At 36.3% G+C, this 72089-nt stretch overlaps 1 protein-coding gene and 1 long non-coding RNA gene across 5 annotated transcripts; one reads left to right on the forward strand and one right to left on the reverse strand.

The window, feature by feature from the left end:
• Window positions 1-7977: 7977 nt before the first annotated feature.
• On the reverse strand, window positions 7978-59232 carry LOC100577980. Of its 3 annotated transcripts, XM_003250771.4 has the most exons (8): window positions 57636-59232; window positions 44863-45133; window positions 16443-16585; window positions 14998-15300; window positions 10702-10993; window positions 10451-10638; window positions 9644-10024; window positions 7978-8479 (listed from the first exon to the last, which is right to left on the reverse strand). In XM_003250771.4, the coding sequence occupies exons 1-8, from the start codon at window positions 57708-57710 to the stop codon at window positions 8303-8305; spliced, it is 1830 nt and encodes a 609-aa protein (XP_003250819.1). In that variant the 5' UTR covers window positions 57711-59232; the 3' UTR covers window positions 7978-8302. The 3 variants fall into 3 exon arrangements, with proteins under 3 accessions (XP_003250819.1, XP_006566268.1, XP_006566269.1); XM_006566205.3 differs by having other exon boundaries at window positions 10451-10993; XM_006566206.3 differs by lacking the exon at window positions 44863-45133 and having other exon boundaries at window positions 10451-10993.
• Window positions 10954-13270, forward strand: LOC102654428. Of its 2 annotated transcripts, XR_001704623.2 has the most exons (4): window positions 10954-11092; window positions 11227-11285; window positions 11390-11935; window positions 12020-13270. It is a non-coding gene; the product is annotated as an uncharacterized LOC102654428 (long non-coding RNA). The 2 variants fall into 2 exon arrangements; XR_003305460.1 differs by having other exon boundaries at window positions 11227-11935.
• Window positions 59233-72089: the final 12857 nt, after the last annotated feature.

The raw sequence follows: 72089 nt of genomic DNA on the forward strand, positions 1-72089 counted from the left end.
TTGGAATCTTTTTATGAAAGAATCTCTGAAGAAGTGATAACGTTTTAAAAGTATTCTTAATCTGGATAGTTTAATAAAAATAATCATATTTTTAATTGTGAAAATTTCTTATATTTTTTCTAAATAATTAAACGTTTGAAGGAAGGATCCAAGTTTGAATGTTCGAATCGAGAGTTTTGAAAATATCCTTGACAATTAAAATAACGAATCACATTTTTAATCATAAAAATTTCTTACATTTGAGTGGATCCAAGTTGAAAATTTTCAAAAAAGTATTCTTAATCACATTTTTTAATCGTGAAAATTTCTCATACGTCCCCTAAATAATTAAACGACTTCGAGGGGATCGAAGTCGCCGTAAGAAAATGTTCGAATCGAGGGATTCCAACTGAAGATATATCCCTTATATAAGCTTGGCCCGTGATTACGTGTCTTGTTACCGTTTCCCCGGGCAAGGATACGCGTGTATCGGATCAAAAAGACACGGTCGTGTGTCAAGAGAGGAAACGGTTTCTGTTTGGCCAATCACGAGACGGGTAAAAGCTATTGGCATCGTATCAACCACCCCACCGTCCGAATCCTCGTCCGTCCTCTGAGGAGGAGGAGGGGGAAGAGGAGGAGGAACACCCTTAAGCTGTATGGAATTCCCGCTGATCCTCGGATGAAATACCAACTAATCAGCATTCTTTGCGATTCTACTCTTATATCTGAAATTTATAATTTATCAAATTTTTCCTCTCGCTTTATTGTTTTCCTTATTTTTTGCAATTAAAAAGGAAACTTTGACGATTTAACGATTCTTCGAGAGATTATTGGAAAATGGAAGAAAAAATTTGAGTTTTAAAAGGAGAGCTTTTTTTTTTAGTAAAAAGTTATTGAAAATATCCCGAAAAAATCGAAAACAAAATATTTTGACGCAGAATCAAAATATTCCAAAATTTGTATTTTTGGAAAAGAATTTGTTGGAGATGAAACTCGATGGTGGAAAGTTTTCTTTTTCAAGAGTTTTTTTGAAAGAAATAGACTTTGGCGAAATTTCTTACAAAATTCGAAAGACATTTGAACACACTTTGGCAAAAAATTATTTAATCGAAAATATTCTAATCAAAAGCTTCTTTACGAAAAGAATAATTTTCAAAATTCGAAGAAAACAATTTTTGAACTATATTGAAAATAATTATATTGAATTATTGAGATGAAAACGTTCCAAACTCCCTCACAAGAAGAATATATTTGATATACGGTAAGAATATACTTTTTTCAAGATTCGAACATTTCCATGTAAACAACTTATACAATTGCGTTAAAAATTATATGACATTTCCTCTTACCTTTGCCTCGAGAATATTACCACTTCGACAACTACGAATCAAACTATTTTAAAAATTCTCTATCTAAAAAGAAAGAAAAAAGAAAATTACCTTAAAAATTCTTATTTGAAACCGAACGCGATCCTCACGTTAACCTTAGTCAACCGTCGTCTTCCTTCAATTTCGCTTCGATTCCGTTGTCGCTTGCTTCGCTTCGCGCACGCGAAAAGAGACATAAAGATAACGCGATGGGCGGAGAGGTAGGGTAGGGGGGTAGGTGCAAGGGTATATAGTTGGTGTTCGGTCGATCTTAATACTGTCTTAAGCCCACCGGAGCGCGACATAAATTATGTATCGTCCGGGCGTAAGATGCCTCCAAGATCCCACGAGCACCTGGTATTCCTTACGTCCCCTCCCCCCCCCCTCCTCTCCTCGCGCTTTCCCGCCCGACACCTCCCCCTCCCTCCAGTTTATACGCGGCTCCCTAAATTTTCTCCAAGTCTATAAGGGTTAAAGGAATTAACCGACCGGACTCCAGCGCCTACGCGCAGTTACGCCTCGTTACGAGTGTGCGTGCGCGCGCGTGTGTGTGTGTGTGTGCGTGCGCGCAGGCCAGGTCTTCGCCTTTCGAAGCTTAATAGCCCGTGCTAGGCGGGGGGAGGAGGGGAGGAAATATCGAGTGAAGGGGGAGGGGGGAGATCTTCGGCGAAAGCCATTACAAGGATTTCTTTTATTTACGATCGCGAAAAGAGCTCCTCCTCCTCCTTCACCGCCGAATGCTCGGCTAAGTGGTATGATCCTCTTTCTCTCTCTCTCTCCCCCTCTCTGCCTCTCGTGGCTCTATCTTTCTACGATAGATCTCGGCCAACGACCGACTAAGCGGCCACTTTTGGAGAGGCTTAAATGCCTCTGCCCAATCGTGTAATATTCGACTATAGATCAATTAAGAGGTGGAGGGGGAGGAGGGGCTCCGTTAACGGGCGATGTAACGTCTCTCGTAACTTTCCTCCTTTCTTTCTCTTCTCCTTTGTCATCTTTTCTTTCTTTCTTTTTTTCTTTCTTTTTCGATACGGAAAACATAAGGAATATCCTTGGCCGAATGAAACGACGGATGACCATAGCGAGACGATCATTGAGATCCATTCAGAATCTTTGGATTGGGTTAATGAAATTGAGTTAACGTTTTCTTACATTTTCAAAAAAAAAAAGAAAAAAGAAAAAAACTATCCCTCCTCTCAACAACAATTATCCCTTATCGCTTCCATCCTTCTTCCACGCCCAAATAATCGATCGAATTAGAGATTCTTCCCGAGATAAACATTTTCCTCCCGAAAGATCGTTCTTCCTCCCTCCCCCAAGAAGTGGTCAAGAATGTTGTATGAAGGTGGCGATAAATTAACGGGATTAATTTATCCCCTGCCCCGGCAGGATTTAACCGGCGATCCTTTCCTCCCCTCCTCTGATCCTCCTTCCTTCGGCCTCATTACTTTCAATCGCGTCCCTCTTCCTCCTTATCTCTCCCTCCCCTCCCCCTCCTCTCCCTACAGCCCCGTATAATTTTTACCATGGCCTTATGGTTGATGAGGTCGAAGGAGGAGAGGGGGAGGGGATTAAAGAATAAGAAAAGAGAAGAAGAGAGGGGGGAGAGAGCGAGAGCGAGAGAGAAAGAGAGAGAGAGCTTTCGTACGGCTTGATCCGCGGATCGGGAAAAAGGACGAGGTCGAGGGACGGTGGGAAGGAAACGGGGCAGGAGGGGGGGAGGAGAGTCAAAGAGAATAGCTGGGATCCTCCTCCCAAGGATTATAAGGCCAATCCTGCGGCTAATTTGCCAACTCTCGAATTCTCTCCCTTTAAGCGTTCTGCGACTTCGTCTTAAACGGACGAAGCGGCTCCCAGCCATTTACTAGCCTTGTTTTCTTTGCCCGTGTGAAACGCGAGATCCGCGGGGAGGGGAGGGGAGGAGAGGAGGGAGAGGGGAGAGGGGAGAAGAGAATGGCGAATTAATGTACACTATTCTTCGTCGTTTGATGAAGATGACTCTTTTTTTTTTTTTTTTTTTTGTTATCGTTATGATTCGGTATGATAAAGAAAAGGAATTAGAAATAAATTTAATCCGAAATCGAAATTTTTGTACGACTATTTTCTTTTTTAATATTCAAGCGATAAAAAATATTGTATTATTCGCGGGAATAATTTCACTTTTCGAAATGAAAAAGGAAAAAGGAAATTCGAATTTCGAACGGATTTAATTTCTTTGTTATTGTTGCAGTGATAAATTCATTAAATTCATAAAATTGTAATATAATAATTCGATGAATTTAACTTATTTAAACTATATTATACGATCTCATCGTTTCTTTTCATTCGATTTTAATAAAAATATCACAAATTCGACGATCGTTTCAATTTTCTTTTATCAATCGAGAAGGAAAGAAAAAGTAACTGAAATTTCGGTCGATAATTTCGTACCGCTGTTTACGATAATTCCCCGACTCGCGGAGTTTACGAGGCACTAAGCAGGGGCGAGGCGGGGAGAGGCGGGGAGAAGAAAAAGTGCGGGATTTGGAGTGGGGGTACGGAGTTGGAGTTATTCGTCGTTGAACTGTACGATTCTCGGCCGCGATTGTGCCTTCCTAGTAGAAAAGTAGAAGCGCGCGAGACGTGGGTACGGTGCGCGCCTATGTTCCTAAAGGAGCATTGTGCGCGCTTCGGCATTCAGAGGACGTTCTTATCTTCCTATCCGGGGAGCTGTCAGCAAAGTTCCTGAATAATAACGGAGAACAAGAACGGGGGGTGGGGGGGAGATGGAGAAAATGGGAGAGCTCTCCTATCAGCCGCGGTTAGGATATGCCTAACTATTCTGTTTCCATGCAGCTGCCGGACGTTCCGTCGTAAGATAATGTTGGCCGTGATGACTAGATCGCTGGATGCGATCAACCGGCAAAAGTGTGCCCTAATACTCGTAGTGCCCCATCCAATCGATGGATTTGTACACGATTTGTACAACGATCGAAAGTATTGTACACGTTCGAGAATGTGTGGTGAAATTCTCTCTCCTTGTTGATTTTGAATTTTTTTCTTTTTTCTATTTCTTTTCTATACGAATTTGCGAACTCGTCGAGTCTGTCTCTGTCTCTGCGGGTATGTCAGAGAGGATTCGTATCGATCGGTAATTGTGATATTACTAAATATTTATATACAGGATAATGATTATGAAATTTTGAGTATAGGGATATTCTTTGTGGTATATTTATTGGAGGATATTGGAAAGGTGAATTTGCATCGAGTCTAACGTATCTTTGTATTTTTGTGATACATTAGAGAGGATTTGTATCGATAATAATTATGGAGAATATTGGAAATGTGAATTTGCATGAAATCTAAGGTATCTTTCTACATCTGAGATTCGTATGGATGCTAATTTTGATGGATACTATTAAATTCGCTAGAGAATTATTTATGTATATTATGTGACTTTTTCGAAATTTTTCTACTAGAAACGTGAATTTCTATATTTTGTATATTTATAGTATATTAAAAAGAACTTGTTTCGATAGTAATTTTATACATCATGTGATTTCGAAATTTTTCTATGAAACATGCAAATTTGAAAGATTGTCCATGATAATGGAATAATTTTTCGTGTATTATTATCTATAAATAAAGAAGAATTTGTATCTGTAACAATTATATTGTACCCAAAAATCGTATTAAAATATTTTGAAATTTTTCTATAAGAAACGTTCCCTCCTAGAATCTAATATATCTCTGTAATTTTATATTATAGAATATTTGTACATTCTATAATAATCGTGGAGGAAATATTGAATCCAATACGACGATTCCAATTCTTTGAATCTTTCTTCAATAAAATAATTAATAATGATATTTATTATTATTATTATGAAATCATCCAAGACAACACGAATATAAAAATTCGCGAAATGGTAATATTTTTACACAAATTTACAATATCGATACTTGACGTTTTAATCCTATCTCAACGAAGAAAGATTAAGAGAAGGAGGAGGAGAGAGAGAGAGAGAGTTTGGGACGAGGAGCTGACGTTCCCTGTAACGATTTACTATCGAGGGTGTGGCCTAAATTATTCCCGCGCCGGCTGACAAATTGAGATCAGATAGAGAGATGATCCTCGGGGCTGCTGACTTTTAAGATTTTCATAAGGAATCGGCCCTCCGCCCTTACCGCCTTCTTACGTTCTCCGCCCCCCCTTTTCTCTCTCTCTCTCTCCTCCTCCCCAATCTCTTATCCGTTTGAACAGTCCGATTATTTTTCGTCCTCTCACTGATCTTCGCAAGTTTTGTTTCTCTCGAGTCAAATTATCCATTCTTCATTTATTCTATTTTCTTGTCATCGATAATTTGTTTGGATTTTTAAATTTTTAAATTCGTTCGTTACAAGAAAATTATTTTCTTGATATCGTTTTAATGATTTTCTTGGATTTTTAAATTTTCAAATTCGTTTGTACAAGAAAATTATTTTCTTGATATTGTTTCGATGATTTTCTTGGATTTTTAAATTTTAATATTCGTTCGTTGCAAGAAAATTATTTTTTTGCCATCGTTTCGATAATTTTCTTGGATTTTTAAATTTTAATATTCGTTTGTTACAAGAAAATTATTTTCTTGACATCGAATCGATGATTTTTTCTTGGATTTTTAAATTTTAAAATTCGTTCGTTACAACAAAATTATTTTCTTGCAATCATCTCGAATTTTTAAATATTTTTAATATTTATAAAATATTTATAAAATTATTTTCTTGTCATTATCTCGATGATTTTCCTCGAATATTTAAATTTTCAAATTCGTTTACAAGAAAATTATGTTTTTGCCATCGTTTCGATAATTTTCTTGGATTTTTAAATTTTAATATTCGTTTGTTACAAGAAAATTATTTTTTTGCCATCGTTTCGATAATTTTCTTGGATTTTTAAATTTTAAAATTCGTTCGTTACAATAAAATTATTTTCTTGCAATTATCTCGAATTTTTAAATATTTTTAATATTTATAAAATATTTATAAAATTATTTTCTCGTCATTATCTCGATGATTTTCCTCGAATATTTAAATTTTCAAATTCGTTCGTTACAAGAAAATTATTTTCTTACTCTCATCTCGATAATTTCCTTGGGTTTTTAAATTTTCAAATTCGTTACAACAAAATTATTTTCTTGCAATCATCTTGAATTTTTAAATTTTAAATTTTCAAGTTCGTTCCTTACAAGAAAATTATTTTCTTGACATCTCGATGATTTTCTTGGAATTTTAAATTTTAAAATTCGTTCATTACAAGAAAATTATTTTCTTGATATCGTTTCGATAATTTCCTTGGATTTTTAAATTTTCGATAGTTTTCCTCGAATTTTTAAATTTTCAAGTTCGTTCAACAAAATTATTTTCTTGCCATCGTCTCGATAATTTTTTTCTTGGATTTTTAAATTTTAAAATTCGTTCGTTACAACAAAATTATTTTCTTGCAATCATCTCGAATTTTTAAACATTTTAATATTTATAAAATATTTATAAAATTATTTTCTTGCCATCAATAATTTTTCTCGAATTTTTAAATTTTAAAATTCGTTCCTTACAAGAAAATTATTTTCTTACCATCATCTCGATAATTTCCTTGGATTTTTAAATTTTCAAGTTCGTTCGTTACAACAAAATTATTTTTTTCTCGAATATTTAAATTTTCAATTTCGTTCGTTACAACAAAAATTCTTTACTTTTATTTTTATTCGAAGAGAAATATATATATATATATATATCGATCCGGTTATGGAGAAAAGAAAAAGTTCAATTTTTCAGAGAGGGATCCCGGAATTCCCTTAACGACGTCTCTCAACAAGATTCTCGAAAGACGAATCTCGATAACGAAAGGGATAACAGCGGGCCGAGTGTACGTGTATATATAGCGGTGGCGGATAAGAAGAGGTTGTTGCGGTGATGTCGAATTTCGATGTTTTGCGAATGAACGAGGTGGATCGACCTAGCCGGATCTTTACAAGACATTTTAATTGGACAAATCCGCCTATCCTCATTAAATCCGTCCTGACTTCGGCCTCGACGTGATCTCCCGTCGACGTGCCCCTCATAGATGCCACGCTACCTCCTCCTTCGTTCTCCTATCGTCGACTTGCCGTCCAAATTTATTCTACGATATCTCAAATATTTCCATATTTCCTTTCTCCGGTGAAAATTAAATTATTACAAGCTTCGAACGATGATAAAGAACTGTCGGGGTCGATTCGAGAATAATATTCTTAACCGAGGGGGGGATGAGAGATTTTGAAAGTAGAATTGAATTTTATAATGATAATTCAATTTTTAATGCGAAAATCCTTGCTATTACGTAGAATATTACGTAAAGAAGATAATCTTTGCTGTGTAATTTTTCTAATCGAAAATTATTTCAGAGAGAATATATAATTCACTGAAAATAAATTTTGTAAACAACGTGTAAATAAATAAATATTTGGTATTAAATAACGACACATGCGTTACTTGTTTGCAAACTTTCTTTATTAGATTGTTCCTTGAAATGGTAACGGATGGAGAAAGGAAGAGGGGGGAGTGTTTACAAAAAAAAGGAACGTGTACAAGATGTGTAATAATATATCTTCAAGAAGGATAATGACCATGCTGCGAATCGTTACGTATACTTTTTATTCGACAATATTCTCATATGTACACTTATTAAGGTCCATATTATATTAATTATTACGCGAATTAATTACAACAAAATTGCGACCGTGGCGAATATGGTCGCGAGTCAACGAGATATTTAAAGAAATAACAGGTTTTGATTAACGATGGTTTTTGTTTATTTATTTATTTATTTATTCTCTTCTTTTCCTTCTTATTTCCTCATTCCATTATATCCACCTGGTATTACAAACGACGATGCCATCTCTCGACCATCTCTCGATGCTTGCTTCTATATTTTATATTGTACGAAGAGACGAGAGCTAGTCAGCGTGATACGGGTGAGGTTGGGGCGACTCGCCTTCGAACAACGCCATCTTCAAACGTTTGCACTTAGCCCGCCGATTCTTGAACCAGAATTGCACGTTTTTCGGCTCCAGTCTGGGAAACTTCTGCCGGTATGGCATCCTGTTCAACTCCTCCGTGTATTTCAAAATCAACTGCGAATCAGAATCGAGTATTGTAAAATTGTATCGATAGACGTGAGATAGAGAGATGAAATAATAAAATTGTTTGAATTTATGTTAATCATTATTATTCTTGTTCGGTTATGATCTCAACCTAACCTAATTTTGGCGTCGTGCACGAGACTTATGGTAAAAATTATTATACAAAAAAATTACATTTCGATCGTAATTAGTAAATCTATCAAAAGAATTTTACGTTTATTTCATTGCAATTATTAAAAGAATCAAATTTTTTTATCCAGAATTACGATAAATTTCTATTAAGATAGTTGAATATATGTAATTACTTATTTATATTAAAATTACTTGAAACTCTTTTGTTCGATTATATATTCAACCTAACCTAATCTTGCACGAGATTGTTACAATTTATGCGAAAAATTGTTATATAAAAAAATTACATTTCGATCGTAATTAGTAAATCTATCAAAAGAATTTTACGTTTATTTCATTGCAATTATTAAAAGAATCAAATGTTTTTATCCAGAATTACGATAAATTTCTATTAAGATAGTTGAATATATATAATCATTTATTTATATTAAAATTACCTGAATCTCTTTCAACTTAACCTAATTTTGGCATCGTGCACGACACTTATGGTAAAAATTATCATATAAATAAATTACACTTCGATCGTAATAGCAAAATCTATCAAAAGAATTTTATTTCATTGCAATTATTAAAAGAATCAAATGTTTTTATCCAGAATTACGATAAATTTTTATTAAAATACTTGAATGTAACCATTTATTTATATTAATATTATTTGAATCTCTTTCGTACGGTTATGAATTCAACCTAACCTAATTTTGACGTCTTGCACGAGACTTGTGGTAAAAAGAACTTTATTTCATTGCGATTATTAAAAGAATCAAATACCTTTATCCAGAATTGACGATAAATTTCTAAAGATACTTGAACGAACATAATTATTTATTTATATTACACAAATCGAATTGTAATCATAATTATAATCACATTTATGAATTATATTTGTACGAATGGATCGTTTCAAAAATTTAAAGATCGAAATTGCTACACCGTTGTTTTCAAGCATTCGAGGTTACTGAATCAATATTAAACACGACAAATTAACGTGTCGATAATTAAAACAACGTCGCACGTACAACTTACCGCGTGACTGGGATGAGTATTGTGAGTGAACCAAGCTTCGAGTCTGGGCACTTCCGTCACCGGATCGATGAACGTCCGGTTCCTTTTCCTCCTTTCGTCCAACATACTGGTCGAACAACCAGCTGGTCCACGAGGCGGCAGATAAGGTGACATGTACATTATCCCATGGCCGAACATAGAACTGGGCACGAGAGAAAATCCAGGCGGTAGAGGACCGGTCGGCCTCGTCTCGTCGTCCTCAGAACCAGAAGATACCCTTGCATCCTCTTGTTTTACCGAGGATGGTGTCGAAGGTGGAGGTTGTTGATCCTCTGGTCTGGTCGTGAGCGACAATGGGCCGACCGGTGGGCTTCCAGGTGGACAGGGAGATGGTGACGTCGACTAAAAAATAATTATCCACGATATAATACGATTACGTGAAAGATAATTTGATTAGTTGTTTTCAATAACGTTTGATCGTGTCGATTTTTTGAATTAATTCAATATAATTGTTAATTGAAAAATAACGTTACGATTAATATTTATAATTGATTTTATTCGATGCCAAAATTATCGATCGATTTAAATTTTTAACGTCAACATGGCAGGTCGTGTTTTATTCGAATTTATAGAAACATTCTAATTCGTTGAGATACGATTAATTGTAACAATTTATTTTTGCTTTATGATAGAATAATAAATTATAATTGTTCTAGTTTTAAATTTTAAATTGTCGCGCTATAAATAGTTACCGACTAGGATAGTTGATAACTAGATTGACGAGAAGCAACATTCGTAACGACATTTTTTAATAAATCGAACACGCACTTGATTCCTCGAATCCTCTTCCTCGTCGGTGCAATCTTCACTGACAATACTGGCGCCTCTCGGACTGAGCCCAGGAGGACTGTAACCATTAACACCTCTGTTCTCAGCCCTTTTCTGGGCGGCTCTTGCATTCTTGAACCAGTAGACTACGTTATTTACGTCCAACGGCTTCCTGCCTCGCCGAGATTCTAAGGCATTCAATTCCGAGACGTAGTGTTGAATTTGTTGACGCGACGGGTGTTGATTCTCACCGAACCATCGCTGAAGACGCGGTAGCTCCAGTTCAGGATCGAAACTCGTTCTCATCCTTGTTTTATGCGAGTACTGAAGAAGTGCAGGATGAGGAGGACCGATCGTGCCACCCGCAGATCCTATGGTACCGCCACCATCCGGCTGAGGGCTCTGCGTGTGGTGATGATTCGAGGTTGGCACCATTGGGTTCAAACCTAGACCCAATTGTTGCTGTTGCAACCATGACTCGAAGTTTCGTTTAGTTTCTTCCGATAGATCGTTTCCGCCTCTACATAGAGATAATAGTGTCATCTGCGAACCAAAATGATGAATTGAACTTTGGAAAAGAAAGGAAAAAAACTTTCGATTTTTGATCTTTACAGAATTTCATAGTTTGGAAGGATTTTCAAGGTATTTTCCTTTTAGATGCGCTTTGTCTAAATGGTTAATTTTCTGCACCGGTGTATCGTATTATAACCGAGCTCTTATCTATATTAAATATCATTTGGCTTAGGATTATTTCTTCTGTTTATCCTCTTTTTTAGATACGTTACGTAGAAAAGACTCTTTTTAAAAGAGTCTTTAGATTCGGGAGTGTAAAAATGTAAGTGAAACGTAAGTGGCGGATACAGAGTTAACCTCAAATTCATTGTCCCTATATTTTCTACTTTTAGAAGAAATTTTTATTCATCATTTTTAATATTTCAGATTTTCTATTCTTGCACGATAACGTACGATAATAATCATCACCCTTAACAATATTCGTGCGTGTCCCTGTGTATCGAGCAATAATACGATACGATGGTATCAAGATATCATCGTTGACGAGATATAATTCCACGCATCGCTATGGAATTAAGGAGAGCAGATTATGGAAAAGTTTTAGGCTCGTAGGAAGTAGTACGAGGTTTGTCAAACGCGTTCGTTATCTGGACAATGATTTATGTAAGAACAAATATCTCCGCCCGCGAGGATCAAGGTGCTCGACGCCACTTTAATAACGCGGTAATCCGTGCCCGTATCCATGACACCTTGGTAGCGCCAGATACGGCGCAGAAACAATTATTATTATCCACACACAAAGGCTGTCACCTTTTAGCTAGAATTCTGATCCGCAACGAATTTTACAGCCCGGCACTTAATCACTCAGGTAGTAAGCCGACGACGAGGAGCACGGTTGACAGGGCTTTCAGATTTCAGAAATCGGTTGATAAATATGTAAATACCGTCGAAGGAGAGGAGGAAAATTATCAGGTAAAAAGAGAAAATTTTGTTTCTTTTTTTTTTTATTTTTTATTAAAATAATAAAAGGAAGGAAATTTCAATGGACTGTTTCAGATGTTAATTGATGGATCTTATGAAATATTATTTATGATTCGTAATGAAAAATTCGTAAAATGAAATTTTTTTTTTAATTTCGAAAATAATTAATCCATTTATTTAACAAAAAGAGAATCACAAGGAATTTTGATGCCTCGTATCTCGATCGCCTTTTCGAAAGTGTTTCCTGAAAAAATTTATTCGCATGAAAATTTTATGATGAAACAAAAAAAAAAAAAAACGACGTAAGTTCAGCTAATAAAAACGGGCCAATCAGCTTATCTGTGCGACACATCGAGCTGTAATTCGAGGTCTGATTTACGCCTATTTATTATTTCCATGTGACGCGTCAGCTGATCATCCGCAGGGTAGCAGTAAATCAATCGGCATCTCGAGAGCTGATCAAATATTCTCGAATGGAATCATCGTATTTTTGACGATGTTTTTCGTAATACATGGGCTAAATGTTGGAATGAAGATAGGAGACGAAACGGAAAAGCCATCAGGAAAAGTAGAGAAAAGAGATTCAAGAGTTTCTCAAGAGATTCTACATCCATTAAATTTGTCTTCTATGTATATATTGTGATTATCACGATTAATCACATGTTAATTTTTTTATACATCAATGTAAAAGCCTTTGATAACTATCATTTCTTTGTTTCTTGATAAGGGTGTCGTTTAGTTAGTTTAGTAGATATTGTTGGAATATATATGTTAGATACAGCTTTCTATTTCTTTCTTTTCTTTTGTAATGATAAAATAGATTCATGGAAATTTAAATTTTTCTACGAACAAGATTACAGAAATTGTATCAAAAGCAATTAAAAATCTATTTTATCCCTAAAATATCGTTACATGTATATTTGCATATCTTATACTCTTACCGTGCATAAATTTCCATAATCTAGTGAACGTTCAAGCAATAGAATCAATATAATTAAATATCACAAAAGATAGTTCTACGCATCATCTGAATTAAAAAGAATTCATCAGAGGTTTAATCAGTCTGTTCTTTTTCTTTTCTAACGTGTCCATACTAAACTTTTCTACATTTAAACTTTACATAATCAAGACTTACTTGATTCAAACGAAGCTTTAATTATTGCTCAAGAAACAACAGAAATACAATAGGCAATACAATAGGCAACGAATCAGCATTCTATAAATTTGTCTACTATTTAAACTTTCACAATTCAAATGGAATTTAATTATCATCAAACATCACCAATTTCACATAACAACGAATAAATAATAAAGAACGAAGTTAAATTATTACAACAGAAATCCATTCAGAAAACATCACAAAAACTTATTCCCTGAATCTTATTTCATCTTAAGCGTTCCACGCTCGATTACTCGCAATGCTCTAGACTTTAATTATCGAGCAACTCGAGCGACGAAAATGGTACGAAAAAAGGGGAAAATCGGAAGAAATTTCCACGATTAGGAACGATCGGGATTAAGTCTCGCTCTTGGAGACAGAGAGAGAGAGAGAGAGAGAGAGAGAGAGAGAGAGAGAGAGAGAGTGTCGGCGATTCACGATCGCAGCAGTCCGCCATTAGCCGACGGGCCGAAACTCGAGTAGGAAACGTCTGTCAGGGAAAATTGGTAATCATAGACCACCGCGAGCGGCATTAAAGTTCGAGGATGGGCGAGTGTAGCAGGATCTTCAAAGAGAGTGCACTTAGATAATGCCCGCCCAGAGGGGGTGGCGTACAGCCCCTTCTCCTTCTTCCGATATCGAGGGGGCTTTTGATGAAGGCTGCTGAATTTGGTTGAGTAAAGGGTAATCCTATCACATGCTATGAGATCTTCGTTCCCGGCGAAAAGGGCACCGGCTAGATGGAAATCGTGCAAGACTTTCACGTGCTTACAAATTTCCAGACGGAAACGAATAAACCTTTGGATTATCCTTTTTTTTTTTTTTTTCGAAAAAAGATCAATTAGGAGTCTTTCTTTCTCATCGTATTTCTTCGTCTTCTTGTGTCGACCGTTTGATCAATCCAGACGTTTGTTTTCATCAAAAAGGAGGCAAGTTGCAGGTATCATGGCGGTGAAACGTTTACTCGGATTAATTACGAATTCTAAGTGGAAATTGTATTTGAATCATGTCCAATTTTATTTACTTACTTGCTTGAAAATTTATTAAGAATCTTTTTCTGCGTGTGAATTCTTCCATAAGGAGAAGAGGATTTATATTCAAATTTCGAGAAAAAATTAAACAGGTTAATCGAGTTTACTCAAGAATATTTTTTTTTTTTAAAATAGGATTTACTCGAAAATTAAGAATTTTACACGAATTCTGAATGAATTCTCATGGAAATTGTATTTGTGAAACGATGTGTGTCCAAGTTCGAGAAAAATTAAACGGATCGAAACTAAATCAATCAAGTATATTTTTTTTAGAAACGAAAGAAATTAATTAACAATTCTTTCTCGCCAACGTTCTCTTTATATTAAATAGAAATTAATTTTTTCCTTCTTCTTCTTCCTTGCGCTTCGCGAAACGCGAATCCGAGAGATAACCTCAAAATTGTGTTTTCCTCTTTTTTCTTCTAAAACCGGCGTTGAAACCGAGTTTAATTAACCGAAAGTGTTTTCGATGGGTGAAAGGAGGATTCGGCAAATAGTGGTGGTTCGGAAGCCGGGAAAACATTTATTTAAAACGCGGATCAACGTCGGATCGGATCGGATCCGAGAGAGAGAGAGAGAGAGACAATCTTCCCGGCAGAGATTACTACTCCACTATTTCTCCCGAGAAGAAGGAGACAAGAAGGGTACACAAGTCGAAGGGACTTCTTAATGAGATTAACCGACCCGACGACAAGCACTTTCCGGTTAGATTTACATTTTGTACATTTTTTAAGCGGTCTTACATCCCCCCACTTCCCTCCTTATCCAAACCGAGCGATCTCTCTTTGCTCGAGAGCTTCGTTTAAATCTAGGAGAGAGATGGCGCCACCGTGTCTTTTATAGATAATTCGAAAGCGGCTCACCTCGTCGAGGGGACAACCGGCAGAGACGAGGAGCGCATGGCTGTGTAGCAGCAACAGTCTCAACAATTTGTTCCTGACCTCCGCGGCGGGGCTCGGGGGCGGTGGCCTCGACCTGTACACTTGGATCTTGAGCGTTGCGACCGACGTCAACTCGGCCAATATGTCGCCCACCGTCAACAGCGGGCCGTCCGCGACCTTCTCCATCGGCAGAGGTTTCCAATTCCTTATCACGATACTGCCCCTCGCGCTTGGTATCAGGTCGCTCGAGTATCCAAGCCGCACCAGAGCCTCCCCCACCAGATCCTGGCGGCGTGATGTATAGAGAATTGTAGAATTGTTTTTATCACTTTCAGGTTAAGGTTAAGGTTAAGGGAGATTCTAAGAAAGTTTTGTTTGTTTTATTTGTTTTTTATCTGGTGATTATAGAATCTATGATTATAGAATTATTTTTATCATTCTAAGTTGAAGGAGATTCTAAAGAAGTTTTAAAGTTTTGTGTGTTTGTCCTGATGACAATTATAGAATTATTTTTATCATTCTAAGTTAAAGAAGATTCTAAGGAAGTTTTAAAGTTCTGTTTGTTTGTTCTGGTGACAATTATAGTATTCATATCACTCTAAGTTAAGGAAGATTCTAATGAAATTTTGTTATTTTTATCTGGTGGCGTGATTATAGAATTATAGAATTATTTTTATCACTCTAAGTTAAGGAAGATTCTAATGAAAGTTTGTTTGTTTTTTATCTGGTGGTATGACTATAGAATTATAGAATTATTTTTATCACTCTAAGTTAAGGGAGATTCTAAGAAAGTTTCAAAGTTTTATATGTTTGTGACATGATTATAGAATTATAGAATTATTTTTATCACTCTAAATTAAAGAAAGTTCTAAGGAAGTTCCAAAGTTTTGTTTGTTTTTCTTGGTGACAATTATAGAATTATTTTTATCATTCTAAGTTAAAGAAAGTTCTAAGGAAGTTTCAAAGTTTTGTTTGTTTTTTCTAGTGGAAATAGAATAATTGTAGAATTATTTTTATCACTCTAAGTTAAGGGAGATTCTAAGGAAGTTTTGAAGTTTTGTCTTAGTGGCAATTGTAGAATTATTTTTATCATTCTAAGTTAAGGGAGATTCTAAGGAAGTTTTAAAGTTTTGTTTGTTTGTCCTGATGACAAATTTTTATCACTTTAAGGAAGATTCTAAGCAAGTTATGTTTGTTTTTTATCCAATGGTGATTATAGAATTATAGAATTATTTTTATCACTCTAAGTTAAGGGATTCTAAGAAAGTTTTAAAGTTTTGTTTGTTTGTCCTGGTGGCAATTATAGAATTATTTTTATCACTCTAAGTTAAGGAAGATTCTAAGCAAGTTTTATTATTTTTATCATTCCAAGTTAAGCAAGATTCTAAGGAAGTTTCAAAGTTTTGTTTGTTTGTTTGTTTTTTTACCTGAAAAGGCATAGCTACAGGAATGATGACGTACGAGTCCGTCTCCACCTGAGGCCTACGCCAATTCTCACGAGAATTGCTCACGTGTGTCTCGACGATGTTGTGTATGGTCTCGACCACGCAGTGGACCGGAAGATTTTTCCCTGGAACAGAGAAGAGGAGGACAGGTAGAGTTATTAATCGTTTTCCATTTTCCACGATTCTACGATCTTTCTTTTTCGTCGACGAATGATAATTTTTCTTTTTTTCTTTTTTCTCTCCCTTTTTTAACTCTCGTTTACCGCTCGCGGAAGCGGAAGTTGGAAAATACTATGCCCTGTGGAATACAATCGAGCCGGTTTCCCGACAATACTGTCGGGGGTTTCCCGACAATGGGTACGTATCACGGTATCAGGATTTGAATTCGACGAGGGTCCAGATGATTCGTGGAACGCTGAAGATCGCCTGGAAGAGAGAAGTCTCTAACTCTCGTGCTAAGCATATGCAGATCCACTCGTCTATCCCGAGACAATAAGAGCCCGGGTGATGGCACAATAGCTGCGATCCTTGTGTAACCCTGACTTAAGTCCCCGAGTCTATCCCACTTCAGGTCGTAATCCCAGACTTTCTACGAAACCGAGAACGGAAATGGAGAAACGAGGAGGTGGAGGTGGAGGGAGGGGATGATGCGAAAGAAGGAGAAAGAGAAGGAGAAGAGGAAGAGGAAGAAATACCTGGGTCGCGGAATTTCGAAAATTTCTTCGAAGAAACAGATCAGAGAATCAAAGAGTGGAGAAGTGATGGTTATTAATCGTGAGATTGAAAGAGCGACGATACGAACGAGCGCCTGTCTTCCGTCTTCCGTCATCCCGGAAGAAGTGCATCTCGTGTCGAAACTATTTATCGTTTCGTTTAGCTCTGTTACCAGTTAGGAAATGGAAGAATGATTGTTGGAGATTGTTCTATATTTAGCTTGGTATTTTTAGTTTCGTGGAATGATGTAAATTATGATGTGCGAGGATATTTTTATAGAAAGAGAGAAAAAAAGAGGTTAGAAATTGAGATATTTGACATGGATGGATCTCTCTAGTAGGAGATTCAGTATTCTTTAGTATTGTATGATATTTGTTATTTTATAGTATATTTTATAGTTTCTTTTTCATTTTGTAGACAATATTTTTTGGAAATAGTATTTTATAGTGACGATTCTTTGATTGTAGATATTTTATAGTACATTCTGTAGTTTTTTATAGGTAATATCTTTTGACAATAGTTACATTTTTATCATGATTGCAATATTTTTGATGGTATTCTATGATATTTTATAGTACATAGTATATATTTTTTTTATAGTGACAATATTTTTTGGCAACAGTATTTTATAGTGGTGATTCTTTGGTATTCTATGAGACTGATATTTTATAGTCATAGTACTATATACTATGATTTTTTATAATGATAATATTTTTTGATAATAATATTTTATAGTTCTTTCGTTGTATTCTATAGATATTTTGTAATACATTCTACATAGTTTTTTATAGATAATATTTTTTAACAATATTTTTTTACAGTACATTTTTATCATAATTGCAATATTTTTGGATAATAGTGGCGATTGTTTTGGTGGTATTCTATGATATTTTATAGTACATAGTATGGTTTTTTTATAATGACAATATTTTTTAATGATAATATTTTATAGTTCTGTAGTTTTCTTATAGATAATATTTTTTTGGGAATAGTATTTTATAATGCCTATATTTTTTGATTTTAATACTTCTTATGGTTTCATAATGGCAATTTTTTATATAGTATTTTACAGTGAAGATTCTTTGGCAGTATTCTATGATATTTTATAGCATATAATGTAATTTTCTTCTAGTGGTAATATTTTTCACAATACAATAATAATAAATAATAGTATTTTATAATGATGATTTCTTTCACGATATTCCACAATGATTAATAAGTATCTCATAGCAACTTGTATTCTTTAATATTTTCAATATTTTTTTGATCATGACATTAGCTATACTAACAATATTCTTTTAATAATGATAATCCATTTATCTCATAATAGCATAGCATTCCATGATATTGATATATACTTTATAGTACCCTCCATAGCATTTTCTCTTCTATCCTAGCTAAATATTCTAAAAGATAATGTACACGTTTATTCAATCCATTCTCATCCATTTCTCCAATTCCTTTCAATCTTACAACCCGTCATTCTGATTCTTTCCCACTGCATCGAACGACCATTAATAAAAATAAAAAGATTTATTAATTGCAAACGATTCCACTTTTCATTCCTCATAAAAATGAACAACGACTCGTTAAACTCGACTATATACCTTATACAATAAGAAAGAGACAATAAGGAGAGAAAAAGGGAGGCGACATATTCTACATCTCAGTTGATAAGACGACACGTCACGAAAGGGGAGGGGATTACAGATTAACAGATTCGCAAGGAAGGAAGGAAGGAAGGCTCGCTAATAAACAGACCGCATAATACGGTCTGTCCGTGGTCGAATCTGCGGAGTTGGAAGCCTACCTTAAACCAGCTGATCCCCGTACAGAGACGTGTTGTACGCCCGGGACGAGGACGAGGGCACCTTAATGAAAACTATACGTCCCTGGATTAAGGTGGCCACTGGCCGGCAGCCTCTCCTACCTTCTCCCCCCCCCTCCCCTCTCCCGTCTACGCGACCTGTCTTATGCAACCCAGACCCCTATGGCCACCGTATTAGATGGAAGTTTAGTTAGCCATTAATACCTAATATCGTGGCCACCGTACCCAGAGTAAATCCTTTGTTGGCCATCTTACAGGCAGACTTAGCACCTTAGCATCGGCCATCATTGATATATATGTATATATGTATATAACATATCGCGGTATATGTTCGGTTTATGATTTAATATCGAGTAAGTCGATCAACGTTGGGATCAGGGTTGGTAGAGTTGTCGGATACGAAAAGTTGAAAATTTGTCGAAAGTTTATTTCTTCTATTCGGTTTGTGATTCGAAAGAAATTTTTCGCGAGGAAATTGATATTCGTATAGGAAGATTAAATTACCGATTGAGCACGAAACGATGGTAAGAATTTCGCGTAATGGTGCAAAGTTTTCGAAAGAAATTTTTCGCGAGGAAATTAGATTGGGAATTGATATTCGTATAGGAAGTTCAATTACCGATTGAGCATTACCGAAATGATGGTGTAATTTCGCGTAATGGTGCAAAGTTTTCGAAAGGTTAGAAATTCATTAATTTTGGAATTATTATTCGTTGGAAAATGAAAACTCGATCGATATACGGTAAATGGAATAAATTTTTCAAGAAAGATCAGGAATCGATTATCGTCGATTTGATTCCTTAATTATGATTCGTTAGAAATTTAACTCGAAATGATCGAGAACGAGAATAAATTTAAAAAAACGCTCGATACATTATTCGTAAGAAAATAATTTAAATTTAATTCGAAATGCTCGAAGACGAGAATAAATTTAAATATTAAAATTTTCGAAATTAATAAGAAATTTTTTACAAATCATCGTCGATTTAACCTAGAAATCAGTTATTCGTTAGAAAATCGATCGAGCAACGAAATTAGAGAAACTTCGCTCTAGATACTTCGCTCTAGATAAAAAGTTTTCGAGTCGCGTGCGAAAAGAGAGGCGTTCTGATAAAGAAAAAGGGAGGAGGAGGAGGAGGAGAAGGAGGGAGAGAAAAAGTGTCAACCGCAACTCATCCGCAAAATCTTTAATCTCTGCAGCCGCAAAGACATTTCTCATTTCTGGTGCAGACCCCTATCGGGCTTCCGGTTATCTCCCTTTCGTTCACACTGCGAAGGAAACACGACGGAAGCGTCAGCCCGGTTCGTCTTTGACAGTTCTCGCCACGAGATAAGATTCATCCCAAAGACAACCCCTTGAAGAAGAAAATACAAATACACTTTTCTCCCTCTCCCTCCCCTTTTCTCTCTCTCTCTTTTCCTTTCAGATTTTCGATTCAAATTTTTCGTTTTCGAAATGTTGTCCTCTCTCGTTCGATTTATTGTTATTATTATTATCGATAATATTTTTATCCCAAATTAATCGCACGATTTTCGAAATTTTCGCGAATTTTCTCTCGTTCGAAATTATTTCGATCAAATTTTCAACATTTTTTTTTTCAAACTCTCGACGACGAGAAACGAAGAGTTTCGTATCGAAAAGATTTAAATACATAACTGAAAAAAAAAAAAATAATGACAATCCTATATATTTGGAAAGTCTTAACCAAGTTTCCAAACACGAGTAATAATAATAATAACAACAATAATAATAATAATAATAATAATCGTCCGTATATTTCGGATTATTAATTGAAAATAAAATTATATCAACGGAAGAATCGGCAGATCTCTCGTTGTATAAAATCACGATTAAAATCGTAAATTCGATTTTTCTACACTTTTTTTTTTTTCTCCCTCGGCGAATCTTTTTTTAACAAAACTCGGGATTATTATTATTATTATTATCGTCGTCATTTCGGGGGAGAATAATCGAACTCTCCCCCCCTCCCTTTCGCCCAACTCGATAAATTAACCGACCGTTCCTCGCGCCCGTTGCCAAGTCGGCGGTGCAGATACAAGATAAAAAGTTGGAACATATTTTTCGTCACCCCGTTCCACAACGCGATAATAGGGTTCTCTTTATTCTTTTTTTCTTTTTTTAGATTTAGTTGCACACGAAAGAGGGGGAGAGACGAGAAGAATTCTTCGTCGAATATTTCTTTATATATATATATATATATAAGCCCTCGTTTAAGGGTTGTGATTATTTCACAAATTTCGAAAATCCGATCGAGAGAGAAAGCGACATTCAATGTGTAAAAATTTACCGAAAGAATCTTTTCTGTTTACGTAGAAGAAAAGAGAGAAAGAAAGATAGGTAGATAGATAGAGGGAGACATAGATAGATAGATAAATAGAAAGAGAGAGATAGATACATAAATAGATATATAGAGAGATAAATAGAGAGAGATAGATAGAGACATAGATGGATAGATAGAAAGATAAATAGAAAGAGAGAGACATAGATAGAAGAATCTTTTCTGTTTACATAGAAGAAAAGAGAGAGAGAGAAAGAGATAGAGAGATAGAGAGAGACATAGATAGATAGATAAATAGAAAGAGAGAGATAGATACATAAATAGATATATAGAGAGATAAATAGAGAGAGACAGATAGAGACATAGATGGATAGATAGAAAGAGAGAGACATAGATAGAAGGATCTTTTCTGTTTGTATAGAAGAAAAGAGAGATAGAGAAATAGATAGATGGAGAGGGAGAGAGAGGGATAATGCGACGACGCGTTCCACATCCGGGAAGAGGAAAGGTATGTAGATGAGGTGGTAGCACGGCCAAGACTTCGATCCTAAGGTTTCCCCTCCGTCTTGGTGACTCGGTAATCCAACGCGATTTTGCCTAATCTCTCGAAATCGAATCAAGCTGTGCCACCGAGTCTTCGATCCGGAGAGGAGAACAAGGGGATGCGTTCGTTGCACGTTTAAGTTTTAAGTTTTAAGTTTCGTTTTTCGAAAGAGAGAGAAAAATTTGAAGAGGGCGTTCGATTCGAAGAGTCTCGAGGCGAGCTCTCTCTTCCGTCAAATTCTCTTCCGTTCTTGGAACTTTGGCGCGCGCATCGGAGAAGGAAAGTGTGGGCGGTTTCGGTATCTGAAGCTGATCCGGCGGATGCCGGCCTTTACAGATAAAACCGACCAACTCTTTCCAAACGTTTTTATCTGCTGCAACCGTCATCTCTCTCTCTCTCTCTCTCTCTCTCTCTCTCTCTCTCTCTCTCTCTTTCTAAAGTTTCTGTTATTAATAAATTGGGTATTTTTCTATTTCTATGTATGTATGGTTGTGTTATACGTTTCCTTTGAAATTTTTTATTTATATTATAATCCTGACGATCTTTTGGCAACGCTTCAAGGAAATTTTATTAATCAATTATTATACTGGATTTAACAGAATTTCATCATCAAACGATAAAAATTCGTTTCTAGATAATTTAATTGACTCGAAATGTTTCTATAAATCGAATATTTCTCTATTTCTATTTCGTGTAAAATTATATTCGAAATTTTTTTTATATATTATTGCATAAGCAAATTCTTAATCATTAAAAATTCAAAATCAAAAAAAAATTCGTTCCAGGATAATTCGATCGATCGTTTCTATAAACCGAATATTTTTCTATTTCTATTTCGTGTAAAATTATATTCGAATTTTTTTTTATATATTATTGGTTTAAATTTAATAAGCAAATTCTATTAATCATTAACCCATCCATTGTTATCTCAAAAAAAAATTTCAGGACAATTCGATCGATCCAACCGTTTCTATAATCTTTAAACCGAATATTTTTCTATTTCTATTTCGTGTAAAATTATATTCGAAATTTTTTTTATATATTATTGCATAAGCAAATTCTTAATCATTAAAAATTCAAAATCAAAAAAAAATTCGTTCCAGGATAATTCGATCGATCATTTCTATAAACCGAATATTTTTCTATTTCTATTTCGTATAAAATTATATTCGAATTTTTTTTTATATATTATTGGTTTAAATTTAATAAGCAAATTCTATTAATCATTAACCCATCCATTCAAAAAAAAATTTCAGGACAATTCGATCGATCCAACCGTTTCTATAATCTTTAAACCGAATATTTTTCTATTTCTATTTCGCGTAAAATAATATTCATTTCATTTCAAAATTTTTTTACATATTATTCTTCACGACCATGTTTAAAGGAAATTTAATAATCAAATTCTGTTAATCATTAATCCATCCATTAAAGGAAAATAAAAATGGTAAAAAATTAAAGGAATAAAAATGAAAAATCATCCGGTGGACACATCGAGAAGAGAGAGAGAGAGAGAGAGAGACGTCGGTTGATTCGACGTCGGCAAAGTATTTTGCGTGCGCAGGCGAAGGCTGTCGGAGCCGGAGTGGGCTCGCGTGCGATTTAAGCTCCGCAGCAACGCTAAGCCCGCGTTGGGGCGAAAGCAGCAGATAAGATGTAATGAGATAACCTCGCAGCTAGCGCGGCTTATAAGATCACCGGCCACGCGACGAAACCTTCTAAATCTGACCGTTAACCGATTCTTCCTCCCCCCCCCTCCCTCCCCTGAAAAAACGCTCGAAAGGAATTCAGCAACAGGCCGCCTCCCAACAAATGAAAGGAAAAAGGATAAAGCAAAAACCTTCGCACGATTTTTCTCATCACGCCTTAAACTCGTATATTAAGAATGGAACAACGTCCCCATATAACATCAACGTGTGTCTTGTTATCATTTATAAGAAAGAAAAAAAAATTCTGGAATCTTCTATCGTTTGTCTCTCTCCCTCCCTCCCCCTCCTTTCCCTAATCGAACGTGTCGATCCCCTTCCGAATCTCGCTCGAGTTACGGATAGTTCCCTCCTCCCCCCTGCCCGCACGCGTGGAACGAAAGCAAGGGTGAAAACTTGGCCTAAGACGCTTACACCGTAAGCTCTTATACAAGACGAGCCTCCCCTCCATCGTTCCTTCCTCCTCTTTCTACACACCTCTATTCGCATATATATATACACATACTGTACATAACACCTGTGCAACGCTTTTGCACACAACTCGCTTCCCCCTTCTCCTTCTCTTCCCCCCACCACTACTCGCCGAGTTTGTTTTTCCAACATCTGGCAACGAGCAGTAGAAGGAGAGGCCTCGTACGATTTCGCGGGTAACTGACGCGAGTTCTCTATACACGTATATTTATATGTGTATATATATATGTATATATACACGCGCCGCTCGGCCGGATTAAAATTACTTCGGGTAAACTGTGTTACGGGAAAGGAAGGAAAAGGAAGGAGAAGGCGAAAGTTGTCGAGACAGAAGAAAAGGGGAGGCGGAGGAGTGGATATCCTGAAGAAGAGAGAGAGAGAGAGAGGGGGGGGGGAACGTCTCGTAAATTTCTCGACTAAGGAGCTTAATTTGGATTTTCGGTAACGAGTTATTGTAAGCGGCAACTCATTGGGGGGATGATTTAAGTGGCACCAAGGACAGGCCTCTACCCCCCCTCCCCTCCCTCTTCCTCCTCTCATACTCGTCTATTACCTTGGATGGATGGATCGTTCGATCTTCTCAATTTTTACTCCTCCCCCCTCTCCCTCCTTTTATTATTTCTGATTAATTTTAACGTTCACAGTAAGAATCGAAAGGAGATTTGATTTTGATTTTGAGAAGAAGAAATAAAGAAAGAGAGAAATGGAGGAAAAATGGAGGGAAATTATCGAGAAAAGAGGTGGGAGGGAAAAGAGGCGGAAGAAATGATCCAGCCCTGTGGCTGACAACCTGATTTAGAAACGGGATGGAGTCCTCCATCCGAAATCCTCAGAAGGAAGAGAGCTGATCCTTCCGGCGACCGGAGAGTCCTGCAGAATGACGTAGTAATCCCACGGGAGAGCCTCGGCCTTAGCCTTAGCTTAAGCCATAAGGGTTTGCATACACGCGCGCAGAGAGAGAGAGAGAGAGAGTATATATACCGGGGCACAAATCAAGATACACACACAATCGAAACCTATCTTGCTTTACTACATCTCCTTAAAACATGGATATGTATATATATATATATATATATATGTGTATATATGAGCAACACACGAATGGATCTTAATCCAAGAGGGTTTCGGGGGCAAAACCTGAATACTCCTCCTCCTCCACCTCCTTTCTCGTCGAACACTTTGGATTTGCCTGTGCTCGGACGATGTGAAATATTTAGAGAGATCGATCAGAGGTTTGAGGTTAAGATTCAAAGACGATCGGGTGTATCGAAAGGGGAGGTTCCTTCCTTACCGGCCGCGCCGAAGGGAAAAAACTAGAAGAAAGAGCGAAGAGAAAGAGAGAGAAAGAGAAAGAGGTTAGGAAGTGTTTCCATGCGAGTTTTAATATCTTTAATGACGCTTCGAGCTACTTTCTCGCTCCTTTCCTTCCTTCCTTCCTTTTATTCCCCTTTTCTTTTGGAGAGGAATTAATTTATATCGCGTTGTATATAGCGTTTATAACTCATAACATTATTTTATTAGTCGCGTTATCGTATTATTATGGAAAAAGCATAGTCCTCGCCTTTACGATGTACTTGATCTCAGAGTCGTGCTTGAACGATCATTAAAGAAAGAGACTTACCTCTACCGATGCAAAATTACGAATCGACGAATAAACAAGATAAAGAGATTACATTAACAGTCATCGAGTAATCGAATTACCGAATAGAACTTGATTAATAATATTTCCTATGATAAATAAATCTATTATACATTTATAAACGTATTCTAAATCTCTTTGGCTCGACGCTCATTTCCAATAACATTTTTGTGAAACCAATCAAGTTTCCAATTAATTAATACCAAGATCGAAAGATTAGGAAAATTCTTATTTTTATTCCAGTTTCTTCTACAATCCACCGCTTCCTTCGAACACGATCTCCATATACGTATTGAAAGGGTTATAATTGAAACGCAACGGTTCCTCTCCGCTTCTTTTAAACAATGAAGGCGTTTCAGGCGACATTGTGCTAAGGCACGTAATCTTACGGGGATGGGTCTCGAGCGGGGTCTCGAGGTCGGCGAGAGAAACGGTGGGAGGTGGAGGGGAGGGGGGAGCTCGAAGCCGAGACGGGAGCCACGAGCATCGAAACGGTGATGGAAGGGTGAAGGCTGGGCGGAGGGGGAGGGGGGAGGTAAAAGGGGAGGGTTAAAGGGCTCCTTAGCGGAGATCTTAGGCAAATCCAGCGTGAAATCGCATCAGAACATCCCCCTTGCCAAAACCACCACTTACTCCTACCATCATTGCCCCCTTGGTATCGGTGGTATCCGCCTAAGGAAAATTCTTATCTTACCATTACCCCCCCCCCTCTCTCCTTTCCAAAAATCGCCATTCTCGCGACTCCTTTTAAATTTTTTTTTCTCTCTCTCGTCTTCCATATCTAGAGAAACTACTGTGCGCCACGATAAAATTTCTTTTCAAATTTCAAAATTTAGAAAAACAGATCGATCAAAAAAAAAAAAAAAAAAATTATCGATTCATCGATTTCTCATTTCTTTACAATTGTCTCCCCTCCTTGGATAATCTGACTTTTGACGAGGTGACAGGCATAAGGCGGCAATTACTCTCCACGCGCTATCTCTCCCTCCCCCCCCCCGCCCTCGCGCGCGCGCGTGCGTTCTCGCCACGGGACGCTTTGTCGAGACGGCTCTCTTAATCAAACCGCGGAGAGAAAAGACATTAAAAGGCGGAGAGAGGGAGAGAGAGAGAGAGAGAGAGAGAGAGGGAGAGAGTCGTATCTCGGCTGGAAATAAAGTCGTGCTCGACCAGGGAAGATAAGGGAATCCCCCCTCGAATCCGCCTCTCTCTTACGATGGCTAAAAAGCACTTTGTCATTATACACGATACAACGGTAGCAGCAGCCGCGTGTGATTCCTTCCTTCGCGGAGATTATTATTTATCGTCGGATCTTAAGGGATTCAACCCCTTGTCTCCTTTTTTGGTAGTTTTCTAAAGAAAAGGAAGAGCGGGGAGGGGGGGGGAATTTTTGAGAATATGGATTTGCAATGTTATATAAAGAATTATTTTCCAAGAATTTAGAACACGTATGTACATATATATATAAAATATATATATAATTAAAGAGAATTTATTATATTATATTATTATATTAGAATTATAATTAAATAAATTAAATTATATTAAAATTATGTTATATTATTATATTAGAATTATAATTATTATATATATAATTAAATTAAAATTTTTGAGAATATGGATTTGCAATGTATATAAAGAATTATTTTCCAAGAATTTAGAACACGTATGTACATATATATATATAAAATATATATATAATTAAAGAGAATTTATTATATTATATTATTATATTAGAATTATAATTAAATAAATTAAATTATATTATATTAATTATATTATATTAAAATTATATTATTATATTAGAATTATAATTATTATATATATAATTAAATTAAAATTTTTGAGAATATGGATTTGCAATTTTTTTTATGGGATATGTATATGAAGAATTATTTTTGAAGAATTTAGAACACGATATATATATATATATATATATATATCATCCATTGATTTAGAACATGATATATATATCATCCATTGTGTTAAATAAAAGAGAGAAAATTTGAGAATATGAATTTGCAATATATAAAGAATTATTTTTTCAAAAATTTAGAACACGATATATATATATCTATTGCGTTAAATAAAAGGAAGAAAATTTGAGAATATTTGAGAATATGGATTTTCAATTTTTTCTGTGGGATATGTATATGAAGAATTATTTTTGAAGAATTTAGAACACGATATATATATATATATATATATATATATATATATATATATATATATATCATCCATTGTGTTAAATTAAAGAGAATAATTAAATTAAAATTTTTGAGAATATGAATTTGCAATTTTTCTATGAGATATATGTATATAAAAAATTATTTTTAAACAGTTTAGAACACGTATGTACATATATATATCATCCATGGTATTAAATTAAAAAGAGAAAATTTTTAAAAATATTTGAAAATATGGATTTGCAATTTTTCTGTTCATATAAAGAATTATTTTCGAATTATTTAGAACACATATGTATATTAAATTAAAAATATTATAATAAATATTATCCATTATATTAAATTAAAAAGAGAAAATTTTTGAGAATATGGATTTGCAATTTTTCTGTGGGATATATATAAAGTATCGTTTGATTATTAGAATTAGGGATTTAACATCAATATTTTCAACTATTTAAATTTATTCCTGAATATTTTTGAATTATTTAAAACACGTTTATATATATATTCCACCGTGTTAAATTATCTTTCATTAAATTTTATAATTTAGCCAAAGCCTATATTATTATATTAAAAACTACCAACGAAAATTTCCAAGCACGATTTAACGGCTACAAAAATTCCTCGAGATCAAAAATTCACCCCGTTACGATCCATTCGCTCGTTTCCACTCGTTACGAATACAAAATAAAATTTCTTCACCGTCGTCACGATTAATTCGATCTCCTCCTTCCAAAGAAAATCACACAAAAATCCCTCTCCTCTCCCCGGATCTCCGATCTTGCAGCGCGACGCTGAAACGTCTGGAAACGCGGGAAAGAAGACGGAAAACGGCTGGTCACCTCCTAACAGGGGCACGGCAATCCTATTTCTTTCTTATGCAAAATCTTTACACGGCTTGTAGCCAGCGGGATTAAAAGTGGCCGGGCGGCAGGGTCAGCCGAAGGCTTAGAACGCCTAACAAGATTAGCCTTAAGACGGCCCAGCCCGCATACCCCAAGGATTACACATTATGCATTCACCTGGATGCGTGCTCCCGTCCAGATCTAGTTCCCGCTCGAGCGCGACGCCCGCGAGAGCATCCGAAACGGCAGACGCCAACAGCCCAGTTCGATTGACTCGGCCCCTCCATCCCCTCCACTCCTCCACGCGCGGGGAGGAGGCTGGGAATCCGTCCGTCGCGGTCGTTTTCCGTTCCCTCCTTTTTCCGTAAGTAATTCGATCGATAAAGAAGAATCGAGAAACTCTCGAGAAGAAGAAAGAGAGAGAGAGAGAGGAGTTTTGGAAAAAATTTTTAAATTTCCAAAATATCGAGAGTCGGAAAGAATCGGTTCCGTTTCTAAACGTTCGACAGTGTGGACGGAACGATGGGATCCAACGAGCGTGGATATCCGTGGGACAAACGGTTTAAATCGCGATTAAGGAAGGGGGGAGGGGGAGAGCCATCGATGACATCACCTGGCCCCCGGTGATGTGGTGAGCATGAAAGAGGAGAAAGATAAATCGAAAACAGGATGCAGAGGCGTGGATTTTCGCGGAGGCCGATGTGGTGGCGGCGGCTCGCTCGACGCACACACCGACGTCCAGCCAGCAACCGGTGGAAAACGTGGAGCGAGCGAGAAAGAGAGAGAGGGATATATATATATGTATATGTATACGTGTATATACACGTCAGGCAACGCGGTACACACGTGAGTTAATGCCACTCACACATCGCTCCCACCTTCCAGGATTATCCTACGGGGATATTTTTGATCGTGCAATAATCCCTAATACGATTTACACAGCTCGTGCTCGCAGGGACGCACGCGTTATTCGCCATAACCGTCCGCGACAGTGCACCTGACCGCCGCCAACACGCCTTGCGCCCCTGCAAAGAATTTTAATTAACCGATAACCCAACGTATATGAAATCGTATCTTTCTCGTATCGTATATCATTTATTTATTGCATTTTGTATATATATACATGATTCGTTGAAGTTAAAAAAAAAAACTGCCCAAAAATTCTCCAATATACCAATTTCTTGTATCAACTTCGAATAGAAGCGTCTTATTCTATCAATTGTCCCACGCTTTTCAGTGTTGCTCGGTCGGTAACGGATAGTCGAGCGACACTAGCGCCACGCGCCCATTAATTGCTTTCGGTTAGCTCGATATGCACTTATCTCATTCATTTCTCGTTATATATTTTCATTTATCCATTCACGACTTCAAATATATACATATATATATACAATTACGATAATCAGAAAGAAGAAAGTTTTCTCTGGATACGTTCTCCTCTACGTTTCACTTACCAAGTCAACTTTCGATTACCCGAGCAGCAATAAAGTACACGAGTTTTTATTCGAGGGGGATACCGTTATAGTTAATTATAGACATACGTGATATACGTGTAATACAATAATACAAGTAAGGATGATGAATTTAATCGTTTTTCTACGTCTTTCAGAAAGAATTAAAAGCAAGATATATATATATTCGAATAACCCCCTCCTCTCATAAATATCGTTTCATCCTCGATTCGACTCCTCCAAATTTCACAAGCGACACCCCCCCCCCCCCTTTTCCAAATATTAGGATTTATAATTATAATTTCGTACAAATTATCATCGCACACCTCCTCTCCTCCCCCCTTCTCCACCCGTTATCTTGGACGCTCCGATCCCCCCCCTTCCTCGAAAGTGCAATGAACCCCGGGCGGGATCGGAAATCCCCGTGAGCAAGGCGTTGAGACGCGTAAGAACGCGTGGAAGAGGGCGGCAAAAGGGGTTGATAAAAAAGTCGCGAGCAGGCATGGACGAATATATATATATATATATATATCTTCGAGTTATCGTCACGGGTCACCGGCCACCGGTTTTAATCTCGCAACAAGAGGGAGGAGGGGGGAGGCACAATCGAAAGAAGGAGAAGAAGAAGAAGGGTCCGGACACTTATCTTTATCCGGCCGGCTAACAACCGTTTCGCTGCCAGCTCGCCTTTCCGCTTCTGACTGAAGATTAGCCGCGCCGCGTGTGCTTTTTTCTTTCTTTCGATCGTTCAATCGGTAGCCGCCTTCACCCTTTCCTTGTTCGAGATCCACGAGAAATGGCGAGAATTGGAGGGAGGAGGGGGTTGTGAGTGATTTGGGGATTTTTGAAAATGTTGGGAAAATTTTTTTAGTGAAAAGAGTTGGTTAGATTTAGATTTCTTGGAGATCGAGTAATTTTTGGGATTCGGATTTTTATTCATTTTTTGTATTTTATTTTCTTGATCAATATCGTAAGTTTTTGGAATAATAATAATAAGAGGAGTCGATCTTTAAACTTAATAACGAACCGTTAAAACACGTGTAAAAAAAAGGGGAGGGGGGGGAAAAAAAGGTATTTTGAAAAATGATATTGACCAGGATTTATCGATTTACCTTTTATTTTTCACAAAAAACCGAGTGGCAGCATTGAATTTTTCATTGCAAAAAAGATTACAATCACCGTTTCGTTATGGATTTTACGGGTTACGCGTGTATTATTTCCACGGTTTATTAAAAAGTCATGTCGGTTACACGTCGCTAGTCGAAAAACCTGGAAATGCACGGAATCGATCGGTTTATTTCTATTCATTCGCGAAGATATCTTTCGCTTTTGCGATCTTGGATCGTAATCTCCCTGCGTAATGTTACAGGGATAAAGAAAAAAGAAAAAAAAAAGAAAGAAAAAGAAAAAGAGAAAAAAAGAACGAGATAACGCGACTCGAATAATAATTGCGATAACAATCGGTAGATGGATCATCGTGAAAGTGTGAAATTCCATTGTGTATATAGTGTACAGTGGGTGACCTCGTTTCTAAAATTACGATAAATACTCCCGATCGTTATCGTAGCTATGTAATAATTTTTACAACCGAGATATATATACCGTCATCTCCTCCGATCCAGTATCTTTCCTTATTCCCTTAATCGTAATCACACGTCGAAGCTAAATCCTACAAAATCCAAATACAAGTAACAATTTTTATAACGGAGACACACCGTCGTCCGCGTTTCACGCGTTCCTTCGATCGAATACTTGATCGAATGGTAAGTCGCACTTCGCGCAACTGATTTATCGATCGAGCAGCTTCTTTCTTCAAATAACCAACTTTGTCATTCCTTTAATTCGTCGATTGAAATTTTAACGAAATAAAAAGATATATATATATTTTTACATTCCATATCATGTCGATATAATAGTTTTAATAAATTTTATCGACAAGTGTCCCCTTGAGAATCGAGAAGAATATATCCTTCCGTTAAAATAATATTTATCTCCGCACATCTCCTATTCAATCCTCGCACCAAAATCGCGAATAAAATTATACCAAGCAATACCATATATATATACAAAAATACGTGGTAATAATATTCATGATATTATTATTATTATTATTATTATTCTATCTATCTATCTTTTTTCCACCGAGTCGCTCGCGATTCGATGATTATTTTGTAACGCACACGCACACAGCTTGTCTTGTGCACACAGCATCACGGAAGTGCGCTTTTAATCCTCGAGCTAAAAATCAATAGCGTGGCCCCTCGATGGCTAAAACCTCCCCCGGGATAAGCTCGCGCTGGGACCGTAGTTAAATAAATCCTGGATCAAAGGATAAGTCCTACCTCCGCTCTCTCTTTTTTTTCCTTTTTTTTTCATACACACACACACACACGTGCGCGCGCACGCACACGCGTACACACACCTTTCCTCCTGCAATCCTATATATATATATATATACGTACTATAAAACGGCGTGGATTATTTCCAAGATCGTAAATTATGAATCTTAACCAGGTCGACCCAGGGAAATTATTTCCCTCCCCTTCCCTTCAGATTCGAGGGGGTACGACTCGGCTAAGCAGGAAGATCGAGATTTGTGGAGGTCCCGTGGAATTAAGATCGTGTTCCCCGACCTTTTTCTTCTTTCTTTTTTTTTTCTTTCCTCTTTTCCTCGCGAAAGAAAGAAACACCCGCCCCCCTCCTCTCTCTCTCTCTCTCTATAGCGCTAGGATATATACATATATACAATTCTTTCTGCTTAATCTCAGATTATTTCGATCTGCTCTGAGGAGGATTAATTCGAAGGACGAGTCGACTTATTAAAGGACCGTGTTTCATCGATCCTCGAGGAGAGGAACCACGCTTTGTTGTTCAAGGAAATTTTGAAAAAGGAGGAGGGAGAGAGGGGCAAGTATCTTCTTCTTTCTCTTTCTAAGGATTGGAGAAAGGAAAGATCGAAAAGCTACGCGTTTCGGCTACTCGATTAAGTGATCCTGTTTCAGTTGAAATCGAAGGGCTTTCCGTATCAGGATTCCATAGGTGGGGGGCGTGCAGCGTTGCCGTTCCGCGAGCGGGAAGGAGGAAGCTGAACGTCTGCAGGATCAAGCTTGAGCTATCCTGGATTTAAACGGAGCGTAAGGAGTTTTGATATCAGGAGCTCATAAGGACAATGGGAAGTTCGCCCGCGACTATCTTCCAAGATAATCGATCCTTGTAAAGGAATAATATTAATATTCCATTCTCCACAATCTTTCTTCCATTAATTTACACGAATATTATATAAAATTCAGATTTCCAATTTTTCTCTTCCTTTAAATTCTCCTTCCTCTGTTGCTGTTCAATTATTAATATTCCTCTATCTTTAATTCGATTAAACGAAATATTGTAAGAATTTTATATAAAAACTGCTGTTCTTAGAATACAAATATTTATCTAATTCCATTAATTAACATACGTAATCATAAAATTCTATATATTTACATATATTTACATATCCTTGTGTTTTATTATTTATAATATTTCATCTCAACGATTTATCAAAACTACCATTCACTCATTTGACAGATTTCCTTTTTTCGATTACTTTTATCTCGTTAAATATTTTCTTCAGAATTGTTAAAAATAATTTCGACTATTACATATAATTCATATATCGATTCAAGTTCGTCGGTTTGAAAATATTTTCTCGCCAGATATAACACACGTGTTCGCAGGGGATAAAAGGGAGGGGATGGAACCGCTTGCAAGGATCTGTAATCCTGATATCACGTTCTACGTATATCCCCTCTGGATCGTCTTCAGCCTCGCGTACAAACGCATCCCCGTTGCCTTCTCCGCGTTATCCCATGGGAATGTAGGTAAGGGTACCGTGTGACCTCTCTATCCCAGGAGAGCAGGAACGATGGGAAGAATTGATAAGGAACCACGTATCCTTGGCGCGAGGAAAATGGCCAAGGTCAAGGTTTGTTTCTGAATATAATAGATCATTCCTTCCTTCGAATCTTCGTGTACGTACATTTTTCGAAATTTTTTGACCGACTGAGTACAGAATAGTTTTTTATTAATCTTAAGATACGAATAATACGAAGCTTAAAATAAAAAAAAAAAATTATTGTTTTATCCCGTACGGGATTGTTTGCTTCATTTATTTGAAATAAAATTTCGAATAGAAATTTGTTTCTTTTTTTAAAAATTTATTCGCATGATTTTTATATATAAATTAAAATTAATTTATTATTTGTAAAACTTTATCAAAGATATTATTTATGGAAAATAATTGATAAAATTTTTTTTCCCTTTTCATTTTTCACTTGTTCGATAATTGTCTTTGATAAAGTTATATTCGAACATTTACTAGTTGCAGTAATTTTTATCCGAAACTTTTCAACTAGTTACTTTTTTAACGATAATACTTAGATTAGAAAAGATTATTCATACTTGATACATCGTTCGATATTTCGTTGCATCGCGCGCGTAATTTTTAAATCGTCTTTGAAACGGATAAATTGCACGTATTATGAAATAATAATTAATTAAATAAATTTTGATGATTATCAAAATTGATAATAATATCGTCGATTCGTTGAAATTATTCTTTTGTTATTATTTTATACCCCGATACAGGATTATTTCATAATCGTTCAATGGATGTATATATATTCGATCGATTATTCCACGAGCGATGCGCGCCTTCAATTTCTGGCGACCAGGATGCACATACATATATACGCTGTTCGCTGTTGGAAGGAACTCACGAGGGAGGGGCAAGAGGGAATGTCCTTCGTAGGACCGTCTATCCCCACTCTAGGCGCTTTTGTTTACATTCCTGACGCTACACTGCTCACAGAGTAGCAGTAGAAAAGCTATATAAGTTGAACGTTGAAAGTAGTAAAAATTTACGTTAAGATAAGACTGGAAATATTTTCGAAATTAATTATTAATTATTTCGATGTAATATTAATACATCTGTAATATATCTAGCTTATTCGTATAAATATAATTATTATCTTAATTGCTCGAATATATATAATTACATTTATAAATTAAAACATCGTTACGAATTAAATAATTAGTTTTACGCATATCGATGAGAAATTAGAATTCTTTGGATTTTATACCTACATGCTAATGCATTTTGGATTAATGTACAAATATCGAAGTAAAGAAAGAGAAATTGCGCGTGAAAATAGATGTATTAATCAATCATACTCGCATTCCTTCCATCGAGAGACTTCTTTCCATCAGTATGTCTACGGGTGCAAAAAATAAGCGAATCTTGTTTACTCGAGTATTAGGAATGCATATGCAGGAGGTTGGATCCCCTCGCGGCAATCTTTCCACCCTTCCCCCAAAGTGTTTTTTCTCTCCTCTTTCCTTCTTTTTCTTTTCTCACATCTCTTTAATCCAACAAATAGGCTTACGAAATACAATTATTCCACGATTCGGATCGAACCAATTCAACGAAAGGAAAGAAGGGATTACACGCATTACACATGGAGAGAAAAAAAAAACGAAAGATTCGTATTTTTTAGTCGGTAAGGAAGGGTAAACACGAATGTCAAGCGAACAAGGATTAATATAAATCAGTATTTTAGGTATATATATATATGTATGTATACATAAGGATGGAGGAAAAAATTTGTACGCGTAACGAGCGTTCATCTCGTTAATCCTGGATTGAATAATCCTCGAGATTATGCAACCTTGCCGTTTTGTTTGCCAAAGACGCTTCAGGGATTAGTAAGTCTAGGTCTTAAATGGCGGGATTATATAATCCGGAAGATTATTTAGGGCAGGATTAGATAGACACCAGGTAATTAATTTGACATCGATGCGCGACGTTTATGCGCTCGGTCGATAAACAGAGGCCGAAAACAAACAGACTCGCGTGCGAAATATCGATCGATCGTCGAATTAAAATTTCACGTACGTAAAACGTTTCACGCAGAACTCGGGCGCATAACGTCATTTAACGTCGATTATAACGCGATTATTGGCGAAAATTTGCACAAGGGGTTATAACTCGATCCCGCAAGACGAAACGATTGGCCTGCAATAATCAAAAATAAATCGATCGATATATTGCAATTATAGTTGCTCGCTGGATAATAAAATAAAATTCGATTCTTTCATCCCGCAAATTTTATCAAATTTCTTCGAATTTTTTTTATCAAGAAAAATTTAAGAAACGAAACAATAACGGAATAACAGAGTGGAGCAACGATATTTATAATATAATACGATTCTCGAATCCTTTTTCTTTTTTTCCCTAAAGCGAGAATAATAAACAACGAAGCGAGATGGAGAGAGAAAGAAAGAGAAGGAAGAAGATCGCGCGACGAAATCCTGTTATCCTGGTCGCCAGGGTGCCACGAAAGCCCTTATTTGGGTCACGTTGAGTCTCCACTATCCGTTTTCCACTATCCTGAACGAGGTCTGACCGAAACGCCTACCACTCGTTCCTGCTCCCCGCTTCGTCGAAATAAAGCAGCAGGTGTCAAACAAAGGACATCTCATTTGCATACTTTTCGTACGTAAAATGGAACGCTCCGCTCTTTTCTTTCTCTTTCTTTTTGGAACCGCCACGCGCGAGGCTCGAGACACTTCCTAGCGAAGTATAAACGCCTGATACGCGAGACGTCTAGTAGGCCTAACGAATTATCGAAAGGATCGTCGATTTGCAACCGTTAACCTTTAAAACGCGTTCACGTGGAAACCTGGGACGAATTTATTTGGAAACTCGTTTAAAATTTACTTCAATTATAATTCATTCGCATTTAACATATACTCGCTATAATATATATATATATATATATATAGAATTAGAATAGTTAGAAAATAATTTGAGATACTCGACGACAAATTTACGGATATTCTTACGAAAGCGAAATAAAGGAGGAGAGAAGAGTTTATACGCTTTGACCTCGTCTATTTGCCGAACCCACGCCAACTTAACGTCCGGATAATATACCGGACGGGGAGGTGTTTGGAAAGATAAAAAAGGGTAAGAAGTGACCCTTGGATAGCAGGAGAGCAGGACGTGTGGAAGGATCGAGCGGAAGCGCTTCGAGATTGATCGCGCCCGTTGTCGAAACTCTAAAAATCCTGCCTGCCAGCGGAACGAGGCGCGTTCGCGTATCCCGCCCGAGCCTCGCCCACTCCTCCCCACCTTCCTACCTCCTTCTACTTTCCTAATCCCATCGACCGCCCTTTATCCCAATTCACGTCACGATCAACACAGCCAGAGAAGATCGACCTAATCTATCGTCCGCGTATCTTATCGCCTTCCAGATCTTTACGCGTTCGTGGAAAGCGCACGGCCGAGTTTACGAACACCTCTTTTATTACGATGCAACAGGCGGCAACGGGGACGGAATCCGTAATCCGCGCGTTCTGCTATCCTGACACGAGAAACTCGCCGCGATAATCTTCGAGAAAGAGATTTTCGACTTTAATTCGTTCTTAATCTTCTATCCTCGAATTCTTCGAAATCGGGATAATCATTTATAACGGAGAAAAATCGAATCGAATTTCTTGGAACTATTTCTATTAATTCTTCGCGCGATCTTTCTACAGATAGGCCGGCCGATATATAATGGCTTAATCTACTTAAAAGCGTTTAACCGTTACAAAGGCCGTATATAAGTATATACAATTATTTTCACGAATTTTCTATTCTTATGAAATTCGTATCGAATAAGTGATCAGCAGAAATAATATTACGTCGAATAATTGTATACAATCGGGATGGAACGAACGCATCAATCCTTTGAAATAATTCTATCGTAAGACGTAACGGGTAATATTGTATATAATTGACTCTTGAATTTTTTCCCCACACGTGTGCATCGATTATGATATTCGATAACGAATATTTTTATTTTCTCTAAAACAAGATTGGAATCAATTTTATTATCGTTCCCTTTTATTATGAACACGTTGTTTAAGAATATACTCGTATATATCCGCTACATATATATATACATATACATATATATATATGTATCGAGGTTATACGATCCGTGGATTTATCGCCGCGGTGCGACTGCGAGAGGTTTTAGACTCTCTAATCCCGAGATTCGTTTCAGGGACAAAATGGCGAGATTATACAAACCCTGGGATCATTTAATCCAGGATTAAGATTATGGTCGGAGAGCGGTAGGAACGTGCGTCCTCGCGTTTCCTTTTTCTTTCTTTTCACGGGAAAGGGAGAGGGGAGGGGGGAGGGGGGAGGGAAGAGGGGATAAAAAAATCCATATGGGACTCCATGCGAGTTAATACGCCCAGGCAAATTCTTCCAAGGATACGATAATCTTCTTCGCTCGCGTTATTACATTTTTTTAAATTTTAAGAATTTGAAATTGGAGGGAGGGGAGGGGACAGTGATCGCCAATATTATTGGTTTCAATAATTGCGGTTTTCGATCTCGATAAAAAAAATTAGATCAGTTTTTTGGAAAAATTTAACGGTTTAATTTTGTACTCGCGCGGATTTGCAAAATATAAAATTCTCGAGGAGGAAACGAAATGATCGAAAAATAAAAAAAATGCATAGAAAATAAATATCTTTTTATTATACGTTAACCGAACTATCAAATTTCTTCTAATTTAATTGAAGCGATCCAAAAATAAGACAATGCGCGAGAAGAGAAGGCTCGAAGCAAAGGAAATACGATTGTAAAAATTTTCTCGAGTTTCGAAAATAATCGAAAAAAAAAAATAAATAAAACAATAATCAGAAGAAGAAAATTTCGTATAACAATAAAAAACAATAAAAAAAAAAAAAAAAACGTTTCCCCTTTTACGATTGACGAAGAAACGAAGGAAGGAAAGAAGGAAGGAAAGAAGAATCGGCAGAAGAAACACAGCGGTTGCCACGTGTAATCGCGAGCCGCACGACGAGCAGTGTAAAAGCAGTAGGTAGGGTAGGTGGCCCTTCACACCGGCCGATATTTTCCATACAAGCCGCGCCTAGGCGTGCTCGCGCCTCGACCCATCCTCCCCCCTCCCATCCTCCTCTCCCCTCCCCCTCCTTCCCGTTGCCGCTCTCGCTCGCAAAGAGGATATCTTTCGAATCGTTCGTAGAATTGCCGGCGTATCAGGACGGGATGTAAAGCTTCCCGGGGGATGAGCCGCTTAGCCTCTAAACCTTGTGTGCACTGCCATAGTCCTGCCCCGTTCCCCTTGATCCACCCTCCTTCTCTCCACCACCCTTTTGTGCGGACCATCATCCGCGCCTCGCTCATCTGTGTGGATATATATATACATATGTGTGTGTGTGTATATATATATATATATGTATATACGGGTCCTACACGGGGATTATCCGGGTTCTGTATTCGTGGGGATTATCTTTGGCCGTTGCATCCGTGTGTGTCCTCGCGCGGTACGCGCGTGTGCAAGGATGTGTGCGTGTGGCTTTGTGCGCGTGTAGCCAAATCCTTTGCCTCGGTTCTCTTCTCCCGCTTGGTGGCGCGCACGGTGCACGGCGCTCTTCGTGATGCAGGTGCGCACGTAGGTGGAAATAGCGCGCGCCACGATTCTTAAGTTTTTCACCCAAAGTTTGATTCGAAACGAGGATTTGGTCGATCGATCCATTTTGCGATTTGCGAGCGGGGAAAAAATGGGGAAATAAAGTTGTGGATTGAAAATCGTATCTACCGACTACCGGATTCAGAAGGTTTTCAGAAAGACTTGGCTTCGAAGATTTGGAAGTTTTGGAATTTGGATGAAATAATGTTGCGGATTGATTCGTAAGTGCTTTGGATTTGAATGGAGAATGAAATTATTGGAGTTGTGCGAGGATTCAGTTCGTAAGTTTTTGACAGTCTCGGTTTGGTCGGTGAATCGAAATTGGTTAGGTTAGAATAGGTTATGTTGTATATTTACGTTCCTTTCAAAGTCTATGAATATGTGTATTTATATTATTGATAAATTTAACAAAATTAAACTTTGACTAAAACAAGGTGATTAATAAATACATTTTTCTTATATATATATAAATATACGATCAAATAATAGGAATACACGAGATACATTTCCAAATTAACTCAAATTAACAAGAATCCATACTTTTAAATTGACACTTAATTAAATCTCTACATCAATCTATTTTATGAAAAAACAAAAAAACAAACAAACAAAATTTAGAAATACGTTATTATTTATATCGAAAACAAAATCCTCAAGTACAATAATTACACTTTAGTAAAATCCCTTTAAAATTTCGAGAACAAAATAAAAATCAAAGACTATAATTTCCCAACCCGATTCAACGACTTAATCATATTCTCGAATCTACTCTAATCCAACAATGACACCGATAAACTCGAAACAAATAATTTGGAAAAATTGAGAGGACGCCGTCGTCCACGTATAAACAAGCGAACCAGATACTTTTGACCGTTAGATATATATATATATATATACGTATGTATGTATACATACTATACACACACACACACACACACACATATATATATACATATAAACACACACATTCTCGGTGACTCGTCGGTTTGACCGGACTCGACGCGCGTCCCCGTGCGAGTGTACCAGTAACTCGCCATCCGAGCTTGTGTGCGTGTACCCCAGGATCGGGTACACGTGTATACGTATACGGCCGAAGCTGGGATTAATCCGGGATTATTGGTCGAGTGTGCGCCTCCCACCGCCCGCTGCCCAAATCCGAAATCCAACGCACACAACTCGGCTAATCCCGACTCCCTCCCGCCCCTCCCCCCACCTCCCTCCTTCCTGTCCTCTCTCTCTCTCTCTCTCTCTCTCTCCCCTTCCCCCCGCGCCCCTTCTTCTCCTACTCCTCCTACTCCTACTCCTACCGGCAATCTCGCGACTCGCACCACCGATGGAACGCTCTTGGCGTATCCTGTGTATTCCACGACAGTCCGGCCATTATCCACTATACCGGCGTATTATACCGACGGTTTAAAAGTCTCACCATTCGTCCTTTTTTTTTTCTTTCCTTTCTTTTTGCTCGTTTTTTTTTTTCAATATAGGGATTCTTTCTTATTATTATTATTATTATTATTGTACAGGAGATAGATAGAGGATCGAATAGAATTTTTTCGGTGATGCGATTTTTTTGTGACTCGATCTTATTTCTTTCGCTTTTTTTTTCTTCGAAGGAAGGACTCGAGTCTTGTTTTTCAAAATCTTCTTATCTATTAGTAGATTTAGAAGATTGTTTTTTTTTATATTTTGTGTAATTAATATACGTAAAGAATATATATATATATACACATAATATACGCGTATTCGTAAATCAATACTGCAACTCTTTCGGTTGTTAAACCTTTTTATTGTTAAAACAGAACGTCGTATCGTTTTTCTCTTAAATGTTTGAACTTAGATTGGAATGGAAAATATGTCGTCGTAAATTGGGGAGAGGATGGAAAGTAGGAGGATGGTCTGAATCGAGTTGGAGAAAGGGTTAAATGTCGTAACGAGTTCAATCGTATGTTGGAAGACGATATACGTGTTCGCCGGACCACATAGCCAGGTATTCAAATTTAATCCGGATTAAGTTCGTAAGGGTTGCAAGGTAGCCTTCTCCCCCGATACTCAACCCTTGCACGAGAAATCTTGGCAAGCCTTGTACGTAACACACCCTATTATCGCGATTCTTCCCCCTCCCCTCTCTCTCTCAGAAGAAATTTTTATCGGTTCCATTTATGAATAGGTAGTAGTCTTTTTCGAGTAACAATTTTTTCCTTCTTTTTGATGGATGGCCTGGAAATCGAGGATTAGCCCCGACATTAGAAGATTTAAAGAGGATCCTCTGGATTTAAGAAGTGCGTGGTTCCTCCCTTTTTGCCTTCGTCGCTCGAAATTCGAAGGGCAAATATGTACTTTTCCCTTGTATCTCGCCTCGAGTCACGATCACGTGGAAATTCCAACCGAATTTCGAATATTCCACTTTTTAACTTTTCGAATATTTCGAAAATGATAATTGTTTGCTTTATCTTTAACGGATAATTTTTTTTTATTTCTCGAAAAGAGTTTTTTCGGCAGGAAGAAAAATCTTCTCGAAGAAATTGGTCAGTTTGATTAAATTTCTTCGAAGTGAAAAACCCCTTCGAGGGGATAAAAAAGTTTGCTCCAGATCATCCGCGAGAGATTAAACCCAGTTTCCTCGATCGATTATCTCGTCGGCAATTATTAAAAAATTTTGTTCCATCGAAAACTCGAGTAAAATTTCTTCGTTTCGTATCGTCAATGAAAAAAAAAAAAAAAGAAATTGAATTTAATTCGATCATCGAGCAAAAATAAAAATAAAATTTTGTTCAACGAGCGAATTCAAAAATCTCGAATTAATCGAACCAATCGAAAAAACTTTGGTCCGAGAAATAAATTAAGTCTCGATCATGTATTACCAGCAAAAGATAAATCCTTAATCAAGAAATAAAATTTTTCTCCGTCCATCAAAAAGTTGAATTATTCCTCCTCCTCGGGAAAAAAAAAAAATCCGTTCGAAGTGCAAAAAAATGAATTTGAACGACGCGGAGAAAGGAGCAGCAGAATAATAGAATTAATTTTCCTCGAGCCTCGAGGCAGATACCGATTTCCAAGAAATTTAACTTGGAAATAATAAATCGTAATATTTCTTTTCCCTCTCCCGAGGGATAATAAAAAAAGTAAACAAATAGAAATAAAAAAGATAGGGCGGGCGACGCGCGATAGTTTTCAGCGCGCGCATATATAAGAGAAGGACGGTCGTAGTAACGGTTGTCAAAGGAGGATCGATACGTCTCGAAGTCACGCGCGGACTCTGGTTTTCGTTCGCTCCGGACGGCAAACGGACGCGTGCAAATTGTTTCCACTGCATTATCGAGGATCAAGGAAATTCCGCCGATAGTCTATCTCGTTTACGAGCTTTAACGACCCCTCCGTGCGACCTCCATCGTCTGCACACACGCGCTCTCTCTCTCTCTCTCTCTCTCTCTCTTTCTTTCTCGCTCTTTCTCGCTCTTTCTCCCTCTCTCCGTCATTCTCGATGGAAACTTGCTCTACCGCGAGTTCTTTTTTACTTGTAACGTGTTACGATCGTTAACGGTTCCATCGTGTTCGGGGAACAGTAGAACCAGTATCGCTCTTATTGTTTCCACAGGAATTAATTATAGAATCCATTAAACCGAAAGTGCGAACGACGCGAATGTTACGTTATCGGCGAATTAAACGGAGGGGGGGGGGAGAGGGGGGAATTGTGAATCGAATTTTTTTCTTTCTTTCTTTTTTCTTCTTTTTTTATTAAATAGAATTTCCACTCTCTCGCTCGCTCGTATGTAATAATGAATTCGAATTAAAGATTGATTCGAAGAGAAGGGGATAAATGAATGTAACATTCTTTTTTTATAGATAATAGAGTAAACAATTTTTTAGACGAGCGATTCGATTAACGTGTTGGATCGTCGTGGTGTAATTCGGTCGAGATCGATAATCTCGAGATTCAAGATTGAAACGATGCAAACGCGTATCGAATCCCTTTCCTAGATCCGGTAAACGTGATTTCATTCGTTCACGCGCGTCCTATCGGTTAAATAATTTAGTAACATTTTTTCGATCTAGTGACATTCCTTTGATATATCGCATTTTTCAAATATACGGACTAAATAAAAGTTACTAGGGTAATTTTGCCGGATGAAAAAATTAAACCAATGAATAAAAAAAATTTGCACAAAACCTATCTTATATATACGTATTATTTAAAAAAAGATGTTTTTTTTTCGAATAATTAAACAGAGATGAATTTTTTATTAACACGTTTTATTAACACTTATTTGTTTCACACGCGTTATAATTTCGAACAACGATCCTGTGTACACGCATATTTTCAAAATTCCCTAGAAAATATCGAAAATAATTTCATCGAGCTCGATCCACGTATTTCCAAAACTCCCTAGAAATACCTAAAAAATTTTTACATATTTGTTTCACACACGCTATAATTTCGAACAATAATTTTGTGTACACGCACATTTCCAAAATTCCCTATATAAATCGAAAAAATTCCTCGAGTTCGATCATAATGATTCGATGAATATCCGGAGATTGAAAAAATTCCCTAGAAAATATCGCTACGAAAATAATTTCATCGAGTTCAATCCACGTATTTCTAAAACTCCCTAGAAATCGTTAAAAAATTTTTACATATTTGTTTCGCACGCGCTATAATTTCGAATAATAATTCTATATAAAAAATTAATTCTATATAAAATTAATTCTATATAAAAATTTATTATAAAATTTCCTATATAAATCGCCACGAAAAAATTCCCTCGATCGTAATAATTCGACGGAGACCGATAAAATTCCCTAGAAAATATCGCTACGAAAATAATTTCAGCTCAATCCACGTCCACGTATTTCCAAAACTCCCTAGAAATCGTTAAAAAATTTTTACATATTTGTTTCGCACGCGCTATAATTTCGAACAATAATTCTATGTATATATTATTCCAAAATTCCCTATATAAATCGCCACGTAAAAATTCCCTCGAATTTAGAAAATATCGCTACGAAAATAATTTCATCGATTCAGTTCCACGTGTATTCCAAAAATTCCCTAGAGATCCTTATCACCGAAAAAGAAAAAAAAAAAAGAAAAAAAAAAAGAAACGTTCGATCCAGTTGCAAAAAAAGTTCGCCTCGATCGTACGGAATTCCGGTTTGATTTGAGTGAAGGGAAATAAAAGATGAAACTCACCCGTGCTCGAGGTAGATTTGCTGAGATCGAACCCCTCCTGTTTCGGGCTCGTGTTCGCCTCCTGCTTGGGGTGTTGATTGTGCGCGGAAAACGGTGTCTGGGGTGTGCTTAGGGGTGTCTGCGATTGATGAGGATGCACAGGCGGAAGTTGCGTAGCATTCTGCGGCTGAGACTGTTGGGACTGGTGAGACTGAGGGCTCCTCGGTAACGAGGACACACTGCTCGGCCTCGAAGGTGGCGAGGCCTTGTGTGTCAATGCCAAAGCTTGGCTCTGCAATCCGAAGAAGAAAGAAAAAAAAAAAATTCAACTTCCTCGTTCCTCCTTTATCCCCTTCCCATATTTCTCATCTTTCGAAAAATATTGATCTCTTTTATTAACAAATCTCTTCATCAAAATTCGTTCAAGAATATATATATACATATATATATATATATACATATATACATACATATACATATATATATATACATATATATATATATATACATACATATATATATATACAATTTTTAAATTTTTATTCACGATCCGTTACACAAGTCCGTCCGACGATTAAATTTCCTCCTCGAGTCCTAGCAAGAGAAACATGTGGCAACAAGTGATCTTTCTCTCTCTCTCTATATATATATATACGAAAATATGGCAATATAGATAGCGCGGCGGTCGTCCACGCTTCCAACAAATTGTTCCACGAGCGAGCCGTTACGAGCGACGCTAAATTCAAACGATCGTCGTGCCAATTATTCCGAACGCGAGTATGGAAAGTGAACTACTCGAGGAAAGGAAAGAGAGAGAGAAAAAGAAAGAGAGAAGAGAGATGGTTGGATCGAACGGTTATAATAATAGAACGTTGAGGAGAGGGGGGAGGGGGGGAGCGTAAGCGACGAGAGTAATAATTTCGTCGTTTAATTCGCGGTGTCGCGAGGATGGATCGGTGTCGAAGATCCGATGGGGAGAGGAGGATCTTCGAAGCTGGCCGAGGCGATGTATCGAGGCTGGGCCGCGGATGATCTAAGCGTCGCCGATGAAATCTGAACACGTGGTCAATTCACGACCGACCGACTAAGGCATAAAGCGCGGACTTAGATTTATGTATGAGTGAAGTGAACTTAACACTAACGGCTAAGCCGTTCACGGTGTCAACGAGGGTCAAGTGGGCCCAGAATGCGACAATCCTACACTACGTAGAGGCGAAGTGCGAAATGCACCGCGGCTCGCTCATCGCGGTTTTCGTTCGTCGCTCTGAAAAACTGGATCGCTCCGTTTCCGTGCAACTGGATACGAACGAACCCGGTCGGTATATGCGTCGTTCAAACGTAACCTTTCGAAACATCGCGCGTTGCACTCTCTCTCTCTCTCTCTCTCTCTTCTTGCCTCTCGATTCGCGTTCGAATATTGCGTATAAATCGAAATGTATTTGTATTATATTGTATCGAGGTATATATACAAGTTGGAAATTTTGAAAATTTTTGGATTTGACAATTGAATTGTATTATTCTATAAATTTCTATTTTTCGGTTTTTATCTCAATTCATATTGGAATTTTTGAGGATGTAATATATGGAAGTTGGAAATTTTTGGATTTGAATTGTATCATTATTTTATAATTTGCTACGTTTTATTCGTGTTGGAATATTGCGTATAAATCGAAATGTATTTGTATTTTCGAGCTATATATAATTGCAAATTGGAAATTTTGGAAATTTTTGGAATTGAATTGTATTATTTTATAAACTTGTATTTCTCGATTTTTATTTCAATATTGGAATTATGCATTTTTAAGAATGTGATACACTTGGAAATTTTGGAAAATTTTGGACGAAGAGTAAAATTTGAGAATTGAATTGAATATCATTATTTTATAATCTGCTATCTTTTATTCAGAGTCATGTTGGAATATTGGGTAAAAATCGAAATGTCTTTGTCCAATTTTTCGAGGACGTGGATATAATTGAAAATTTTTAAAATTTTTGGATTTGAGAATTGAATTGTATCATTATTTTATAATATGTTACTTTTATTCTAACTCATGTTGGAATTGTGTAAAAATGTTTGCTTAAAAAATTTTTTAAGAATATTTGGAAATTGGAAATTTTTGGATTTGAGAATTGAATTGTATCATTATTTTATAATCTGTTACTTTTATTCTAGCTCATGTTGGAATTGTGTAAAAATGTTTGCTTAAAAAATTTTTTAAGAATATTTCGAAATTTTGGAAATTTTTGGATTTGAGAATTGAATTGTATCATTATTTTATAATCTGTTACTTTTATTCTAACTCATGTTGGAATTGTGTAAAAATGTTTGCTTAAAAAATTTTTTAAGAATATTTGGAAATTGGAAATTTTGGAAATTTTTGGATCGAAGATTTTTGAATTTGAGAACTGAATTGTATCATTATCTTATAAACTTTTATTTCTCGATTTTTATCTCAATTCACGTTGGAAGAATCTTAAGAATGTGATACACTTGAAAATGGAAAATTTTGGAAATCCTTGAAATTCGAAATCTTTGGAAAAAATACAAAAATTAAATTATCTTGCAATCTTTTATCTCTCGATTTTTATTCTAATTATAGAATTATGTAAGAATCGCAATATTTGTTCAATTTTTTAAGGAACGCGATATTATCAGAAATTTCGAAAATTTTTGGAACTCAAAATCTTTAATGGGGAGAAAAGAAAATATGAAAATTAAATCGTATCTTTTCGATTCTTATTCTTAATCGATTAATTGGAAAAATGTGTAAGAATATTTGCTCAAGTTTTTTCAAAAAACGTGAATATATCGAAAATTTCGGAAATTTATAATAGATGAATTGCTCAGATGGGGTTATTCATCCTTGGAATAAAGGAAGAATAAAACATACATTGGACGAATTCATGTTATATTTTTTCTAGCGATGAGATAATAACACATGAAAAATCTCAATAATTTTAAAATGACAATATTTGAAACATTTCAAAAATTTTATTCATTCGAGACGAAAGACTGAAAGAAGATTTTGTGAATTAGAAATTTGAAGAAATCGATTATTAAATTATTAACGATAAAGTAACGTTCGATTTTATTATAATTCGTTGTTACTTTATCTTAAAAAAAAAAAAAAAAATGGAATCTAATCTGAAATGTTGCATCAAGATTTTTGATTAGATAATCGAACACGAGCAAAAAAAAAAAAAAGAAAAAAATACGATATTATAATATCACTTATTCGTTGGGACGCGAAAAAAAAAAAAGAAGAAACAAGAAAATAATAAGACTCGATTATAATCTCTGAAACGAAGAACTTATTCGCATCAAGTATCTATCACGTTCGAGATTTAGATAAACTGGATAAACTATTACGATACGCTCATTTCAGAGATAGACTTTTGCTTTTTCCAAATTAACAGATTCAATTTCAGATTAGATTATCCCACCGTTCCGTTAAAATCCGTTAAGATAAAGAACAAGAAGAGGAAAAAGAAAGAAAAAAAAAAAAAGAAACAATTATACTTTTAACCGATCTCCAAATATACTCCAACGAATGACAAATCTCATTTAAACTTCGTTTCGAAGAAATCGAACATCATATTTTCCTTTCCTTCTTCCTATCTCTCTCTCTCTCTCTCTCTCTCCCAATTACTCTCCCAATAAAAATGAGAAAGAGAAACGCGATCCTCTTCGTCCATCAAAAACAAAAAAACAAAAAAATAAACAATCGACGAATAACATAATCGGCACCTTCCAAATTTCTTCTTCCTTCGTTCGAAAGGAAGGAAGGAAGGAAGAAAAGAAGAAGGAAATAATATCGAAAGAAAACGAGAAAGAATGGAAGGAATACAAGAACGCGAGAGAAGGGAAGAAAGCAAAAAAGAAAAAACAGGAGGGAAAAAAAAAAGAAAAAAAAAAAGGAAAGAAAACGATCGATGGATTCGAGAAAAGGAAGCGGCGGTGGAGAGTTCAGGTCGCTGATTTTTTCACTGGTACGGACTGTACCCGGGCACCGGCTACTGTTTCGGGAGCTGCTTCGAGGTATGCACTCGCAAAAAACACGTCAGACCGCTGAAGACCCGGGCTTGGATGCGTGAGCGGGGAGCGGAAGGGGAGCGGGCAGCGCAACGTATTCGTACCGTCGAATCGAAGGGAAGAAGTAGAGAGAGAGAGAGGGAAGGAGAGGATGGAAGGGCGCGGGAGGTGGCAGGGCGGAGGAGAGGACACGGAGGATAGGGACGAGGATGCGAGGCGTGCAAAGTGGCGGGGAGAGGAAAGGGGAGCGAGAGGCCGCTCCACGCACACCGGTGTGTGCGTGTGTCGCGTGCGAGCGTGTGTGCGTAAAGAATGGAGAATCGAGGCGAAAGGCGAAATCCACCGGAGGTGGATCGGTTAGAGGAGGACACGAAAGCGGCGACGAAGAGCCTCCTTGGCTCGTTCGTTCCACGGGAGGAATGAGGATGAACGCCGGCTGTAAGCGGGAGAGCATAAGAAAAGGCAACAGGTGGATGGGGTTAGCGGCTTATCCGGCTAACGCCCCAAGTGATATCGCGGTAACTTGGACGTGACGCGAAAAGGGGATGCACGACCGTCCTCTCTCTCTCTCTCTCTCTCTCTCCGCGCCTTCCCCGAGGTGTGCCCGTATTATTCGCTCGGTAATTTAAATTGTTGACGCTTTGTTTCTTCCTTTTCTCTTTCTCTCTCCCTCTTTCTTCCCTTCCTTTTTCGCAGGCGTTGCTGAAATGATTTTGAAATATTTATTTTGAGAGAGATTTGAAAAAGAAATTTGGAAGATGCGATTGTTGTATTGTTCGAATAATTTAAATTTCGATGCTTCGTTTCTTCTTTTTTTTCGTAAAGGCGATGTTGGAATATTTCGAATTTATTTCTGAGGAAGAAGAAATTTGGAAGATATATAATTGTTATTCGTCGAGGAATTTAAATTTTAATGTTTTGTTTCTTGTTCTCTATATTCGTTCATTTCGTTTCGAATTTTATTTTTGAAAGAAATAAAAAAGTAATTTGGAGGATAATGAAATTGTAGCTTTCATGTTTGAAAATTGAGCAAGAAACGTAGAATATATTTTTTTTCGTTTAAAAATTAATTTTTACGAGAAGAATTTGTAAATTCGTCCCATTGTACGCGTTCAATTTCGATTTTCTCGGAAATTTTATTCTATAATTTTCCTTCATTAATCTAATCATCGATAATATCCAATAAAGAATCAATTAATACAAATTTTATTCCCTTTTTATTTTGACCCATAAAAATCTCTCGTTCGTACCGTGAATCACGAATCACCCTGTATAAGCATAAATCATAAATTATCACACTTCGAGAACACTCTCGTTTTATCTAAAACAAAGGAAGAAAAAAACGCACCATACGCAACGACGAAAAAGAAATATACTCTCGTATGCATCTCGCAACAAATCACAAATTATCTAAGATATTTACCTTCCAAAAAAAAAAAAAAAATCGTACGACGCACACAACGACTTGCATACACACAAATCGCACACACAACAAATCGAAAAAAATTGTCACTGCAGCTACTTCAAGGATCGAGGATAATCATTTTATTAAAACAAGAAAAAAAAAACGAAAAGACACAACGACTTGCATACACACAAATCGCACACACAACAAATCGGAAAAAAATTGTCACTGCAGCTACTTCAAGGATCGAGGATAATCATTTTATTAAAACAAGAAAAAAAAAAAAAAACGAAATGAAAAGAAAAAGTTGTCGCGCACTGTGAACGCAAAATGCAACGTCACAAGAAATTAATAATAGCTACGTGGCGAACAACGGATTCGGCATCGTTTATCGGCGGATCAGCTTATCTACCGGGTGTAACGGAGATACGACTCGTTTCCTGCTAGAGCTGTTTCCCGTTAACACGATAACCTTAATCGTCGTCCAATGTTAAATTTCTGCCACACGGCCCTTCTTCGCCCGGGGAGAGCCGCGGATTCAGTTCCGTGAATTTTGTCGTCGTATTTATTTGAACGCCTCTCTCTCACTCTTTCTCACTCTCTAACGAGCTTACGTAACTCGCGGACTAGAAATGGCCGAGCTACGATGTTTGGCAATTGAACGTAGGTCCAGTCTACTCGCGTCAGCCTCAATAAAAGCTTTTAAATTGATGCGCGTATATACAATCAAAAAATTTCGCGACCTTCTTTACTCTCGAGCGTCGCACAATCCGCGTTATTCCTCGCGTTGTTCCACGCTTTATCGTTTCCTTCCAATTTTCGTCTTTTCTATCCTTGCAACTAACGCCCTCTTCCTACGCCACTCCTGCCCTCTTCAGGCAGTTCAAATCGTTCGTTAATTTTTCTAATACAATCAAGTGTATGTGATGTACGTATTAACGTTACGTATCGATGTGACAAATAACCTAAACAATTATTTGAATAAATAACAGTGTAGTTATTATTTTTTTTTCATTCTAACAATGAGTTTATTATTAATTGTGCGAAAAGAAGAAGAAAGGCAAAAAGACATCGTCTCGAATCGATTAGTTAATCCATCCGTCGAGAGGTTATGCATAATTCATCTAACGAGATTACACGTGATAATAAATTATTTTGATTGACCGAACGATTTCGAACTTGAGAAACGATCGGATAAAAGAATTTATGGAAACCATGGGAATTCGATTTAACGGGAAAAATTTCAAAAATACGTTCAAACAAAATTTTTAACGCTAAATTTCGCTAGAATTTATTTCGGGTTATCGGTCGATTAATTTTTAAAGGAAAAAAAGCAATTCACGACGATCTCGCGTCGATAAACTGGTTTCCCACCGGTTTTATAATATTCCATTGCACGCGTTGTTGATGTATCAAATCAATGACTAAGCGTACATCTTGATCTTTCAATTTGCGTTGGACGGAGCGTCGATTGACCACGAGCAATTTCGTAAAAAGCAAAATGAAGTACTTTTTCATTCTCTCTCCCCCTCTCCTCCCTTTTATTTTATCTCTAACGAGAGGGAGAGAGAGAGAGAGATTGAAGAACACAGACCGATTGTAATATCTGTTTTTTTTTATATCCAATATATCTAGAATGGGAATTAAAATCTTAAAATCTTGTTTAACGGTTCTACGAGTTAATCGTGCAACATTCTAATCAGGCTTATCGAAATATCAGATGGCCGATATCCACGTATCCAATAATTGGCCCCTCTTCCCTCTATAGATAATCCACGGATTGATACTTGCACTCGATCGCGATTACGTAAATTTCGCGCTACCAGATGTTCGCGAGTTCTAGTTCTTTCTAGGGAAAGGAGAAAGAAGGAAAGAAGGAGGGACGGAAGGAAGGAAGGAAAAGGAGGGAGAAGGAAAGCGAGAGATCATCGCTTCGAGCTTATTAAAACCAACGTTACGAAGGATACGAAAAATTGTTTTAAATATCGAATATTAAATTTCAAGGATGTTTAATATTTTTTTCCTTTTCCATTCGAAAATTTGAATCGATATTTATTCGAAACGATTCGATCTAATTATTTTAGGTTAAGAAATTCCTGAAAAATGAGAAAAATGATTAATTTTCGAAAAAAATTCCTGAAATGTGAACCAATATTTATTTATAATTTATTCGAAACTCGAAATTTGATTTAATTATTTTAGGTTAAGAAATTCGAGGAAAATAGCTGATTTACTAATTTTTGAAAAGAATGAAAATTTGAACGAATCAATATTTATTTATAATTTTTCGAAACTCGAAATTTGATTTAATTATTTTAGGTTAAGAAATTCGAGGAAAATAGCTGATTTACTAATTTTTGAAAAGAATGAAAATTTGAACGAATCAATATTTATTTATAATTTTTCGAAACTCGAAATTTGATTTAATTAATTTAGGATAAAAAATTCGAGAAAAATGGTTGGCCTAGTAATTTTCGAAAAGAAGCTTCGAAAAGTGAACCAATATTTATTCACAATTTATTCAAAACAATTCGATTTAATTATTTTAGGTTAAGAAATTCGAAGAAAATGGCTGATTTACTAATTTTCGAAAAAAATTCCTGAAATGTGAACCAATATCTATTTATAATTTATTCGAAACTCGAAATTTGATTTAATTATTTTAGGTTAAAAAATTCGAAGAAAATGGCTGGTTTATTAATTTTCGAAAAAAATCCCTGAAATGTGAACCAATATTTATTTATAATTTATTCGAAACTCGAAATTTGATTTAATTATTTTAAGTTAAGAAATTCGAGGAAAATAGCTGATTTACTAATTTTTGAAAAGAATGAAAATTTGAACGAATCAATATTTATTTATAATTTTTCGAAACTCGAAATTTGATTTAATTAATTTAGGATAAAAAATTCGAGAAAAATGGTTGGCCTAGTAATTTTCGAAAAGAAGCTTCGAAAAGTGAACCAATATTTAATTTATTCAAATAATTCGATCTAATTATTTTAGGTTAAGAAATTCGAGGAAAATAGCTGATTTACTAATTTTTGAAAAGAATGAAAATTTGAACGAATCAATATTTATTTATAATTTACTCGAAACTCAAAATTCGATCTAATTAATTTAGGTTAAGAAATTCGAGGAAAATGGCTGATTTACTAATTTTCGAAAAAAATTCCTGAAATGTGAACCAATATTTAATTATAATTTACTCGAAACTCGAAATTTGATCTAATTAATTTAGGTTAAGAAATTTGAAGAAAATGATTAGTTTACTAATTTTTGAAAAGAATCAATATTTATTCACAATTTACTCGAAACAATTCAATTTAATTATTTTAGATTAAGAAATTCGAGAAAAATGGTTGATTTATTAATTTTCGAAAAGAATAAAAAATGAACCAATATTTATTCACAATTTACTCGAAACAGTTCGATCTAAATAATTTAAGATAAAAAATTCGACAGAAAAAATAACTGATTTACTAATTTTCGAAAAAAATCCCTCAAAAAACCAACTATCAAAACATAGACAAAAAAATACTCACGAATATACTCGAAACAGTTCGATTAATTTAAACCTCGAAAGGAGGTTTAAATTAAATTTATTTAATTTCCGAAGAAATACATAAATAACACGGCTTTTTACACGTTTCTGTACGAAACCGAAGGCGGTGGATAATAAATACGAATAAATATTGCCGGGGACGTAAATCATGGGGACGAAACATTTTAACCAGACAAACGACGTTGTAAACGTAAATATCGCAACATTGTCATAAATATTAATAAAGATATCCACCACGATCACGGAGAGATAAACTCCGCGCATGGAGTGAAGGTGGATAAGGAAGCGGGGAAGGGGAAGGAAGAGAGGGGGGGGGGAAAGAAGAAGAAGGAGGAGGAGGAGAAAAAAGAGAAAGAAAAACACATGCGCGTGTACGTGTGCGCGTACCACGAACTGTTTGACGTATCGGCTTCTGCGGCCGGATAGATGGATTACAATCATTCCGGTAGCTGGGGTGGTCAAATACCGTGACCATGCGTGCCTCCTATCCTCCTCCTGCGTACGCACACCTTCCACACGTGGAAAATAATATATATATATATCTTTCTTTATCTTCTCACGGAATGTGCTCTCTTTTACGCTATTACGGAGAAATTTGGAACGGCCTCCCCTCCGCCCGTACACTTTCTCTTATCTTTAACGTGTTAATCCCTCGGTGTTAAACCGTGGGGAAGCCGTGTCTCCGTATAGGAAAAGTATATTCTATCCGTCGGTAATTAAGTTAGGAATCTATACAACGTATAATATCGAGTGAAAAGTATATATTTATTGTTATTTTTTAATAATTAAAAAATACATATATTTTTATATTCTCTATACGCGATTTACGATTTAGATATCTAGTGAAATATAGATATCTAGTGAATATGTATATATATATATATATATATATATATATATATATATATATATATATATATATATATATAGGGAAAGAGATAGGAATTTATTAGAAAAGAAAATATCGTATGGAGTAAAAAGTACATTTGTTGTTAATAATTAAAATTTACGATTTATCCGAGTATATATATCGTGGATATAGAAATTTATTAGAGAAAAAAAATATTATATCGAGTGAAGAGCACATTTATTGTTATAATTATTATTAAAAAATTTCCTATATAATTTAGATATCTAGTTGCGTCTGAATATATCTTCTATTACGAAGAAAGTGTTATAGTTAATGATTAATAATTAAAAAAAAATATATTATATCGAGTGAAGAGTACATTTTGTTGTTAATTAAAAAATATTCACAATTTAGATATCTAGATTACTATTACGAAAAAAGATAGAGAAGAGTACATTTATTGTTATAATTATTATTAAAAAATTCCCTATACACAATTTAGATATCTAGTTACGTTTGAATGTATCTTCTATTACGAAGAAAGGTAGAGAAAAAAGTGTTATAGTTAATGATTAATAATTAGAAAAAAATTTATTAGAGAAAAAAATATTATATCGAGTGAAATGTATATTTGTTGTTAATTAAAAAATATTCCCTATACACAATTTAGATATCTAGTTATGATTGTGAATGTATCTTCTATTACAAATAAAATGTTATAATTAATGATTAATAATTAAAAAGAAATTTATTAAAGAAAAAAAAATATTATATCGAGTGAAATGTATATTTGTTATTAATTATTACTAAAAAATATTCCCTATTCACAATTTAGATATCTAGTTACGTCTGAATATAAAGTATTATAGTTAATGATTAATAATTAAAAAGAAATTTATCAGTGAAAAAAAATATTATATCGAAAATTACATTTATTGTTAATTAAAAAATATTCCCTATACACAGTTTAGATATCTAATTACGTCTGAATATAAAGTGTTATAGTTAATGATTAATAATTAAAAAGAAATTTATCAGAGAAAAAAAAATATTATATCGAGCGAAAAGTGAAAAAAATATTCACAATTTAGATATCTGAATTATCTTCTATTACGAAGAAAGATAAAGAAGAAAGCGTCATAGTTAACGATCAATAATTAAAAAATACGCGATTTAACCGAATTATATATATACATCGAGAAATATAGGTGAAGAAATTTACTTATAGCGTAGGTTACGTATCGACGTCTCCCCTCGATTTTTCAAGAGCGGAAGCGGAACACGCCTGTGTTGCACCGTGTGTCACGGGGAGCGTCGCAAAGGGAAGGGAGGGGCCGAACCCCGCCAAACGACGCCACCGAATCCCCCCCGGAACGGGAATATCTCGTCTCGGAAACGAGACTTCTCTCTTTTAAACAGAGAAAGAAAATCTATCTATCCCCCCTCCCCCCTCACCAACCAACTTTTGACGAAGGGCTTTCAAGAAAAAAAAAAAAGAAAAAGAGAAGGATAATTAAATGAGAGAAAGAAAATTTCGAGAATCGAATGAAAAAAGTTATGGCTTTTAAAGAGAGAAAGAAAATCTCTTTGAAGAAGAAAAAAAAAGAAAAAGAGAAATTAGAAGAAAGAAAATTTCGAGAATCGTGGAAAAAGTTATGGCTTTTAAAGAGAGAAAGAAAATCTATCACTCCCCCCTCACCAACCAATCAACTTTTGACGAAGGGCTTTGAAGAAGAAAAAAAGAAAAAGAGAAGGATAATTAAATGAGAGAAAGAAAGAAAGAAGAGAGAAGGAAAATTTCGAGAATCGAATGAAAAAAGTTATGGCTTTTAAAGAGAGAAAGAAAATCTATCACTCCCCCCAACTCACTAACCAACCAACTTTTGACGAAGGGCTTTCAAGAAAAAAAAAAGAGAGAAATATAATTAAATAATATAATTAAATATAATTAATATTATATAATATATATATAATATTATATAATTAATAATATATATAATTAAAAAAAGAAGGAAGAAGAAGGAAAATTTCGAGAATCGTGAAAAAAGTTATGGCTTTTAAAGAGAGAAAGAAAATCTCTTTGAAGAAGAAAAAAAAAGAAAAAGAGAAATTAGAAGAAGGAAAATTTCGAGAATCGTGGAAAAAGTTATGGCTTTTGAAGAGAGAAAGAAAATCTATCACTCCCCCCAACTCATCAATCAACCAACTTTTGACGAAGGGCTTTGAAGAAGAAAAAAAAAAAAGAAAAAGAGAAGGATAATTAAATGAGAGAAGGGAAATTTCGAGAATCGAATGAAAAAAGTTATGGCGATATTCGGGCAGGAGGGATCAATGGAGACGCGGCATTATTATTGCACTGAAATGCCAGAACGCGAGAGCGTGGTCGTGGGCGCACACAGGAAGAAGGCAGGGGCACATCCGTATCGTGGTCAGAACCCGTGACCCCCTGCCACGTACACGTGTAAACCCACCTATGCAACACGCACGATCCGCGGTTTTACCAAGGATTATCCTCCTTTCTCTCCCCCCTCCTCTCCCTCCCTCTCTCTCTCTCACTCGTAATACTTTTACGAAATCCACCCCTGTTTGAAAAAAAGAAGCTTCACTCCGTCGCGAGCGAACGAGTAAAAAAATAATATTTATCCTCGTAGAAATTTGTACAATAAAAAATAAAAGATCAATTTTCAAAAGCAAATGGGTGGTGAATCGATGTAAAGTTAAGGGGATAGGGGAGCAGAGGGTTTGAGCGGAACGAGAAGTCGAAGTGGCCAGCAGGGGGGCGGAGGAAATCGGTGTAGGGTGGCCAATTGGCTGTGTAATGTGCGGAGGGGGGTAGGGGTTACTTTTCAACCGGCGTTAACCTGTTAACCCCGCGATTATATAACAACCCTTCGTACGATTCGAAAGGAGCGAAATAATAATAATAATAATTAATAAATACCTGTACTTGATCCGTTTTCGTGTTTGCAGCCATCCATGCCTCTACGAACGTGTCCATAGCGCTCTGAAAATCCATTCCCTCGCGAAGAGTCCCTCAATAATTATCCCTCGGTTGGGAAGTCGCCGCCATTTCTTTTCTTCTCGTTATTGTTATTGTTATTATTATTATTACCGATCGTCACTTCGATTTCACCGTAACACGGGATGGATGGCGAACTCCTTGCGAGGAGACGAGGATCCGGGCGAAATTCTTTCCCTTCCCCTTTCCCCTCGGCACAAAAAGTTGTCGAATTCGCACAATCGCATATCCGTTTATCGTTTATCCCGTATTGCGATGTAATTGCGGTTGAAAACAGTCGATCTTGTTTCGGGGCCGGATACACAATCCGATTACAAATTACAAAGCGTGCACACTTTCTTTCCTTACTTATTTATTTACGATTACTTTTATCCGTTTTGGCGTTTAGTCGTGGTTTCTTCTTATTTTATTTTCGCGGTTATATCGAGCCCGTTGGTTAATAACGCTTTTATTATTGTTATTATTATTATTATTGTTATATACTATTATTACTATTGTTATTATTATAATTATTATTATTAATGTTACTATTATTATTGTTATTATTATTATTATTATTATTATTAATAATATCGTGGAGCGAACGAATGAACAATAGAGACAGAGTCCCGCACAATCCGCGCACTTGTTGTGTGTAGAGTTGACTAGAGATCGAGAGAAGAGAATCGTTACGCACACACGTGTCCCTCGTTTTTCGTTCCTCGTGCTGTCGTGTGCTCGATCTAGGAAACACTTCTCGTCCTCCCAATGTTTGTCCTCGCCACCAATCTCGCGTGTATATATATATATATGTATATATATGTATATATATATCTCTTTCTTTCGAGAATTCACTTTTGAACAAAAACCAATCGACACTTCGCGTTCGACGTGTACATTAATGAATACCACTCGTGTAAACGAATTCGTTAACCACTCCTCGCGAGAGAAGAAAGTCTTTCCTCCGAAAGATTTGTATAACAATCGAGCGAGTGATCGAAGTGATCGTGTTTTAAATGAAAGGAAGAAAAGTAGGAGGAGGAGGAGGAGAAGAAGGAGGAAATAGGAGAAATAAAGGGAAAAGTTTCATCGTGGAAAGAAGAAAAGTTCACTTCAGTTTTTTTCGAAAAAAGGAACCGTTCGTCGAGACGAATATATCCGCGTTTCTTCTCCTTTCTTCTTTTTCCCTTTTCCCCTCCCCCTTGATTCAGAAACAAAACAAAAACGTATCGCCTCGAACTATTTCTCGCGTTATCTCGATCGTTCCTACCGTTCCGTCGAGATCGGGACGGATCGTGGACATTTCGACGGGCGCACGAAATGGGGAGGAGGGGGGAAGAAGAGAAGGAGGAGGAGGAGGAGGAACAGGAGCAGGAGCAGGAAAAAAAACGTATAGATATACGTGTATATGTGTGTGTGACAATGTACGTATACGTATGTGTGTGTGTGTATATGGACGTATGTATCAACGACACGCGAACCGACGAGAACAACACGTTCGCATGGTACGGCGTTCGAGCCGCGACTGTGCGTGGCGAAGCGTCGCGGCGCTGGTTCTGCCCCTACGACGCCCTACCCCCCGTCGCTCTCACCCCACCACCTCGCCGGCTACCATCGCCCACCGTCGAGGACCATCCTGGTCCTCGCTCACTCGGATGGTTCACCCTCAAACCCTCCGGAACTTACCTTCGTCATCCGCGCGATTCTCTCTCTTCCCTTCCCTTCGGATCGTGTCTTCTTCCCCTCCCCCTCTTTCCGTGTCCCTTTCTTTTCCGTTCCGCTTCTCTTCCTTTCCTTTCTCTCTCTCTCTCTCTTCGATCCGCCGCTCTCGATTGTTCCGCGTCTTGTTCTCGTTCTTGTTCCTCTTCTGGGATGTTTAGTTTTTTTAATAATAGTTTTAAATTAAAATAAACCCGATTCTTGTTTTTAATTGTAATTAAAATAAAATCGTTAGGGATTCTCTGTTTAGAGATTTATTTATTTCTTCGATTTGTTAGGATGTTAGGTTATTTTTTATTCCTACGATAGAAGATTTTTCTACGATAAATTCTGAATCGATCTAAATTTCGAAGGGAAAAGGGATATCCTTTCCTCTTTCAAATTTTATACTCGATAATATTATTTGTTTCTTTCATTTTTGTCTTTTCTTATCATTCCAAATTAAAAATCAAACCCCTCTTGCTTTTCTCTTTTTTTCTTTTTCCAATCCGAAACAAGGACAAAATCATACACCTCCTTTTCCATCGAAATCCCAAATTTCCATTCCACTTCGTCTCGCTCACCCTTCTTCCTTTCGCCTTCCCTCCGGCTATTCCCCCTCTCCCTTTGATCCAACCCCTCCCCTCCTCCGCTAATTCCACTCCCACCCCACTCCACCCGGGAGTCCACCGGCCTCCCCTCCTCCTCCTCCTCCTCCTCTCCCACTCCCTCTCCCCACTCCCCCCGTACCCTTCCCGTGAACCACTTTCAGCCGAGCGGGGGGTGTGTCTACAGATAAGACGCACGTACAGCGTTGCACCTGTGTGTACCGCAACACCGCACGCGGAGGGACGAGTCGCGGTCGCCGTGCGCCAGGGGCCAGGCGAACGGCGAACGATCCTCGCGAATCTTATCGCGAAGATTTTTCCAAGATCGTGTTCGTTTTTTTTTTCCAAAGAAACGAGAGAATTTCGAAGTTTAAGAATATTCAGACATCTTTTTTGTTATTTAATTTTATTTTATTTTATTCGAGTTTTTTCTACTAATTACGAAGGATCTTATTATTTAGCGCGTGTATTTGGTAATAACGATATTCGATCCTCGAAGGAAGAGTATATAAATCTATAAATGCTCGTGCCGTATTAATGAAATATTAGAATTCAACTCGAAATTGAACGGTTCGTATATAAATAGAGATTTATATATCATGGAATATTTTATATTTACCCTTCGAGCGAGGATGTGAGTAAAGTGATTCTCTTCCCGATCGATCGTTTTCGAATTCGGAAAGGACAAAATTTTTCTCGATTATTCGGCCTCGCGTCATTTCTTCTACTCCCTCGAAAAATAAAACGTCTTTTTTTATCGCTCGATCCAATTATCCCCTATTGTTAATACAATTTTACAAATAATACGCGGTCGAAATCCCCGCGGAATTTAAAATCCTCTCGAAAATTTGTTCGTGCTCGATAACCATACGTCTTACAGGGGATTATTATTAACCGTTTCGGATTATGCGTGTTGCCAGTATTAGTATCGATGTCTCCATCTCTCTCTCTCTCGCACACATATATATATATCTCCAAATTTGTTCGATTCGCGTCTTACAAGGGAGGGGGGATGAACGATTACGAGGAAGGGCGTAGTACAGGCGGAACACGCGTAACCGGTTATCCGCGAGATTTTTCACCGCTCCTCCTCCCCTCCCCTCCCGATACCAACGTTTGACATTCCTCGCGCTGCCCTCGCGTGTCCACGTACGGTTTCACCCGCTTACCCGTGAAACAACCGTTGCTGCGAGCAACACGATTGAAAATCTGGCTGGATTATTACGTAAAATTGCCACGAAAAGTATTACAGATGCAAATTTTTCCTCTTCGGTTCGACAATTTTCGATAAAACTGTATAAATTCTTCGTAAGGGAGGGGGCGCTCGTTGAATAATAGATCGATGGAACAAGGCATAATCCTAGAGATTACCCAATGTAATACCCAGGAACCTATCGAAAGCTAGATTAAATTGACCAGCTCTCTATTCTCTTTTCTTTTCTTTTTTTCGTAAATGTAACGCGCGTAAATATCGAGATGTAACGGTATCGCGGCAATAACCACCCTGGCAATCTGGGTTAAACGACTTTCCCTGTTTCGAACTAGCGTAGTATGAAAAATATGCATCGTGCATCCAACGAACGAAGCGAAATTGAACGCGTCGCTTCATAAATGGGACGAGTGAACGTGGAGGGGGGGGGAGTGACATCGAATTTGCAATGGAAGGGGAGGAGGATTGGAAGTATAATGATACACGTTGCGTGGAACGATTAATTTTCTTCAATTCGAGAATTTTAAAGGGTTTCGTTTCAAACGGTGGGGGGAGAAAGTATTGGAGGATGGAGGGTTCGAAGGGAGGAAGCAGTGGAACAGTGTTTTTCACTCGATCTCGAAACGGGATAACGGAATGGGAGAGGAATGCGAGAGTTTATCCGTGCGTGGGTGGATATCGTGGAATTCGTCCCGACGTATTCGGGACGAGATTTCGCGGCTCCTTTTCGCGCTTTTCGTAAATCCAATTTGAAGGAGGCGAAGGAGCGAGGATTTGCAAGATGGTTAATTCTTACGATACTTTTTTTTTTTAATGTATGGTTTATGAATATTTTTCGAATTTCTTATTTCGTAAATTTCAGGAGGTGAAGGAGGACTCGAAGATGTCATTGAAGATGGTTAATTCTTACGATATTTTTTTTTTAATGTATGGTTTATGAATATTTTTCGAATTTCTTATTTCGTAAATTTCAGGAGGTAAAGAAGGACTCGAAGATGTCATGGAAGATGGTTAATTCTACTTTTTTTTAAATGTACAATTTAGAAATATTTCGAATTTCTTCTTCCACAAATCCAATTCAAGGAGTTGAAGGAGGACTCGAAGATAGTTAATTCTACTTTTTTTTAAATATACGATTTAGAAATATTTCGAATTTCTTCTTTCGTAAATCCAATTTTAGAAGGTAAAAGAGGACTCGAAGATGGTTAATTCTACTTTTTTTTAAATGTACAATTTATGAATATTTCTTCTTCGACAAATCTAATTCCAAGAGTCGAAGGATTCGAGGATTTTGAAGATGCTTAATCCTTACGCTACTTTTTTTTAAATATACAATTTATAAATATTTCTTTTTTTACAAATCTAATTCTAGTCGAAGGAGCAAGGACTCGAGGATTTGGAAGATGGTTAATTCTTATTTTTAAATTATTTTTAAATTTAAAATATATACAATTTTTTATTAATATTTCGAATTTCTTTTTTTATAAATCCAATTCCAGGAGTTAAAGGAGGACTTGATCGAAGATTTCATGGAAGATGATTAATTCTTGCGCTACTTTTTTTTAAATGTAAAAATTTATAAATTTATAAATATTTCGAATTTCTTCTTCCATAATCCAAATTTCAGAAGTTGAAGAAGCTAGGGTTTGAGGATTTGGAAAATGCTTAATATTTAAGATATTTTTAAATATATATTTTAAATATATACAATTTTAAATATATATTTTAAATATATATAATTTATAAATATTTCGAATTTCTTCTTCCACAAATCCAATTCCAGGGCTCGAGGGGATATTTAATCCTTACGCTATTTTTAAAATTTAAATATATACAATTTATTGTAAATACTTTCGAATTATTGTTAATTCTACGCTATTTTTAAAATTTAAATATATACAATTTATTATAATACTTTCGAATTTCTTCTTCCACAAATCCAATTCCAGGAATCGAAAAAGTGAAGATTCGAGAATTTGGAAAATGCTTAATCCTTATTTTTAAATTTTAAATATATACAATTTATAAATATTTTGAATTTCTTCTTCCAATTCAAATTCAATTCCAGGAGAAGAAGCAAGAACTCTAGGACTTGGAAGATCCTTACTTTGATCCTTATTTTTAAATTTTAAATATATACAATTTATTATAAATACTTTCAAATTTCTTCTTCCACAAATCCAATTCCAGGAGTCGAAGAAGCCAGGATTTATTCGAGGATTCGGAAGATGCTTAATCCTTACCCTGTTTTTACAATTTATTACAAATACTTTCGAATTTCTTCTCCTTCCTCCCTCCTGAGAATCGAGTGACGAATCAATCAATCCTGAATCATATATCCACCAATAAACCCCTCTTCTCCTCTCCAATTTCGAATTTTTCCACTGCAAAACCCACCTTTCCCTCCTTATCGCAAACGTTGAAGCCAATAAAGCATCCTGCCAGGCACAAACTCTCTCCAAACCCTCTCCCTCCCTCCCTCCCTCCCTCCTCCCTTCTCCAGATGCACCCTCCCTCCCTCCTTCCCTCTCTTTCCCTTTCTCCCTCTTTCGCGCACACGTGCGCACCGACGCGCTGCGGGCTAACCATCCCCCTCCTCCTCCTCCTCCTCCTAACCTCCGCCGACCTCACCTCCCTCTCACGTTCCCCCTTCGTGAAAGGAGCAAGGACCGAGGAGGCAAGCAGCGAGGTAACGATTGCATCCGCGGATGCAATCTGTGTGCAAAGCGGACCCCCGAAGCTGCGGAACTCCGAGGGTGGAGACCGAGATCAGAGTGAGAGAGAGAGATAATCGAGTAAAGACGGGAGAAAGACGAGGAAGCGAAGAGAGGAAAGATATATATATATATATATATATATATATATATATATATGATTGTAGTAAACGAGAGAAAGAGAAAAAGATAAAGAAGAAAACGAAGGAGTGTAGAGAGAAAGGAGAGAGAGAAAGAGAGAGAGATAATCGAGTAAAGACGAGAGAAAGACGAGGAAGCGAAGAGAGGAAAGAGAGAGAGAGATATGTATATATAATTGTAGTAAACGAGAGAAAGAGAAAAAGATAAAGAAGAAAACGAAGGAGTGTAGAGAGAAAGGAGAGAGAGAGAGAGAGAGATAATCGAGTAAAGACGGGAGAAAGACGAGGAAACGAAGAGAGGAAAGAGATATATATATATGATTGTAGTAAACGAGAGAAAGAGAAAAAGATAAAGAAGAAAACGAAGGAGTGTAAAGAGAAAAAAGAGAGAGAGAGATAATTGAGTAGATGAGAGAAAAGGAAAGAAACGAAGAAGAGAGAGAGAGAAATAATATAATGATGAACGAATGTAAAGAGAGAAAGAGAGTGAGAAGGGATAACCGAATGTGTAAAGAAAGAAAGGATAAACGAATGTAAAGGGAGAAAGAGAGAAAGAAAGGATAAACGAATATAAAGAAAGAAAGAAAGAGAAAGGATAACCGAATGTTAACCGAATAAAGAAAGATAGAAAGAGAGAAAGAAAGAATAAACAAATATAAAGAGAAAAAGAGAGAAAGAAAGAATAAACGAATATAAAGAGAGAAACAGAGAAAGAAAGAGAAAGGATAAACAAATGTAGTAAGAAGAGAAACAGAGAAAAAAAGAGAGAAAGCATAAATAAATATAAGGAGAAAAAGAGAGAGAAAGAGAGAAAGGATAAACGAATATATAAGGAGAGAAACAGAGAAAGAGAGAGAAAGGATAAACAAATGTAAGGAAACAAAGAAAGAGAAAGAATAAACGAATATAAGGAGAGAAAGAGAGAGAAAGGATAAACAAATGTAGTAAGAAGAGAAACAGAGAGAAAAAGAGAGAAAGCATAAATAAATATAAGGAGAGAAAGAGAGAGAAAGAGAGAAAGGATAAATAAATATAAGGAGAGAAACAGAGAAAGAAAGAAAAAGAATAAACAAATGTAAGAAAAAAAGAGAGAGAGAAAGAATAAACGAATATAAGGAAAGAGAGAAAGAGAGAGATAATCGAGTATACGCGAGAAAGAGAAAGAGAAAAAGACGACGAAGAGAAAGGAGAGAAAGAGGAGGGGAGGGATGGATCACGGATGGAAGGACTACCACGGGTTTAGGTTTACTATGAGGGAGAAAGGGAGGGAGGTTTACCTCTCCCTCACCGGTGACACGGATGGTCGGGCTATTTTCCAGGATCGGTGGTGGTGGTGGTGGTGGGTGTGGGTGGTTGAAGCTGGAAGGCGGGCGGGGCGTGTGCCGCGAGCGGAGCTTGCAGGCGGAGCTTTCGCCACTCACGCCTTCCTTCCCTCTCTCCGAGAGGGAGAGGGAGAGGGAGAGGGAGAGGTTTCCCTTGCGAGTGGGTGGAAAACCTAGCTGAACGCGAGAGAACCTCGACCACCCCGCGCCCCTCTCATCCCTCCGGAAGCGGAGGATAGCGCCAGTTCCTTCTCGCGGAAGCCAGCCCTGATACCAGCCACCCCCTCCTCCTCCTCCGTTTTCCACTCTTTCCAAACCTCTTCTCCTCGACCGACCTCTCCGTTCCTGTCTCCGCAGACGGACAAAGTGTATAGCGTAACCCCCTTTCCAGCCCAGTGTGTACACTCGTGGCTAGAAGTTAGCCACCGTGTTGCCTTTCTGATTGGTTGTTTGGTTTGGTTGGTTGGTTTGGTTGGTTGGTTATAAGGGTTATGGTTTTTAGAGTTTTGAGGAGGAGCGTTTTTTGGAGGATGTTGGAGGATGTTCGATTTTGGAAATTTGCTGGTTTTGAAATTGTATTATTGTAAGATTTGTGATACGATGAATTTTAATAGGAGCATGTCACGTTAGATATTATTTTTAATTTTTGAAAGGATGATGTAATTTGGTTCGATTGGGAAATTGGTTTCTCTTAATTATAATAAAATATGGAGGATGTTTGGAGGATGTTTGGAGATATATTCGCTGGAAATTATATGATAATTTTTCGATCTTTCTTATAATGAATTTATTTTTAATTTCGAAATTTATTTTTCTTCATCTTTTCAAATCTAAGTAATAGTTGATAACTTCAATTTGGAGGATGTTGGAGGTGTAGGATTCGATTTTGAAAATTTCCATATTTTCTAGGTTTGAAATCATATGTAACATTTATGATACGATGAATTTTAATAGGAGCAAATCACGTTGGATATTATTTTTAATTTTTGAAAGGATGATGTAATTTGGTTCGATTGGGAAATTGGTTTCTCTTAATTATAATAAAATATGGAGGATGTTTGGAGGATGTTTGGAGATATACATTCATTGGAAATTATATGATAATTTTTCGATCTTTCTTATAATGAATTTATTTTTAATTTTGAAATTTATTTTTCTTTCCAAATTTAAGTAACAATTGATAATTTCAACTTGGAGGATATTGGAGATATAGGATTCGATTTTGAAAATTTCCATATTTTCTAGGTTTGAAATATGTAACATTTATGATACGATGAATTTTAACAGGAGCAAGTCACGTTGGATATTATTTTTAATTTTTGAAAGGATGATGTAATTTGGTGTAATTGGGAAATTGGTTTTTCTTAATTATAACGTGGAGGATGTTTGGAGATATTCGCTGGAAATTATATGATAATTTTTCGATCTTTCTTATAATCGATGAATTTATTTTTAATTTCGAAATTTATTTTTCTTGATCTTTAGAAATCTAAGTAACAAATTTTGATAACTTTAATTTGGAGGATGTTGGAGGATGTAGGATTCGATTTTGAAAATTTGCTAGTTTTGAAATTGTACGTAACATTTGTGATACGATGAATTTTAACAGGAGTAAGTCACGTTGGATATTATTTTTAATTTTTGAAAGGATGATGTAATTTGGTTCGATTGGGAAATTGGTTTCTCTTAATTATAATAAAATATGGAGGATGTTTGGAGGATGTTTGGAGATATATTCGCTGGAAATTATATGATAATTTTTCGATCTTTCTTATAATGAATTTATTTTTAATTTTGAAATTTATTTTTCTTTCCAAATTTAAGTAACAATTGATAATTTCAACTTGGAGGATATTGGAGATATAGGATTCGATTTTGAAAATTTCCATATTTTCTAGGTTTGAAATCATATGTAACATTTATGATACGATGAATTTTAATAGGAGCAAATCACGTTGGATATTATTTTTAATTTTTGAAAGGATGATGTAATTTGGTTCGATTGGGAAATTGGTTTCTCTTAATTATAATAAAATATGGAGGATGTTTGGAGGATGTTTGGAGATATACATTCATTGGAAATTATATGATAATTTTTCGATCTTTCTTATAATGAATTTATTTTTAATTTTGAAATTTATTTTTCTTTCCAAATTTAAGTAACAATTGATAATTTCAACTTGGAGGATATTGGAGATATAGGATTCGATTTTGAAAATTTCCATATTTTCTAGGTTTGAAATCATATGTAACATTTATGATACGATGAATTTTAATAGGAGCAAATCACGTTGGATATTATTTTTAATTTTTGAAAGGATGATGTAATTTGGTTCGATTGGGAAATTGGTTTCTCTTAATTATAATAAAATATGGAGGATGTTTGGAGGATGTTTGGAGATATACATTCATTGGAAATTATATGATAATTTTTCGATCTTTCTTATAATGAATTTATTTTTAATTTTGAAATTTATTTTTCTTTCCAAATTTAAGTAACAATTGATAATTTCAACTTGGAGGATATTGGAGATATAGGATTCGATTTTGAAAATTTCCATATTTTCTAGGTTTGAAATATGTAACATTTATGATACGATGAATTTTAACAGGAGCAAGTCACGTTGGATATTATTTTTAATTTTTGAAAGGATGATGTAATTTGGTGTAATTGGGAAATTGGTTTTTCTTAATTATAACGTGGAGGATGTTTGGAGATATTCGCTGGAAATTATATGATAATTTTTCGATCTTTCTTATAATCGATGAATTTATTTTTAATTTCGAAATTTATTTTTCTTGATCTTTAGAAATCTAAGTAACAAATTTTGATAACTTTAATTTGGAGGATGTTGGAGGATGTAGGATTCGATTTTGAAAATTTGCTAGTTTTGAAATTGTACGTAACATTTGTGATACGATGAATTTTAACAGGAGTAAGTCACGTTGGATATTATTTTTAATTTTTGAAAGGATGATGTAATTTGGTTCAATTGGGAAATTTACTTTTCTTAATTATAACGTGGAAGATATTTGTATATATTCGTTGGAAATTATATGATAATTTTTCGATCTTTCCTATAATATAATGAATTAATTTATTTTTAATTTCGAAATTTATTTTTCTTGATCTTTCCAAATCTAAATAACAATTAATAAGTTCAACTTGGAGATATATGTTGGAGATATAGGATTCGATTTTGAAAATTTGCAAGTTTTCTAGATTTGAAATCGTATGTAATATTTATGATACAATGAATTTCAATACGTGGAGCAAGTGCAAGTCACGTTGGATATTATTTTTAATTTTTGAAAGGATGATGTAATTTGGTTCAATTGGAAAATTCGTTTCTCTTAATTATTTCCAAATTGTGAACCTCGATAATTTCAACGTGGAGGATGTTTGTATACATTTATATATATAATATAATGAATTAATTTATTTTTAATTTTGGATCGATGATTTGATTTAATTTCGAAATTTATTTTTGTTAATATATTATTTTTTTTAATTTTTGAAATATATGTAATTTGGTTCAATTGGAAAATTTGTTTTTCTTAATTATAATGTGGAGGATGTTTGTTGGAAATTATATGATAATTTTTCGATAATTTTTCTTTCCTATAATATAATGAATTAATTTATTTTTAATTTTGGATCAATGATTTGATTTAATTTCGAAATTTATTTTTCTTAATGTATTATTTTTTTTAAATTTTTGAAACGATGTATGTAATTTGGTTCAATTGCAAAAATTCATTTTTCTTAATTATAATGTGGAGAATATTTGTATATATTCGTTGGAAATTATATAATAATTTTTCGATTTTTTTTATAATATAATGAATTAATTTATTTTTAATTTTGGATCGATGGTTTGATTTAATTTCGATTTAATTTATTTTTCTTAATCTTTCGAAAATTTAAATAACAGTTGATAATTTCAACTTGAAGAATATTAGAAAGTACATCATCAGTTAGAAATTATTTAATAATTTCAATCAATCTTTGGATCGATCTAATCTAATTTGGAAATTTTTCCTTTTCTTCTCAATCAAATTATTAAATCAAAAAATAATTAATATAAAAGAAAATCTATTTTGATAATTGTAATTTCAATTATAGAATATCAAGATACATTACATTAAAAATATTTTATTTCTAATCGATGATCCAATTTACTTCAATTTCGAAATTTATTTCTTCTTAATCTTCCCAAATCTATCACTCTGAAAATTATTTAATAATTTTCAACGACACGTATTAATCTTTAATAAATAATTTCAAAAACGTACATCAAATTTAATTCAAAATTATATGCAAATATATTGCAATATATCTCTCTCTCCCTCTCCCTCTCTCTCTCTCTCCCTCTCTCTCTCTCCCTCTCCCTTTCTGAACCATGAGCGACTTGTGGAGAGGAGTGTACCCGCGGTTCGGACACACAGCATCGTTGGAGAGGTGGAAGAACAAGAAAAAAAGGGAAGGAAAGAAGGCTGGAAGGAAATCTGACTTTTTAGCCAGGAGGGGATGCAGAGGTGGTGGTAATAGAGAGGACGAGGGTAAAGCGAGGGTAACGTATGCCCGGAGCTAATTTGTCGAAGCTTACCACGGCAAATTATGCGTCCCGCGCGATGCATCGCAATATCCTCGAAACGAGGCCGAGCCTCCTTCTAAAAACCGATCTTTCGCGTTCCTTCCTTCCTTCCTTCCTCTTCATTTTATCATAAAAATATTAATTCCGATCGATCGTATCGATTCTCCGTTCCAAGTGTCACGTTAAACACTCTCGCTCACTCTTTTCGGAAAAATCATTCGATTCAATTACGGGGGCGATAAAAACGGGAGAACGCGCGCCATCCGTCCGAATTTCAATTTCATAGAGACGAGAGCGCCAAATGCGCGGACCGATAAAGAATAACAATCTTGGCCCTCCCCCCTCCCCGCTCGCTCCCCGTTGGAAAATAAAATCTGGGAAATAGGAATAATGAAATATGTATATACCGTGTATGTACGCCGCGAAATCTGTCGAGCATGTGGTCCCGATGCGTTTAAATTGTACAAATTGAAAACCATTTGGCAAATCTCCCTTCGCCGTTTCGCCCGGTGTTAATAAATTCAGGTTTACGAGGGGCGGAATACGTTGGGTTACGTGGAATACGTGGATCCGTGGATGGAGCACTTGCGCGCGCGAGTGTAAGGAGAGAGAGGGAAAAAAAAAAGGAAGGAAGAGAGAAAAGGGATATTGGAAGACAGCGGTGGAAAATATTCCGTCGCGTCGTCGACGGAATCGTCTTCGTTTCTCGCTCCATCGGGCCGCACGTGCGGCTTTTATTCACGGTTTTATTTCTCGAGAAAACTTCACGTTTCTTCACGCGTGAATTTCCCGTCCAGATTATTACGAGTAAATACGACGACAAGGATATATACAGGGTATCGCGCGAATTTTAAAGAAAAAGGAAAAAAAAATGATAAAAATCGATACGCAGTCGGAGATCCTTTTTGTTTCATCCAGATATCTCGATCGACCGTTGAGATACGAGCGTTCAAAGTTTTACGAGCACGGCGGTTAAGACGGTTGCGAATGGACTCGCGATCCACCGACCTATACTTTTTCCTCCTGAAACTGCGTACACTTCCTGTAGCTTGTCCGCAATAGTTTGGTATAGGTCGATGAAAGGAGGTGCGAGCGAGAGGCCCGAGTAAGTGAAAAGGATAGCGATAGTAAGTGAGAAGGATGGGGATAATAAGTGAGAAGGACGGGGATAGTAAGCGATTGAAAAATTACCTTTTCGTTTACGCGACGATATCTCGGCAACCGGAAGTAGTATCGGGATGAATCGAAAAAAGTTTCAAAGGGGAAGATCCCGCGATTCCAATCATCTTTGGTTCGTCGATAAGGGATCAATATCTTTCGAGTTACGGCCGTTCAAAGTTTTTCTAATTTTAATACGGTTTATAATCCGATCTAAGACGAAGCGGATAAAAATTATCGTTTCGTTTAAACGATGATATCTGGGCAACCGGAAGTAGCATCGGAATGAATCGAAAAGAGTTTCAAAGGGGAAGATCCCGCGATTCCAATCATCTTTGTTTCGTCGATAAGGGATCAATATCTTTCGAGTTATGGCGGTTTAAAGTTTTTCTAATTTTAATAGAGTTTGAAGCGAGTGTTAAAAAGTTATCGTTTGCACGAAGATATCTCGGCGACCGAAAAGGACATCGAAATAAATAAACAAGCGTTTCAAAGGTCAAAATTCTCCGCTTCCAACGCTCCTTAAAAATCTACGAAGTTACAGCGCTTTAAATCTCTCCCAATTTTATAATCAGAATTTTAATGCTTCGAGATATAATAATTCATTCCTTTTTACCCAACGATCAAGCATCCCCGAATTTGCGTCACTTGCTCGGATACGCGGTAACTACTCTAATGTACGTAACGCGAAAAATACGCGAATTTGGAGGAAAATCCCTCGGTCTACTAATCAGCTTCCGGTGTTCTCTTCCCCCTTTAGTTCCTTTATCTCCTTGTCGGGCTGAAACGATACCGAATTTAATACAGCTTCGTTCAATAAACTCTCGTATATACATACTCATCTCTTCGTGTCACCAAATTCTAACTCGACGAGAGCGCAGTTGTACACGGTAATCCTCTGACTGTGTCGACGTGTCCTTTGAGGGTGGAAAACGTTAGAGGGAGGGGA

Source organism: Apis mellifera, linkage group LG10 (assembly GCF_003254395.2).
Source record: "Apis mellifera strain DH4 linkage group LG10, Amel_HAv3.1, whole genome shotgun sequence".
NCBI lineage: Eukaryota > Metazoa > Arthropoda > Insecta > Hymenoptera > Apidae > Apis > Apis mellifera.

Excerpts from the sequence above, each read along its gene's own strand:
- LOC100577980 (XM_006566205.3), bottom strand. The coding sequence starts at position 57,710 with ATGGATTTTCAGAGCGCTATGGACACGTTCGTAGAGGCATGGATGGCT. Across the intron at positions 16,586-44,862 it reads CAAATCTACCTCGAGCACGG|GGAAAAATCTTCCGGTCCAC; the intron begins GTGAGTTTCATC and ends TCTCTGTTCCAG. Across the intron at positions 10,994-14,997 it reads CCGGTTGTCCCCTCGACGAG|ATGACACTATTATCTCTATG; the intron begins GTGAGCCGCTTT and ends TTTGGTTCGCAG.